This window comes from Amblyomma mixtum, chromosome 2 (assembly GCF_055824585.1).
Source record: "Amblyomma mixtum isolate Tamu chromosome 2, ASM5582458v1, whole genome shotgun sequence".
Taxonomy (NCBI): domain Eukaryota; kingdom Metazoa; phylum Arthropoda; class Arachnida; order Ixodida; family Ixodidae; genus Amblyomma; species Amblyomma mixtum.
Window position 1 is genome coordinate 60,921,961 of NC_143013.1, and position 60,948 is coordinate 60,982,908.

The window sequence follows — 60,948 nt, forward strand, 5'->3', positions numbered from 1 at the left end:
TGTCTTGCCTTCGCGTTACATGCCCTGTCCAAGGTCATTTCTTCCTCTTGATTTCAACTTGGATGTCATTAACCCGCCTTTGTTCCCTCACCCAGTCAGCCCGCATCAGGTCTCATCTAGCTGTATCGGTAAGATACAGCTGTTGTGTACTTTTCTCTTTAGGGATATTGGTAAACTGCCATTCATGATCTGAGAGAACCTGCCTTCCGTCCACTACTTGCGAACAAGTAGCTGCACAAGGGGCGGTTGCTACGAGAATGGAGTGTGCCGAAAAAGGAGAACTCGTTCTTCGCTTTCCATCTGTGCACACCTGGAGTTGCATGCTGGGCTAACAACCAGGCAGACCTCTCCTGCATTCAAAGTCTATCTTCAAGACCCCCTCCTCCTCCTCTGTACACAGGATTAGAAACATATATTTATATAGAAAGCGGCACGTGTTTAATAAGATTAGTGAGCGAATAAACCCAAAAGGATTCAGCTTGATACGCAAAACCTCAGCCAGCAGTTACTGCCCAAATTCTCTAGCTGGCTTGTTTTCTGCGCTAGCATCTAACATTGCTATCGCTGTGTATTGCTTACCGGCATCGTTAAACGCAGTAAATTGCGATTTTAGTTTTGGAATTAGCTCGTCCTACAAAAGTAGAGATTGTCGTTGATTTTACGTCACTGATTTTAAATTCTCTCCACAACGCAAGTGCACCACTTACCGGTACACCAAAAGTTGTCAATCATCAGGCAGCGATGTCGTCGTTGTATCTTGTTCATTCTTTTACACCCTCTAGAAACGAAAGAATGATTTGATTCAAAGTAAGGTCGCACTGTCGATGAACACGCTTGAGCCAATCGTGAAACTAAAAAACCAGCCTGATTCCACCTTACGGTCGCTATATTCGCTTGATTGTGGCCCCCCCACCAGGTCAAGGAAATAACCAATATTCATTTTTTTCCCCCAAGCAGCATAGGTAATCGGACCAATATAGGAAATGGCTGGTTTCACTGTGGTCCTTTGCAGAACCGGCCTTTGCCAGTTCATTTCCAATACTGGGCCGATTAGCTGTGCTGCTGTGGACCATCCATTACCGCACTGGCCTCACACCTCTGCTGGCTACGGCCCAGCTCCCTGCTGTTGCTCATGTGACCTTTTCCCTTCAGCTTCCCTACCTCTCATACTCATCCGCATATGCTTCGCTTTGCGACCCCCCCCCCCCCCCCCTTATAGCACACCTCCGCAGGACCCAGCTGAAGGCCATGCAATCACGGTAAGACTGCACAAATTCTTGGATAGCATAGCGGCATATTCCACGTAACGCCGCAGAGAAATGGCTGCAATAAGCTACTAAAAAACAAAATATCTCTCTCGCACTGCGCATGCGCAGAGTCGTCAGCAATTTTTGTCTCCCAGGTTGTAACTTTTTTTATTAAGTGATGCGACTGAAAGAAGTAGCGTTGAAGTGAAAGTTCACAATGTCATCCTTCCAGGGAACCCAACATATGCACGTAGTCAGCAAACGCGGCAATGCTCTTCGGTCCACCAAATGCAAAGCCTGTGCCGGTCAGGTGTTCCTTTATCTTCTAAACAATCAAAAGTTTGGTGTAACAGGGCCCAGGTTGTAAGGCGATCGGGAAGCAGCAAGTGCAGGTCCTCTATAGCGCAGCGGAGCCCTGACAACTTGCGCAGGTCAAATGGTGATGGCATTGGGTAGTTCCTTCTTACTGCAGACACGCTTTAAACACGTACGCGCTTCCACACCATTTCTGTAACATTCAGTTGTGGGGCGCTCAATTATCAGCTACGTCGCGTCTCAGTAATTGAACCAACACAACACCAGAGTCGTTGAATCCCGGGAGCATCACCGAACCAGCATATGAATCTTGAAATTCTAAAGACGGTACTCGCTTTTACTCCATGGACTGTCATCTAGTTTCTGGGCAGTGATGATGAGCCCGTAACTAATATCTGGCAAAAATACGTCGGAGAAAATCCTCTGCCTCCGCCTTTTAACGAGGCTAATTTCACCGGAATGTCAGCTTGTTTTAGCGCTATTTCAGATCAAGCCGAAACACCTGCAACCAACTAGTTCAAATCAACTTGTTCGCTGATGGCGTGATTTAAGGTGTCGAGAAATATGCCACCAATTGACAGGATCATGCACCTTCAGCGCACCGATTTCCACAAATCATTCAAGAAGACCACCTAGCTCTGGACTGGATGCGGAGACATGACGTCTACTATAGGGTGCTCATTTTCCCTGCTTGGCCGCCGCGGTGGCTCAGTGGCTATGGTGCTCGGCTACTGACCCGAAAGACGTGGGTTCGATCCCGGCCGCGGCGGCTGGAATTTCTTTGGAGGAGAAATTCTAGAGGCCCGTGTACTGTGCGATGTCAGTGCACGTTAAAGAACCCCAGGTGGTCGAAATTTCCGGAGCCCTCCACTACGGCGTCTCTCATAGCCTTAGTCGCTTTGGGACGTTAAACCCCATAAACCAACCAAACCAAACCATTTTCCCTGCTTGATTTGGAGGCCTTGTGAGCCTGACTCCGCAAGAATCTTCTGACCATGCTAACACCAGGCCTGACTCCGCACGAATCTTCTGACCATGCTAACACCAACGGGCGCTTCCCCGTAAACGGCACCGATTCGGCAATGGGTTGTGACAGGCGGGACACCTATTGCGGACAGAAATTCGATCGAGGGCACTAGTTCAACCATTTTTATGAATTCCACCGTTTTTCAGGCTATTGTTTCGGCGTCACTTGGAGACACCTCCCTAAGGAAACGATGCCTAAAAGAAGCCATTCCACTCTGTCATTTCAAGGCAACATCTTTTAAATTCATCAGATATTAAAAATGTTACAAACCAGGATGCAAATCGTATAAACTGTGCTTCAGAAACCCTTTTAATTGGTTTCAATGGTTACTTTCCAGCACTTTCGGCACTCAGAAGCAGCACCGCTTTCAACATTCCGGCCAAAGGCTCTTTTCAGCCCAGAAGCTGTCATCCAGAAGCTCGCGCAGCCGGACACGCAAGGGCTCGATGTCTTCTTCCGGACTCAGACGGAGTCTGAAATCTGTCTGCAGCAGCTCCAGAATCTCGTCTTCACTCCGCAGGACTCGCTTTTCCAAGATGCCATCTACGGGGGACCAGCGGGTGAAGCGTGTCCTCAGCAGGTGCAGCCAGCATCCGTCGTCCTCGGAGCGCCGTCCTGCGAGAAGAAGGCGTCGCAAAATGCTGTCCGGATGGTTGGACGCGTGCCAGTTGATCGCCTCGAAATCCACCCACTCTAGATCGTATGGCTCAATCAGGAAGAACTTCTTCCAGCCACCACTTTTAGTGGGAAGAGAGAGCTCCACCGCTCCAGAGTCGTCCACTTCGCGGACGCGGTAAGGCGTCGTGTCTCCCCCTTTGAGGGGGAGTGCTCGCTCCATGCCAATGGACGCCTGGGCAACGTCCGCAATCCAGGGATCCCCACCGTCGGTCAACTGCACCAGAAGCGTAGCGTGGATGAGCCGCGTCTTCTCGGGCGCATCATCTGGAGTCGCGAGACAGAAGCGGGCCGCCCGTAGCTGCACTCGGTAGCCGAGTGCCTGCAGCAGTCGACCGAAGAGGCAGTTGAGCTCTAAGCAGTATCCTCCGCGTCCTCGCCGCGTCACCTTGTTCAGCACGACCTTGGAGTCAAGGGCGACGCTTCTTCCCAGCAAGATGTCCAGGTTTTCAAAAGTGACCCGCTCCAAATGGGCCCTGATGAGAGCGTTGAGGAACTCCAGACTCGGATTGACGGAACGTAATACACCCAGATGATCCAGGTAATCTTGCACCTCGATATCGGATAATGGCTCCATCGAGAATTTAGAAGTAGAAGCTTCCAGGTGATGCCGTCACTCAGCCTTTGTCCAAAACAAGAGTGCACTGTGAACCTCTACCAGAACACACGTGTTCCCGCTTGTCACGGAGAAGTCTTACTTAGTTCGAGGTGCTTGCGGACCGTTGGTTCCAGAGGCTGCTACAGACGCGCGGCGATGAAAGGATGCACGCTCGGCGAGCGGCCGTAGCATTCGCGGCGTCCCCTGTAGTATGTGGCGAGCAATGTTCGAGTCCTGCCGCTTCTTGCGGCGGTAGTCGTAAGCACTTCAGTCTGCGACCACACGCACACTGTATATCAAAATATATAAGCCCGTTATCGGTGGTTCACGACGATTCTCGAAGCACGTACACATGCCTGAGAGGGTCCCTAGTCACAGCTGCCTGGTTGTCGGATAGGCATGTTACCTGAGTTCATGACCCTTTCGCTAAAAGCAATGTCAAATGTTTGTTAAGATCAATTTCTCATTCCCATTTTTTCCTTTACCTGCCGTGTCAAGTCAACCGAGTGTTGTCCGATATCAGTGCACGTTAAAGAGTTCAAATAAAAATGAAAATTTTCTCTCAGAAAAGGAAATCACCCAGTAACTGTGGCGTGGTGCAGCTGTCACTTCTTCCTCCAGTATAATGTGGGAAATACCTGAATGATTCATTTTCCTTTAAAGCAACCCATCTGTAAACCTTGGGCAGGCCTGTGGCGCGTTGCATGTTGCGTGTTCGCGCCGTGGTGCCACCACAGAAAACGATAGCAGTGCGTCGTTAGTGTTAGTAAAGCGCAACTCGAGCTGGTCCTAACACAGATATAATTTTCCTAAGGCAATAAAGCGTGGTGCATAATTAAATAATCCTTCAAGTTAATTTGAGGTATAGAACAAGTGAGTACGTCGGTGGAAGAAGTGTAAATAGGTGTTTTGTGCACGTTATACATCACCTCCGTCAAACATGTTGAATTTAAATTTAAAAGGCTGTGCGCTAACCCTTCAAAAAACCCGTCAAAAAGCCTTACTAATGCACATGTTGAATAGCCGGCGAGATAGAGGAGGCGAAAATAGCGAACGCAACAGACGCAGCAAACGACCCCGGTGACCCTGTGCCCCTAACAGACTTGTTTTAAAAGCGATAAGTGAAAACCGGCGTCATGTAGAGCCTGTACTGAGCTGCCAAGTTGTGCGACAGTTTCATCTACAAATGATTACACGTGTACCTCAAATGTTCCTGTCGGCCATTGGTACATTTATCCCATCACGTGGAAAACGTTAACTAAAGAAACTGTTAGCGGCCCTCATGCCACTGACCGTTGTGCTTTGAAGTCACTACGGTAGAACGTGCAGGTGTTCTTCCTTGTGCGGTTTTCTAGATCACTTTTTTTCTTTTAGAGCTCTTTTCAAAGAACCTGTTAATACGATAAGAGGGAATAAAAAATGTATGTGCTGCTGTTTCGTGGGATGTGAAGTGCTGTTAGTGAGTGCACGAATGTGCACCCGCTGCCATCATGATACCCACTGATACTCAGGTATAGGCCGCCTTTATACGCGAAATGTTGAGACTGATAAATATTTGAATAGAGTATGCTCTCCATGTAGAAATTTTTGCGCTGATCTCTATAGCCACGGCCACCACTGCGGCCGCTCGCGAGATGAAGCGTTTGCCAACGCGCATGAAGCTCAGCTGCCACAAAATGATAACCAATACGCAGATGAGCGTGGCAGCAGTATGTAGGCGTCAAAATCACTAAGTCACCGCGCCTGCAGTGGCAAGTGCGAGTTCATTCAGTGGGTCATGCCATAGAGTTCGTAAATATTTCCAAGAGCATGTACGAAGGAAAATTCGGGAGAGGCCCTCGCTATCCGATCTGCACGCCAGAAAGTGTGCCGCAAGTCACGCGCTTTCGCAAGGACTACTGGGAGTCTCTGGCCGACGCCGCAGCCAGTAGTAACACTGGGCGCAGCGGCGTCGTCTGCTACTCTGTCTGCTGCGCATGCGCCAGCACGGTGCAGTTAATTTAATGATTAGTCGCGAGAGATTGCTCGGGAAGAGCAACCTGGGTCGCACAAGCTTCATCGGTGCCAGCACCTGCCATCGCAGGGCAGTGGCGCATCGCTTAACCGCTGTATCACTGTACCTGGAGTGGTATCAGGACTCCCACGAATGCATGAAAGAAAAATCGAGAATCACCAATTGCGCATGTATGGGCATTAAACCATTAATACTATCACGTCATATCCTTAAGGTGCACCTTAAGTGTCCTCTCCTTTTTTTCTGAAGCCACAGCTGAATTGCGGTAGACGGCTTCACGATCGTATATTGCACCCTGATATGGTGTAGTTTATGTATCACTCCGACTTCTTTCCCCTCCCCCCTCCACTTCACATTGACGGGGATAATCGTACAAGTCTGTTTCTTTTCTTTTTTAAACATCAAATGGTTTTTGCTCCCGTTGGCGGCGATACGCAGGTGACCCTGGCGCCAGAACGGAGGGAGAACTCGGAGCCGAACCTAAACGAACTTTGGCGAAGCTTACCGTCTCCCCCTAGTGTCTACTTGCTCCATTGCCATCGGAGCAGCGCATGCGTCAGCAACAACGATTTCTTTGTCCCGTGATGGCCGAAGACAGCGCACCGCGCGAAGGAGTCCACCATGGAGGAAGGAAAGAACTTCCTCCATGGAGTCTACGCTCTGTCCTGAAGCCCGAGCGGCGCAAGCGAGAGCCCCACTTGAATTTCTGTCCTAACGCCATGCGCGCGCCGGCGACCAATAAATCGAGAAGTCTGAAGCATGGGTCCCGTGGCGCCATCCATCAGCAGGGCGAGTAAACAGCTAAAATTTATTGGCCCTATCAACGCCCGCCTGTTAGAGCGCTGTCCAGCTGTCCGCGACGAAGAGAGGGGTTCATTGACACGAGGAGCAGTTAGGCTCGTTATGCTTTTAGGCCTGTGTCGAGTAGAGGGCGCGTGCTCTTTTACTGCGTTCTGCATTTCAGTGAGGTTGCACTGAGAGCTACTTAAGCCGAGCAATGGCGCCAGGTGACAGGAGATCTAGGAATCGTTTGTAGAAAGGAATTGCTTTGCGAGCTATACTCCAATGCTGAGGACCGCTGGACTGTATCGGCAACGCCAGGTTTATGCGGCTGCTCACGAAGGTTATAAGGTCACCGGAGAAGGCTAGCGCTTCTGCGGGACAAGCAGAAAAAAAAAACCATTCCATGCTTTCGTCTACTCTCGATTACGGGAAAGGCAGTTCGTCTTTTTTGGATCAAGAGTTCTGCGCGTCGGATGAGGGGCGTTTACTCCCGTTTTGTTGCTGCCAGGGAAGCAACAGTCACCGCATGCGTAAATACTTGCATCCTGTGCGTGTTCAGGGAAGGCTGCACGAGGTGCACGATATGCTGTACCGGAGATCACAGCGATCTTGCTTGATTATGGCGTTCAAGGTTAATCTTTGTCTGAAAGCTGAATTGCATGCAATTCTAGCTGCGTAGACGAGTTTGTATCTTTGCTCAGGGAAGAAGGCCACCCTCTTGCGGTGTCGCGCCAATTGCGCAATTCGAGCTCTAATCAATTATTTGAGTCGAGAAGCTGACGCCAGAAGACGTCCACCGAGCGCGAAGTTCTCGCCCCAGGGACATGCTGTCAGTAACCACGCTCCGTACTGTGACATTTAGCGTAAACTGGGAAGAGAGGTACACAGTGACGACGGTAGAAATGTGAGCGCCGGTCACTGTGCTGCTGTGCGCGCTGTTGCTGATAGCGCTGCTTTCAACCACTGCATCCTGGGGCTTTTAATTTCCTCCACCTCAGGAGGCTTCAGGCAGCAGCACTGCGAATTCTTAGGGGGAGGGAGCGGCACTTCCTTCAGCCGATGAAAGCAGTGAAGACGTTGAGGTCTCGAAGAGAGGCACGTCCAACATTCTTGGAGAAAAAATTTCGGTATTGGAAACATGTTAGGCACACTTATTGCAATAATGAAGGTAATGATCAATTCTTTTGTTGTGTGCTAAATATTTCTTTTAAAGTTTTCCCATCCCTCGCATCGAGCATCTAAGACTGCTATATAAAACCAGTGGGGAACCCGTTTGACTTTCGCAAAAACGTTAACAGCAAAAAAAAAAAGCCTATCGACAAGAGATTTGCGGATATATTGGTGCTCATAGTGAAAACATACAATATGTGACAAAACTGCGTTCACACTCATCCCGTTCAAGAATGCTTTTGTACAGAATTGCTGGGTCCGAGCCGCAGCATGAGAAAAACGATACAAGGTGTAAAATGTAGGAGCGATAAATAAGTCACAGCCAGTACGAACACATTACACAGGTGTGGCTTCTTTAACTCGTATTACAGCCTGCCTGTAAGCATCTTGTTCCCTATCTAATTCACCACTCTGGCCACGAGATTTTTTTCTCCGGCCCGCAACGACGTAGTCGCCAAGAGGGCAGCAGTTCGCGCAGCCGGACACGGAGGGGCTCAATGTCGTCTTCCAGACTGAGACGGAGTTTGAAAAGAAGCGTTTGCGGGACGGCAGGCTGGAAACGCTGATTGGTCGATGGGATGCGCTTCTCCGTGACGTTTTTTGACTTCGCCCTCGTTCTCAACCGGACGTGGCGTCAGCGCGCCTTTCTCGACCTCTCCCTAGAGCGCCTGGGGAATCGCTAGGTGCACCCGCCGCGCCGCGCGTGCGTGGTGAGCGGGCATGCCGCATTCGTTTCGTGATCCTCGGCGCGCTCGTTTCGAGGCGTGTGCAGCTATGGCGTTCGTGCGTGGTGCGCTCGGCGGCGACAGCCAGCTGAAATTTCTGTGCAGTTTTTGCTTGCGGCTTTCGCCGTTTCCCCAGGAGCACGTGGCTAGTGTCGTGCTCGTATTTAAAGTTTTTGCCGCGGCACTACAAGGATCCGCATCAGGCGCGCTTTGAGGACCGCCGTTTGACAGCTACGCTGACGCGCTTGTCGGGGGTGCGCATTCTCAACCCTGAGGTAAGGACTGAACTACATTGTCGCAAGTTTTCTCGTGCATTGAGGACTCACCAAATTGCGGTGCTTGTAACGAAACTTTTTTTTTTTTTGCAGCGTTGTTCCCTGGATATGCTTCTCGGAAGCCGATGTCATTGTTCGCCGCGGACGCTGGGCCTACTGCTCGCCGCCACGCCGCTGTAGGTTGACGTTGAAGAGCTGCTCCAAACGGCCCTTTTCAGGGCCGCTTCATTGCTTCCTGGAAGATTGCGGGCATCAATCTCGCGGCCGTGTTCCCTCTCTTTGTCGAAATCGGCGCCAGACATCAGAACCCGCGCTAGGCCTCGTTGCAGGGTTAAACGAGTGCAGTGTGGCTTTAGAGAAGTTATGACTTGCGCTTAGTCTATCTATATCATTCATTCAGTGCAGTGTGCCTTTGCTTCTTTAGCGACTTCTCACGCCTTGTCGAAATCGGATTTAAAGCTCACGCCACGCCTCGTTGAATGGGTTAACCGAGTGCAGCGCCTAGCTTTGTTTTTGTGTTCTAACCTGTAAGCAGTGCACCTTTCTTCGCTCCTTACTTTTGTTCTTTTCAGTCGTTTCCTGAATCCGTCGAAAGAGCCAGGCTTGCCGGATGGTTGTTCGCCGTGAATGGAACCACGAGGCGATCGCATCTGCATACACAGCACGACTTTGTTCCCTCGTGTTTTTTTTTACCAAGGATTGCTTCGACAGCTCGTGCAAAACGAGGACTGCGCACGCCGTGTCGTCGCTGCTTAGTGAAGAGGCACAAAACGGATGTCGTCCTTACTAAAGGCCCTTCTCGGGGCCACCTCAGTGTTTCCTGGCAGACCACGCGCTTTCCGCCCTGTGCACATGTTCCCCTCATTTGCAATCATTTGTAAGTTGCATATCAATGAATTAATAAATCAGTCAATGCACTTTATTTACCAGAAAAATCTCGCTGGCCACCCTGGGCTAAAAGCTGTGCACACAGCTTGACAAGGCCCAGGGGACCATTAGATGACAGTTTTGAACGTAGGAAAAACAAGTTGGTACTTTAAAAGAACATGGAAAGTACACCAAACAATATAAGAGATAAACATTACAATCGCGCATTACAGTAAAGAAAAAGAAAACACTTTGACAGCAGACATACAGTATCAATTTACACTATAATACATACAAAAATCACGACATTCAGCATTATGGCACGAAATATAAGAACAGCACATAAAGCAAAAAAGAATGCAAGTTACAATAGTACAGATAGATTAGCTGTTTACATTTGCATATGCATAAAATTAGTCCTCGTCTCCTTGGGCCTCCTTCAAATCCTGCAGAAGGCTTGAATTTGCAACTGCTAATATCAAAGAAGATTTAGAAGAACTTCAGTTTGGGATACACGGTGCATAGTACTTGAGAAAACAAACAATAGCGCCTACAATGACACACACAGAAGAATAACTATGCAGCACAAGCGCTATCCTGCGCTCTACAGTATGGAACTGTGACTGAAAAATGAACCTTCACGTCAGTGAAATATGAGCCTTTAGGCTGTCTACAAATTGTTATTACAGAAAGAAAGAAATATTAGTGAATGTTGTGTGAGAGGCTTGCATATTACTCTGTTTATTTATTTATTTACCCCTCAAGGCCAGTGGCATTACACAGATGTTAGGGTGGGCTTGTCTAAAAGGAAAGTAAAATAATAGAGCCCGGCCCGCACCGCTTAGAGCACAACGGGCTAGTGGCATTACACAGGGGGAATGGTAAATATACTAAAACTGAGAGAAAAATACAGTTGATTACATGAACATTAAACAGCGCCTGAATATACAATGTTAGCTAGTGCTACGCGGAACTGCTCGTAATTTTCAGTGCCGGCAACTTCTGCGGTAAGGTGGTTCCAGTCGCATGAGGTTCGCGGCAGGAATGACTGCGAGCAGCATTTTCTGTTGCATGACATACTTCCAACTTTGTGATAATGATCAATGCGGCGGGATACAGAAATTGTACGGGGGATGAGGTGATCACGAAGAGCGGGATGATGGTACAGCTTGTGGAACAGGGTGATACGAAACACTTTTCTACGCGATGTCAGTTATGGGAGGCAGATATTAGACTTCATAGCTGTGCGGTTGTAGTTAACAAGGATTAAACGCACAGAGTTATTTTGCACCAGCTCAAGATCATTAATGAAGTCATGAGCAGGGTGCCATACACGTGTTGCATGCTCGAGTTTTTATCGTATTAGTGTTTGATAAAGCAGTAGTTTCAAATTGGAAGGAACGTTAAAGAAGTTGCGACGTAAGTAGCAAAGCATGCGATTAGCATTTTCAATTATGTTCTCGGTATGAAGAGACCAGTTAAGATAATAAGTAATGTGGACGCCGATGCACTTATATGATGAGGCTGATTCCAACGAAATGTTATCGATGTAGTAGTGAGGTGGGACGGAAGTTTTTCTAGATACACGCATGACTTTGCATTTGTTCATATATAGCTGCATTCACCATTCTTCGCACTGAAGTCAGTGGCGGTCTCGTCAAGTAGTCCCCTGCTTTGTACGTTCACCTTGTTAGCGGCTGTCTTATTTCACACAATTCCACGTTCTACACGTTGATAGGTATCGTGTTCCTGCCTTGGTGGTAGTGGTTTATTTTTTAAAAAAAAAAGGAAGCAAAAGAGTGTTGCCGGCTGCGGCAATTGCTATCTAATATCTTAAGCACCCGAGCTGCAGCCGGCGGAAACGACAGGGAAAGGGAGAGGATAGTAAGGAGAAGTATAGAGGGGAGCGACAGCAAGAAAGGACAGGGGAGAGCTTTGTACACTATTTACAAAATACAAAAGTAATCAAGTTCCCGTCACCGTTGTCTTGCCATGCCGCCGGCGCGGCGGCGACGGCGGTGCCATTTACCTGCGGTTGCGGTGGCCAACAACCTCGTCGGCGGGAGGGGGGGGGGGGGGGGAGCCACCCATTCATGTCTTTATCCCACCAGGGACACAGCGACGCAAGCGAGGGGACCATCCCTTTCTGGCTTGACAAGGAGCGCCGACCAGCCGCCTTGGGGACTGAGGGCAGAACAAATTAAGCCACTTCCCAGAACTGATAAATGAAGGCCGCTAACCCCACTGGTGAAATGTCCGGGCAGGTGCTTTGACCTTAGTGGACATGTCGTGGCAATTATCTCAGACGTCGACTCGTTTCGCCTGGTATCGAAATGAATATTGCTCGCGTAAGCGTTAACATTCAAAGATTGAGTAATGGTATAACGTCTATACCTTTCGCCATTTATTTTTCAATAACAAAGCGCAAAAAAATTTTTGTGCAAATAAAATGAAAAATCGTTGTTTCTATTTTTTCTTTTTTTATATACAGCAGTCTGTCCGCTCCCCCTAAAACCACTCTCTGTGACCGCCACTGACTGAAGTAATGTAAGGTTGTTGGTGTTGGTTATTTCTCTAAAAATGACGCAAACATCAGCGAATAGGTGAATATGAGAATCCATAAGAGAGCGGGGATCATTAATGTTAGATCAGGAACAGTAGCTAGGGTCCAAGAACTGAACCTTGTGGAACTCCGGAAGACACCTCTGTAAAACAGGTGTTATAACCGTAAGCAATAACTAATTGTGAGCGATTAAGTAGACATTCAATCCATTTCAATAAGTTACAGTCAATATTAAGATGTTTTAGTTAGTGAGCCAAAAGGTTGTGACATACATCGTCGAAAGCCTTTGAAAAATTCAGAAATATACAGCCAGTTAGTGATGATAGGTCTAGAATACAGTGCAATGCATGTGTAAACTATATTAACTGTGTTTCGCAAGAGTAAGGTTTTCGAAAACAATGTTGCGCTGACATAAAAAGTTGTTCAATGAAAGGAAGTTAACAAGGTTGGTGAATATTATATGTTTGAACATTTTGGGTCAAGTATTGGTAAGGGATATGGGACGATAATTAATAGGGGATGCTTTGCTGCCGGATTTGTAGACTGTAACCACCTTTCCGATCTTCCACTCAGTAGCAGCGTTGACTGGTCAATGCTGGAAAAGTTTGGTTAGTATAATGGGCGAATAAGCTGCAGTGCTTTTTAAGTAACGCAGTCATAACCCGGAGCGGAATGAACACTGAGTCCATCAATAAGCTTATTCACACCAGTAGGAGCAACAGTTATAGGTGGCATGAAAACATAGTTGAAGTGGTGAGTTGTAGGCATATGTATACATCAGATATGGGTGTAAAGTTGTCAGTGATTACGCGGTTAAGAATCGTGACGCGAACGTCGGAAGGGATGAGGTCGCCTAACGGGTCAGATAACGCAAAACTATCGTCGGTGGAAGGATTAATGACCCGCCAGAATTTTTGACATTGGTGGTTACATGTGAGTGGAAGTGCTTTTAGCGCTTTTGAGCGCCTGAACATACATGTTGGAAGCCGCTGAATACGAAGTCCGATCGCTCACTAGTTGGCGAGAACTTTGCGATGCGGTAGAGGCTTTCTTTTTGTTAGATAAACGTTTAATGTGATTATTACACTAGGGAGCTATTGAGTGGGTGGTAGCAGTGCGTTCAGGAGTGTATTGTTCTGTGAGTTGGGTGATTATAGCTGTGAACATGCTCCAGTTGGTTTGAATGCTGCGGACACCAAAGCTATGGGAAAGCATCGATAAAAAAAAATAGTTCATTATTTATCGCCTGAAAATTTGCTCCATTGTAGTCTCGTATTATTATTTTTTTCTTTTTGTTAGTGTTCGGAGTGGCTAGATTAATGTCATAGTGCATTAGCAAGTGGTCGCTGATGCCTGGGAGGTATGTAATAGGTGAGACTATGTCAGATCGATTTGTCAGGATTAAATCTAGCGTATTAGCCGCGTTGGCTGTTATAGTCCCTTGTGAGCACAAATGCACTAACGAGAATACTGAGCGCACATCTAAAAATTCGCGACTTCGAGACGAGAACGGGGACATTAAAGGGGAGTTGGTATCCCATGTTATCTTCGAAAAAATTAGATCGGCAAATAAAACAATACTGAAATAGATCATGGTGCTTTGTTTTTAAGTGTTTCCATAAAAAAGTATGGCAACAGATAAGGAAAGGCTTAGGTGATCGTGATCGAGGAGGTTAGACTGAATTATAGTGCAACAGCTTGAAACAGGTCTTCACATCATTCATATATACTTTTGCATCTGAGCCTTGTATTTATTGCTGTATTTTGTGTTACAACTTGTATTTAACATTTTTCAATTTTGCTAAACCTGTTCTTTTTTGCATATATTATGTATTCGCCCCTCCTGCTTGGGCCTACTGTAGGCCTGCAGTATGTTCTAAATAAAATAAAAATAAAAAGAACATTGCAGGAGCCCGGACAAAGCAAAATTACACAAATTACGTTTGAATAGAGATTATGGCAGGAAAGTGGATGAAATATAGCTAAAAGAAGAATTGTGAACCGAAGCAAAGTATGTAATGAGCCAGAAATATGCATATCAAAGAAGACACTGCACTGAGAAAATGGACAGCATGAAATAAATGAGCAGCACAAGTGCAGCGTACAGGCCTTTATCAAAGAATTTATTTTTTGTTTATTTACCACGTCCTGGTAGTGTTAGCTCCATAAAGCATTATCAAAATTATCACAATTTTCAGTTTTATTTGCTTAGGAGAACGTTAGAGCATTAAGAACTTGGCTCATAAATGCACCTCAAATATTGCCATAAATCATCGTACTCTTCGTCCTGGGCCACAAGAGCTGGGGCTTCATGAGATAATTATTACGGTGCATTAACGAAAATTTCAACATGCCGTCAGCATGCAAAGATTTTATACTGGCGCTGAAAAAACCGCATTTTTTTAATTTTCGCTGGCAGGAGGGAGTAACTTTCTTGACTGCGCTGCTTTCTTCCTAAGCAAATGAAAGACGTGTATGCCGAGCAAAAACAATTCGAAAATATGTAGCGTAAGATATAACACTAATGCACTGTGAAGCTTGATGCCTTATTGGTCCAGTAGAGTGGAGAGCTGGGCGAGTTAATTGGTTCACGATTGTAGAAAGCAAACCAGCGCAAAAGACGGGGACACAGAACTCGGAACACAGAATACAGGAACACAGAACACAGCGTCGTCCTGTGTTCCTGTTGTGCGTCTCCGTCCTTTGCCCTTGTTTTTTTTTTCCTTAATTGGCCATGCACTTGTGGCAATTTAAGTGCACTTCCTGTGAATTTTGCACAAAAGTAGTGTATTTTTGCATTCACCTTTTTTACACGCTGAGTTGTTTTATCTTTTGGTCACTTCAGAAGGGAGGAGTTAGTATAGAAGTAATTTACTTGGAGAATACAAGGAAATATATCTTGCGATGAATTTTCTCATATTTTAATTCTGCCTGATGGGAATGCATTACGCGCCATACGGTGTTACTCACAACCAAACGCCCAAGGCTCTAAGTTGGGCAAGGCATGTATCATATATGTGGAAGTGCGAATATGGCTGTGGTGCGCTGGGCGTCTTGCATGCACAGCAGGAAGTGATTTGTGTCTAGACCATCCAGGAGGGCATGTACAAGGACGGGAAGATAGTACAAACGCTAAAAAAAAAAAAAAGCTAGCTGGGGCTAGAAACGCATTTTTCGTTCTAGCAAGTACCAACGTTGGGGCAAAGCAACCAGTTTTGGGCGCCTTGTAAGAAGAAAGGATGGTTCTGGGAAGCGGAGGCAGGGCTGCGTACGGCGCACGCGAGGTCGCGGGGTCACGGAGTAGCGCTGCAGCAGCACATCGGGAAAAGGTTAAATTCTTCCACTCGCCACTCGCAGCGCACCGCAGAGCCGGCAGCCTTCTCTCTTGTCCGCCTACCCGGCAGGTTCCGGCCGGGGAGACGGACAATAGTCGCGGGCGAGAGCGAAGGAGGGGGGGGCACCACATGAAAAGCATTAGAAGAATGTCACTGGCGCCTCCACTACGGCTCAGCTTGTACTATTCTGGCGCAGTGCTGCGTTTCGCCGTAATCGCTTGTCAGCAAAGTGAACACAGCACCGTGCCTTCCCGTGAATAGTACAAGCAGGGACGTCGCGGCCACATCGGCATTCGCAGTATAGCGCCGCCCTGTCGCTTATTTGCTCGCTTATCCTCTAACAAGTCAAAAAGTCTTCCTGTTGTGGCACGCCATCCATGGCTTACGACACCACGTCTGTCATTCCCCTTCATACTTCAAGCGTTTCTCTTGCTATGGAAGTATTAGCCGTTGCGGCCACCAATTCAAGCAGCGAGAAAAATTTCAGCGCCGCAGGATTCGTAATGAAAGAGCGCCGCTCTTGTTTCGATCAAGCCATCATCAATGAACAACTTGCATATTTAGAGTGATAAATCTATACCTTTATGCGTTGTGTCTTGTGTATAATCCCAAACTGTGATCTGGAATGCGAGGTCAAAATTTGAATGTCATTGAAATAAACTCATTTTCCTGAAATTCTCTTTTTGTGTCGTCGCCGCTTTGCAGGTCGGGCCGAGCACGAGCGTGCTCAGGGTCCTTCAGTGTCGGGCCGGGCTTCCTGTCGGTAGGTTAAGTCCCGGGCCGGGCGCGGGTTCGAAATTGCGACCCGTGCACAGCTCTATTCAGAAACCTAATCACATTTCCTTTTGTGAAAAAAGAGCTATGTGCAGAGTTTAAATGGTGCAAGTATGAAGCTACAATGAAGTCAATTACCAAACACATCGAAACATCAGTTGTGATGCCTGAAAAAAGATGTACTGCAACATATAAATACTCAAGTCTCGATAAGCAGGAATACTGAAGGGGAATAAAAACAGTTTTCTTTTGTTCGGGCTCACGCACCTGCTACAAACATATTCTTTATACATAGCAATAAAACTTGAAATAACTGTTTAAGAAGCCTTTTGGTCAAAGTATAGCTAAGTATGACTGAAAGGAGTCCGCAAGAAATGAACGGAAGCAGGCATGCAGTGTGACAGCGCAGCGCGACAGGTGCGCTTTTTAATCTCGCGCGCGCACTGAAGAACATGGGTTTGTGGTTTATTGGGGTTTTAACGTCGCAAAACGAGTCAGGCTATGAGGGACGCCGTACTGAAAGGGGTTCGGAAATTTCGACCACCTGGGGTTCTTTAACGTGCACTGACATCGCACAGTACACGGGCCTCTAGAATTTAGCCTCCATCGAAATTCGACCACCCCGACCGGGATCGAACCCGCGTCTTTCGGATCAGCGGCCGAGCGCCATAGCCACTGAGCCACCGCGGCGGGTCGAAAGACATGACGGGGACACGCCGAGGAGGCAACGCTGCAGTGCACGCTGCCTCCTCGCCTCTCGGCTCCTCGCGAGCAGCCCCGTCCGCTGACGAGCGGTGGCGGGGGAAAATCTAGGGAAAACATGCCTGTCCCCAACCGGACATGACGTCATTAAATATCACGTGACATATGACGTCACGCGTATGACGTCATATTTTTTTGACCAATCAGCGTTTCCAGCCTGCCGTCCCGCAAACGCTTGTGTTTGAAAACCGTTTGCAGCAGCTCCACAATCTCGTCTTCACTCTGAATGAATCGCATTTCCAAGATACCATTGCTGGGGGACCAGCGGATGAACCGATCCCTCATCAGCTGCAGCCAACACCCGTCGTCCTCGGAGCGACGTCCCGCTAGAAGTACACGTTTCATAGCGCTCTCCGGGTGTGTGGACAGATACCAGGCTAGTAGAATGACATCCGACCATCTGATACCATACGGTTCGATAGTGAAGTACACTTTCCAGCCGCCGCTTCCTTTTGGTACAGAGACTTCCAGTGCTCCGGAGTCGTCGACTTCACGGACTCGAAATGGCGTCGTGTCTCCGCCTTTCAGGGGAAGGGCCCGCTCCATGCCGACTACTGCGTTGCCGACGTCCACGAGACAGTGATCTTCCTTGGGCAACTCCACCAGAAGTGCCACATGCGTGAGCGGTTCCTTGGAGGGAGAATCGTCCGGTGTCGAGAGACGGAAGCGGACCGGACGGAGCTGCACGCAATAGCCGAGGGCCTGCAGCAGTCGACCGAAGAGGCAGTTGAGCTCAAAGCAGGATCCTCCACGCCCTTGATGCGTTACCTTGTTCAGAACGGCCTCGGCGTCAAGGGAGATATCCCGTCCTAGCAGGAAATCTAGGTTTTCGAAAGTCACACGCTCCAGATGAACCCTGATCAAAGCATTGAGGTTGTCTCGATTAGGTTCGTAGGGACGGCTCAGTTTCAGATGGTCCAGGTACTGCTGTACCAATTTATCGGATAGAGGCTCCATTGAGAGTTTCGAGGCTTCCAGTCGATGCGTTCAGTGGCTCTTATAAATGTCGAGTCGCACTTGGGCTTGTGTAAGTTGGAATGTGATCGCGCCTACAGTACAGCTGTATTTGCGGTCACGGTACATAAACGTCACATCGCTCATGCCGCAGAATGTTGTGGCCTAATCCTCTTCTTTAAAGCTTTTTCTTCAGCCAAACTATGTGAACCAGAGTGATCGCAGCGTAAGTGCTGAAGTGGGCGCTCGTGAATAACTTTGTTTTCTTCAGGTGTTTTCAGTGCCTTGTTTGGGAACAATTTCTCAATAAGCAACATGAATCCAATTCAGTGCCATTATCCTCCCGGCTTACCTTTTAAGGCTGGCGTATATTAGTCGTTTACCGCGATCTATGGGCGCCAGTCAAACTGTTCGCGTCTTCAGACCTAGGATGTCTGCAGCTCGGGTAAGGTAAGCTGCAGCGAGGACGAAATGGTCAACACTGAACAGTTTTCAATACGCACGTCTTCCCGCGTCACTCATAATCCGTCTTTCTGCATCAGCCTCTTCCGCAGTAGGTGATTGCTCGGTTGCTAAATGCAGACAAGGGGTCACTCAGGCACACTCCACGATTGACGTGCGATGACTCCGCCACCAAAAAGCTTTCCATAAGTTTCAATGCTGCCCTCTCGTGCCATGCTTTCCAGCTCACCTCTGTATATGCGTGTCCGTACATACAACAGCAAAGAGCTGTTGTATTTACAGCTGCAACGGCTCGACTGCTGGTGTGAGGATATAAAATTATAGGGCGCATATATGGCACTACAAGGACATAATATATTCGTACTGCAGACAGTACGTCACAGGCACAGCTGTGCAGTGAAGCACAGGTCTTTAGACCTGAAAGAGTGGCGTCACACTCGATCCTGTCGCGTTACTTTCGTGTAGCGTTATTTCTTTCTCCCGTTAACGTCTACCGCCAGCTGTAATGCTTCCGCTTCAGCGCTAACCTATAGTGAGGCAGCGCACGAGGGTGGCTTATTGCTGCGGAACGGGGGGGGGGGGGGGGGGGGGGGGGGGGGATTTACTCAGCGCGCGCGAACAGGGCATACTGGGGTTTCCGGTGGTGAATATGGGGAGCAGTCTTCTTTATGTTTCAGGGTTCCGACTGCCATGCAGCTAGGCGGCGTATGGCATTGCTCTGTTCTATTTTTAAAGGGTGTCTTCCGATGATTACGTGCGCTTCTTTTCATGCGAAATGACGGGGTTCAAGCAGCAAACAACCTCCACCAAATTGTGTTTCATATTTAGCTAAAACTACTTCACACGCTAATCTTATCGTACAGAAAACTTTCGGATCTAACGCTATGATCAAAAGCAAGACGTTTTTGTTAGACAAGCGTTTCAATGATGGCCGAACGTCTGTCGACGGCGATGAGCGTTGCGGACGACCGCCAGCAAGGATAACATCAAGAACAACAGCAGAATTTCGTGATCCTATTCTTGCACACTACAGAGGCGCTATCCACGATGTCTGTTGTATTGTAGGACAGTCATACGGGACAGTTTAGAGATATTCTTCTGGACAAACGTACTGAAAGTGCAAGAGAATCAACTGGCTGCTACACCAAGACAACGCGCCCTCTTACACATCACTCCTTGCTCAACAATTCCTGACTTCCAAGAACATCACAGTGCTTTCGCGTCCGCCCTGTTCTAGTGGCCTTGTCCCCTGTGACATTTTCTTGTTCCTCGAAATGAAATTCAGGCTGAAAGCCCGATGAGATCCAATCGGAAACGCAGAAGATATTCAGCGCACTCACATTAGGCGACTTTCTGGGGTGTGTGGAATCATGGGAGAAATGCCAGGATCGGTGAATACACGATCAAGCTGACTAATGCGAAGAAAACAGGGCCAACTAGGAGTTCAGGTTACCTGTTTTTTTTTTCTACGATCGATTTCCCTTGCCTTTTGGTGAGCATCGCATCATCTATATACACGCCATGGCTGTAACTAAGCATGACTGTTCATCCTAGTTTATGTAAAATATCAACGAGATATGCTTCGATGTTTCCTGTCGGCTTCTCTTTTTTTTTTTCAAGAGCATCTCAGCACTTTTGATGAACATGAGAATAGGCAGTATTCCTGCAGTGGCAAAATGTTTCTATTTAAAGCAGTCGATGGCCACGCAGTTATTTGGCGAGTTGCAAGAACAATAGGGGCAGTGTGCGTCAGCACAGATTGCAGTTTTCTTTGGTTTGAAGAAAATTTGAAACGTGGGGCACCTGCATGAAGGAATGAAGCGCGAATTTGGAAGTTCATGAGATATTGAAGACCGGATGTCGTGTGAATATGTAAAGGCATTCTTAGGAAAGCGAAGAAAATGAATGTGCTCGAGATTACTCACACTATGTAGGCACCTCTTATCAATAAGTACCCAAAACCCTGTCTATGACAAAGTTGTGGGCGTGATGATCGCGCACCTAATGAATGGCTACTAGGATACTGTGACACTTGGCATTAACTGGGAAGCGATGCGCGCAATGACGACAGTAGAAATGTGAGCGCCGGTCACTGTGCTGCAGTGCGTGCTGTTGCTGATAGCGCTGCTTTGAACCACTGCATAGTGGGGCTGTTGGGTTTGGGATGCCCCCCCCCCCCCCCCTCTCCTGCCTGGGTGGATTAAGGCAGCTCGCGTTCCCCTCCTGCCTAAGTGGATTAAGGCAGCAGCGACCTTCCAGGACCGAGAGACCACGGCGGCAGCGGCGAAGGTCAAAGACCGCCGAAGGCCGAAGATGCGGCGACGATGGCGGCGTCCCGTGGCCGAGTAGACCCTCGGGTCAACGGACAGAGTGGTGGTGTGCTGAGTGAAAGACAGCAGTATTTAATTACTGAGGCTCTACCCTCTCCCATCAACCGAGCTGCGAGAGAGCGGGACGGCCAGCACCGCCCAGCCGTGGGTGGTACCTCGGAGTCCACGTCTGCCCATGCGATTGGACGTCATCCTTCGAAGTTTATTCCCCAGTCAGGGATCTGGGGAATACGAAGGCTATTTAACGAGGTGTTGTTTTGGGACATCAGCGCACTCCTGTTGACTCCTGAAGAAGTTCTCTCTTACACTGAGAGACCCTCTCAGTTACCCTTTTTGTAAATAATGTAAATATTCCTGCATAAAGTTCTCCTTTTCCTGGTTTTCTCTTCGTAACCCCGTCTCCCGCCTTCCTCGTCCCTTCTCCGGCCCGACCACGCTTACCCGATCCTAATAGGGCTCTTAATTTCCTCCACCTGAGGGGGCTTCAGACAGGAGCTCCGCGAATTTTTAAAGGGACGGAGCGGCCCAGCCTTCCTTCAGCCGGTGAAAGCCGCAAAGACGTGGATATCTTGAAGACAGGCATGTCCAACATACTTGGACAAAAATTTTCAATTCTGAAGAAGTGTAAGTCACACTTATTGAAATATTGAATGTAACAGTCAATTCATTCGATATGTTTTATTTATTTTATTTATTTACAAAATACTGCAGCCCGAGGGCCAAGCAGAGTGGGCAATTTAACAACAGCCAAAGATCACACCAAACTACAAAAAAGAAAGAAAGAAAACAGACAAACACTACAAAACACCTGAATGATAAACATAAAGGCAGTCAAAAGTAAAAGGTTGCTGTATGAACAACATTGTCAAAAAGAAAAAAAAAAACAGGAAGAAATATTATAAAACACCAGACGTAGGATTACAAACAGAACTCAGATGATAGGGGACAAGCGTTCTTCAAAATCATGAACATTACGCGCAGAAAAGACGAGAGCTGGCAAGCTGTTCCACTGATTGATAGTGCGAACAAAAAAAGAGTTTTTTAAAAAGGTTTGTACGGGCAAAGAACGTATTTATTTACAAAATACGAAATCTCGCGAAATCTCTCTTAACGTTTCTCCACCGCTCGCATTGAGCACTTAAGACTGCCAGAGAAAACCAATGGGGAACAGTTTTGACGTTAGCAAAAACGTTAACACCAAAAAATTCCAAGCCTGCCGACAAGAGATCTGCGGTTATATTGATCCTCATAGTCAAATCTTACGACATATTAAAAAATTTGCTTTCACAAACTCTCTCCTGTTCAAAAATGTTTTTGTCCAGAATTATTAGGTATAACTTTGGGTGCACACCGGAGCCGTAGCATAAGATTGAGTGAGTGAGTTGGTTGCAGTTTAACACTGAGCGTGATCGACTACAGCGATAGCTTGTTACACAACGTGCCAAAATTCAGAGCAACCTAGGTGGGCCGCCCATGTCACACAACGTGCCCATCACTGAATAGGAAAATTCAGTTAATTTGGACACCCACACTTGCCACCGCCTGGTAAAGAGGCTGCACACGAGCTAGCTCAAGTTTTCTACTCCGTGGTAGCTGTAGAACCACCCGAGCACTGAGTAAAAGAGGAGCATCTGCAAAATTACGGCGAAATTATTCACCATTATAAATTGGGACGTAGCTAGTACACCCGCCACTCCTAAAATTAAATAATAGAGAAGCTGTCGCGTAGAGGCCTTTATGAGACCGGTATGGGCGTACCACGTGTACCCAGACCTGAGGTCGTCAGATAGCTGCCCACACTGTGGGGCGAGAGGGACCCTCGACCACATCATTTGGGAGTGCCCTAATTCTCCCGGGGCGGGAAAAAGCATTGACAGTAGAGAAGCCTGGGAGAACCTGCTAAGGAGCCTGTACCCTGAGCTCCAACGCACCACCATATTTTTGGCGGAAGAGGCCGCTAACAGTGAAGGACAGCCAGCCTCTAACCGCGGAAAGGCAGCTCACATCTTCCAGACCTGCATGCCCGGGGTAGGGATGAACGTCTTTCATGATGGAAATAAAAGTTGTTCAGTCAGTCAATCAATCAATCAACCAGTCAGTCAATCAATCAATCAACCACCGGACTGTGAGCAAACTCACCACCGTGGCACGGCGCAGATAATTTAATGATCGGATGCGAGAGATTGCTCGGGAAGAGCAGCCTGGGTCTCGCAAAGCCCACCGCTGGGAGCACCTGCCATATCGCAGTGCAGTGGCGCATCGCTTAACCGCTGCAGCACTGTACCTAGAGTGGTATGAGGACTCCCACGAATGAATGAAAGAAAAATCGAGAATGATCGATGGCACATGCATGGGAATTAACCCATTAACGCATCACGTCATACCCTTAAGGCGGAGCTTAAGTGTCCTCTCCAGTTTTTCTGCAGACATAGCTGAATTGCGGTAGGCGACTTCATGACCGTGTATCTCACCCTGATGTGATGTAGTTTAAGTATCGCACAATCTTCTTACCCCTCCCCACCCCGACGGCGATAATCCTAGAATTCTCTTCCTTTTTTCTTAAGCATCAAATCGTTTTACTTCCCCTTGGCGGCGTGCCGCGGGTAACCTTGGCGCGTGCATTTCCGTGCTTCCGCGGGAGAGCATATTTGCGCGGCCAACATTTTCTTCGCAAATGTCATGCTGCCCTGAGTTATCGTGCGGTAAAACGTGGCCTCATATTACGGGAGGCAATTTACATTCGAATTCTAACTGTTGATGTGCCTGCGGCTCGGCGCTCTTCCACTTACTGGTGGGCAGTGCCGCGCGCGATGGCTGCCCTTTTTACTCACGTCGTGAAGGAAATTCGTTGGATACTCATGAAGCATGCGAAGGATATTAGCTTTGTGTGCTTACCTTCAGGGTCTTAGGGACCACGATAGAGAGGCATGCAGCAAAGCTTGCTGAAGAAGTAAAAAGATGAAGAGGTGCATATGCTCCCGGCGCAAGCATCGGTCATAATTAAGGCAACACGTACATCATAGCTTGCTGATTCGCGTGTCCTCTTCAGTCGGAACAAATCACTGGGAACAAGTCACTGGGAGCCTTGAAGGAGATGACGCTTTCTTTGCAGGACTTGTATCCGCTATTGCAGTTCGGAACAAAGCACTTACGTCCCATCGTATGCTACAGCGAGGCAGTAAGGCGTGCCGGGTCCACGGAGATAGACCAGGACTCGAGCGCAAGCACTCTACCACGTCGGTCACATAGCTTCTGGAGACTAGAGCACACGACCCCACCCGCTGTTTCGAGGGTGTTACGTGTTACAGAGTATTCCTCATTTATTTATTTTTTCTTGGTTTCTTGCCTTCCGCCACTTTGTGTCCGAAGCTGCTAAAAGATTTGGCGGAGCTCCTCTGCAGGGAGTGGGGGGAGTTCCCCAGCCGTCACTGTGCACAAGCAGGGCTGTCTTCCTCGCCGTTCTCAAGACAGTCTGAGCTGGGCAGCGACGCATATTGTGTTAGCCCATTTTGACCCGAATAGCCAAATAGAAGAGCCTGACGTCTCAGGCATGGCTAGCTACAATGGACCGCTCCACAACAAGATGAAAGAGGCCGCTCGGTGACACGAAGCCGTATCGATACCTGCAGTGCCCAATTAGCGGTGACAGCGTTGTGATTCCCTTGCAGCTAAAGAGGCAGGGGAGATAAGGAACCAGCTGGGCTCGTCCATCGTGGGATTCAACCCGCCTTACAGGGAAAGTACAGCGTTTGGAAGCCCGCTTCAGGGTCCCTCTGACCGCAGGGGATGAAAAGGGAGCGGTGCAATGTTTAAAATAAATTGTGAGCCCCTCCGTGGGCTGGCTAGTTTAGCCACAGCTAGAAGCACGACGTCTACAACTACTTAGCCGCTGTTCTCCGTGCAAGCCGGCTGGAATGGTAACATTCTTGATACCCCATCAGCGGCCCCAGACCACAAACGGAGCGGTTTCCTGTAACATCCTGCCAATATGTTCCCGCACTGCTTTTTTTTTTCACGCTCCGCCGTCCCGAAACCGCGCTACGCACCGCGCAGCGCGGTGCCTCGCGCTGCCCGAGCGGGCACTAGAGTCACTGGAAAAAATTTCAGAGTACCGCAAAGGTCGGAATTTGACTGGCAACACTGAGCGGCCACTGCCATTTACCTTCCAAGCCGACTGCGTCGAAGGAAGGTCGCCGTGTTGAAAGAGCTTGATATTCGGTGACATATCGGGTTGAGTGTTCACTGAAGCGCAAATACTTCGTGCTCGGAGACAATGGTTACTCAGAAGAGAAAAAAATATTGTTATTTTGTGCGAAGTAATGCAGCCGGCGGTTGTTTTACTCCGCGGTTGCGTTTACTGCAGGAACTGTGCTGTGATTGTCAGCAGCATCTTAGCGCTGCTATCGGGAGCTTGTGCACGCCTCTTTTTCCCCTTCCGCGGAGCAAGCTACGAAGGAAACATTTCGCCGCTCCGAGCAGCAAAGATACAAGCTCGTGCTTTTGGGCAGTGAGCATCGTGGACCGCCATGGGACCGCCGTCTTGTTCCAGCAGGACGAAACTACTTGACATTAGCTTCTTCTTCCCATCCACTCTAGGCTTCTCGAAGTCTTCAGCGCAAAAGTGGTCCTGCAAATGTTTATTGTACAGTTAGAAGAGTGATGCTGGTCACCCGAACGCTGGGCTGCCCAAGGAGGCTCCCAGGGCTTTTTCGAGTGAAGCCCTGTTTCAAATATGTGGAACAAGAAAAACATGGAATATAGCTGTAATAATAAGCTGAAACACCCAAATAAATAGGCGAAGAAAAAGAATACGTTTTAAATGTTTCTAAGTTTACGCAGTGACACTTAAAATAGCTTATTTGGGATGTAAACACGCATGTCGCCGCAAACACGCAGCTTCAAGGATTGCTAACATTTGACCCATTTCTATTTTTCTACCAGTCCCAACCCAACTGAACAGAAAGCGGCCGTTACGTGAACGTAAGACATGCCCGACCATGCTTTTATTGACTGGGCCGCCGCGGTGGCTCAGTGGCTATGATGCTCGGCTACTGGCCCGAAGGACGTGGGTTCGATCCCGGCCGCGGCGGCTGAATTTCTTTGGAGGAGAAATTCGAGGCCCGTGTACTGTGCGATGTCAGTGCACGTTAAAGAACCCCAGGTGGTCGAAATTTCCGGAGCCCTCCACTACGGCGTCTCTCATAGCCTTAGTCGCTTTGGGACGTTAAACCCCATAAACCAACCAGCTTTTATTGACTGCGATCGTCACGGTCCGCGAAAAACAAGTGCCATGGCTCGAATGACTCGAGGCGCGGAAAGATCGTGCGAGTGCTTGGTGCACGTTAGGACGCGGAATTCTCGCGCGACAAATGTGCCTTCGCGTGCCACAAGCACGGAATAGTCGGAAGAGCCGCGTGTGTTGAGTAACAAGCGCGTACACGTGTACCCGCGTCAAGCGGGCAAGCTGCGAACGATCGCTGCACGACATGCGCGACGGTCTTGCTGTGAACACCTATTTTCTTAGTATCCTATCGCTAACACCGCGTGCACTGCGCTTACATACCTTCTAAAACAGCACCAAAAAGCACAAGCAAGGTGCACTTACCTCGCACAAGCGTGTGTATTTTTGAAAACTTGAAGTTCTCCCGGCCGATTCTGTGCAACTACGCAGAACGACGCTCTCGGTCATTTTTCCCGGTCGGAATCGAGAAAAAAAGTCTTTCCGGACTCGGTTCGGTTGCTGCATCCGAAGGCGCAGCAGCCAGGCATGATTTCTTCAGTATCAAACACGAGAGCGACAGTTGCAACACGAGAAACGTCGGGAACCTGCGCTCTTCTCAGCCGGCCCGACCGGCGCTTGGAAGGTATATGGCACCCCAAGACCACGTGGTACGGTTGGGCCAATGACCGCGTCGGCGGCGCGGGGAAAAGAAATGCGGTACTCTGAAATTTTTTCCAGTGACTCTAGCGGGCACCGCGCGTGAGCGCCATCTACCGCGCGCCACGGAAACCGACCTCCCTTCCTCTCCTCCTCTGTGACGTTTTCTGGTCGCCCGCGCCGGCCGCGGGGCCATGTAGTTGCGCCTCCTGTATGTATGTATGTATGTATGTATGTATGTATGTATGTATGTATGTATGTATGTATGTATGTATGTATGTATGTATGCATGCATGCATGCATGCATATATGTATGCAGGTATGTAGGTATGTATGTATGTATGTATGTATGTATGTATGTATGTATGTATGTATGTATGTATGTATGTATGTATGTATGTATGTCGGCTGTCTACGGCTGCTGCTGTATGTATGTCTGCTGCTGTAGAGGGTTAAGAATTAGTTTCGTTTTCTGGATGTTAATTTCTAGACCCACCGTTCCGCTCTTCCTCTCTAACTCATTTATCGTGCTTTCCAGTTCATGTCATGAGTGACATAGCAAGGCGATGTCATCACCTAATCGCAGATTACTTCGGTATTCTCCATTAACTCGCATCTCCAACTTTTCCCATTTCAGGCCTCGCAATACCTCTTGTAAACAGGCGGTGAATAGCATTTTCGAGATAATTTCTCCCTGCCTAACACCGTTCCTTATCGGAACTTTATTGCTGACGGTAGCTGTGCAGTTGTTATAGATATCTTCCAATATTTGCACATAACACTCTTCTACACCCTAATTCCGCAATGCCTGCATGACAGCTGAGGTTTCCACTGAGTCAAATCCTTTCTCGCAATCAATGAAGGCTATTTATAGGATTTGGTTATATTCTGCGGTTTTCTCTGTCTCCTGATTGATGATGCGAATACGCTCTATTGTCGAGTAACCTTTGCGAAATCATGTCTTATCATTTGGTTGATTGAAGTCTAACGTTGTACCGACTCTATTAGCGATTGCCTTAGCAAACACTACTATTTGAGCGGGTTCGATCCCGGCCGCGGCGGCTGAATTTCGATGCAGGTGAAATTCTAGAGGCCCGTGTGCTGTGCGATGTCAGTGCACGTTAAAGAACCCCAGGTGGTCGAAATTTCCGGAGCCCTTCACTACGGCGTCTCTCATAGCCTCAGTCGCTTTGGGACGTTAAACCCCAATAAACCAAACCAAACTACTATTCGACGCCTCCTTTCTTATGAATTAAGATAATGTTAGCATTCCCCCAAGCTTCAGGTACGCTCGCGGTCACAAGGCATTGCGTATAAGGGTGGCTAGTTTTTCTATCGCAATCTCCCCTTTGTCGTTCAACAAATCTCTTGTTACCTGATCCTCACCAGCTGCTTTCCCCATTTGCATTGCCCCTAAGCCTTTCTTTACTTCCTCTTTCGTTACTGACGGGATGTCCCATTGCTGTCTGCTACTGTCTCTCTCATTAAAGTTCTGATTGCATTTTCTACTCTATAGATTGCACTGTGTTTGTAATACTGTGTACAGTATTACTCACACAGGCTAATGGTAAGAATGGGGTTGAAGCGGATGGAAAGAATGTTAGGAAATAACTCTGTCATAGCGGCCTTACGTTCGTTACATACCGTCCATCCATCATGCGAACAAACTACCTGCACAAGCGGTGGTTGCTCCGAGAATGGACTGTGCCGAAAAAGGCGAACTCGTTTTTCGCTTTCCATCAGTGCACACCTGGAGTAGCATGCTGGGCTAACGAGGCATACCTTTCCTGTATTCATTAAAGTCTATCTCCTACTCCTCCTCCTCCTCTGTACAGAGGATTAGAAACTTATGTTTATATAGAAAGCAGCACGTGTTTAATAAAATTAGTGAGCACGAATAAACGCAAAAGGAAGCAGCTTTAGGCGCAAAATCTCAACCAACAGTGACTGTCCAAATTTTCTAGCTGGCTTGTATTCTGTACAACAGCTAACATTACAATCTCTGTGTATTGCTTACCGGCACGGTTAAACGCAATAAATTTCGATTCCAGTTTTGGCATTCAGGCAGCGATGTCGTCCCTGAATTTTATTCATTCTTTACACCCTCGAGAAGCGAAATATTGTTTGATTTTATTCAAACCTAGTTGGTACTGTCGATGAACTCGCTCGAGCCAATAGGGAAACTGAAAAACAGCCGGATTCCAACTACAGGGTTATCTATCCACATAGAAGTACTCCATATTCGCTTGATTGAGGCGCCACCCTGAAGGTCATAGAAATCACTAATATCCATTTTTTCCCCAAGCAGCATAGGTAATCGGCCTAACATTGGAAATGGTTGGTTCCACTCCGGTCCTTTGCAGTACCGACCTTTCCCAGTACATTTCCAATACAGGGCTTATTAGCTGTACTGCTGTGGTTCATCCATTACCGCACTGGCCTTACGCCTCCCGTGCCTACTGCAGAGCTCCCCGCTGTTGCTCATATGATCTTTTCTCTTTAGCTTCCCTACCTCTCATACTCCTCCGCATCTGCTTCACTTTGCCATCCCCACCTCATAGCACTCCTCCGCAGGTCCCAGCTGAAGGCCATGCAATCACGGTAAGACTGCACAAGCTCTTCGATAGCATAGCGGTACATTCCAGGAAACCCCGCGGTGAAATGGCTTCGATAAGCTAGTCAAAAACAGAATAGCTCTCTCACACTGCGCATGCAGGTTGTAACTTTTTTTATTAAGTGATGCGACAGAACGAAGTTACGTTCAAGCGAAAGTTCACAATGTCAACCTTCCCAGGACCACAACATATGCACGTAGTCACCTAACGCGGCAATGCTCTTTGACACCGACTGAAGAGCACCGCCGTAAAAGTTCATGGCGGTATGTAAGAATCAGAACAGCTGTTCACAACGACGAGGGTGCCCAAGATCCGTTGGTGACCTACCCGCCAAGTGCGAAGCGTATGCAAGTTAGGTGTTCCTTTATCTTGGTAAACAATCAGAAGCTTGATGGTGCAAGGCCCAGGTTCTAAGGCGGACGGGAAGCAGCAACCGCAGCTCCCCTATAGCGCAGCGGAGGCCTCACCACTAGCGCAGGTCTAATGGTGATCGTGTTGGGTAGTTGCATATTTCTGCAGACTTGCTTTATGCACGTGCGCACTTTCACGCCATTTCTGTCACATTCAGTCGTGGGGCGCTGAATTTTCAGTTGCGTCACGTCCCAGTAATTCAACCGACAAACCATCAAAGTCGTTGAATACTGAGAGCATCACCAAGCCAGCGTATTAATCTTGAAATTCTAAAGAGGGAACTCGCCTGCACTTCATGGACTCTCATCAAGTCCCTGGGCAGCGATGATGAGCCCGTAACTGATCTCAAAAATACGGCGGACAAAATCGTTTGCCGCCGCCTTTTAACGAGGCTAATTCACAGGAATGTCAGCTTGTTTTAGCGCTATTTCAGATAACCCCGAAACACCTGCAACAAACTAGTTTAAATCAGCTTGTACGCTGATGGCGTGAATAAACTTGTCAATAAATATGCCACCAATTGCCAGGATCATGCACCTTCAGCGCACCGGTCTCCACAAATCGTTCAAGAAAACCAACTAGCTCTGGACCGGGTGCAGAGACATGACGTCTACTAGGGTGCTAGTTTTCCCTGCTTGATTTGGAGGCCTTGTCAGCCTGTACACTCCGCACGAACCTTCTGACCATGCTAACACCAACGGGCGCTTCCATGTAAACGGCACCGATTCGGCAGTGGGTTCTGAGAGGCGGGACATCTTTTGCGGACAGAAATTCGATCGGGCGCACTAGTTCCACCATTTTAATGTAGTCCTCCGTTTTTCAGGATATTGCGTCGGCATCACTTCGAGCCACCTCTCAAAGGAAACGACGCCTAAAAGAAGCCATTCCACTGTGTAATTTTATGGCAACATCTTTGAATTTCATCAAATATTAAAAATGTTACAAACCAGGATGCAAATCCTATAAACTGTGTTTCAGAAACCCTTTTATGGGGTTTCAATGGTTAATTTGCAGCATATTCGACGCTTAGCAGCAGCACCGCATTCAACATTCGGGCCAAAGGCACTTTTCAGCCCAGAAGCTGTCATCCAGAAGCTCGCGCAGCCGGACACGCAAGGGCTCGATGTCTTCTTCCGGACTCAGACGGAGTCTGAAAACTGTCTGCAGCAGCTCCAGAATCTCGTCTTCACTCCGCAGGACTCGCTTTTCCAAGATGCCATCGGTGGGGGACCAGCGGGTGAAGCGTGTCCTCAGCAGGTGAAGCCAGCATCCGTCATCCACGGAGCGCCGCCCTACGAGAAGGAGGCGTCGCAAAAGGCTGTCCGGATGGGTGGACGCGTGCCAGTTGATCGCCTCGAAATCCACCCACTCGAGATCGTATGGCTCAATAAGGAGGAACGCCTTCCAGCCACCACCTTTAGTGGGAAGAGAGAGCTCCACCGCTCCAGAGTCGTCCACTTCGCGGACGCGGTATGGCGTCGTGTCGCCCCCTTTGAGGGGGAGCGCTCGCTCCATGCCGACGAACGCCTGGGCAACGTCCGCAATCCAGGGATCACCACCGTCGGCCAACTGCACCAGAAGCGTAGCGTGGATGAGCCGCGTCTTTTCGGGCGCATCATCTGGAGTCGCGAGGCAGAAGCGGGCCGCCCGTAGCTGCACTCGGTAGCCGAGTGCCTGCAGCAGTCGACCGAAGAGGCAGTTGAGCTCTAAGCAGTAGCCTCCGCGTCCTCGCCGCGTCACCTTGTTCAGCACGACTTTGGAGTCAAGGGCGACGTTTCTTCCGAGCAACAAGTCCAGGTTTTCAAAAGTGACCCGCTCCAAATGGGCTCTGATGAGTGCATTGAGAAGGTCCAGACTCGGATCGACGGAATGGATTACTCCCAGATGTTCCAGATAATCTTGCACCTCCCTATCGGATAATGGCTCCATCGAGGATTTAGAAGTAGAAGCTTCCAGGTGATGGCGCCACTAAGCCTTTCCTCAAAACAGGAGTCGCACTGTGAACTGCTAACAGAACACACTTGTTCCCGCTTGTCACGTAGAAGTCAAATTTAGTTCGAGACGCTTGCGGACCGTGGACCCCTGAGGATCGCTGTAGTATGTCGCGAGCAATGTTCGCGTCCTGTCGCTTCTTGCAACGGTAGTCGTAACCACTTCAATCTGCGACCACATGCACACTGTATATAAAATTTATAAGCCCGTTATTGGTGGTTGACGACGGTTGTCGAAGCACGTACACATGCCTGCCAGGGTCACTAGTCACAGCTGCGTGGCTGTCGGATAGGCATGTTACCTGAGTTGATGACCCTTTCGCTAATAGCAATGTCAAATGTTTGTTAAAATCTATTTCTCATTCCCATTTTTCCTTTACCTGCCGTGTCAGGTGGCCCGAGTGTTATCCGTATCAGTGCACGTTGAAGAGTTGAAATAAAAATGAACATTGGCTCTCAGGAAAGGAAATGACCCAGTAACAGGGGCGTGGTGCAGCTGTCACTTCTCCCAGTAGAATGTGGAAAATGCCTGAATGTTTCATTTTCCTTTAAAGCAACAGATCTGTAAACGTAGGGCAGGCGTGAGGCGCGTTGCAAGTTGCGCGTTCGCGCCGCCACAGTCAAACGATAGCAGTGCGCCGGTAGTAGCAGTAAAACGCAGCTCGAGCTGGGCCTAATACGGATATAATTTTCATAACACAAAAAAGCGTGGTGCATAATTAAAAATTGCTTTCAGGTTAATATAAGATGAAGGACAAGTGAGTACGTCGAATGAAAAAGTGTAAAAATGTGTTTTGTGCACGTTACACATCACTTCCGTCCAACCTGCTGAATCACCTGCGAGAGAGAAGAGGCGAAAACAGCGAACGCAACAGACGCAGAAACGACCCCGGTGACCCTGTGCCCCTAACAGACTTGTTTTGAAAGCGATAAGTGACAACCGTCGTCCCGTAGCGCCTATACTGCGCTTCCAAGTTGTGCAACAGTACCGTCACTGATGATTACACGTGTACTTCAAATGTTCCTGTCTGTCATGGGTACATTTATCCCATCACATCGAAAACGTTAATTAAACCGCTAGCGCCCCTTGCGCCACTGACCGTCGTGTTTTGAAGCCACTACGGTAGAACGTGCAGGAGTTTTTCCTCGTGTAGTTTTCTAGATGATTTTTTTCTCTTAGAGCTTTTTTCAAAGAGCTTGTTAATATGATAAGAGGGAATAAAAAATGGATGTGCTGCTGTTTCGCGGGGTCTGACGTCCGCGTAGTGAGTGCACGAATGGGCAACCACTGCCATCATGATACCCACTGATACTCAGATATAGGCCGCCTTTATACGTGAAATGATGGGAGTGATGAATATCTGAATATATTATGCTCTAGATGCAGCAGTTTTTGCGCTGCTCTCTCGCCACGGCCACCACTGCGGCCGCACGCGAGATGAAGCGTTTGCCAACGCGCATGAAGCTCAGCTGCCACAAAATGATAACCAATATACGCAGATGAGCGTGAGAGCATTATGTATACGCGTCAAAAGCGCTAATAATAACTGCGCCTGCAGCGGCAAGTGCGAGTGCAATCGGTGGTACGTGCCATAGAGTTGCTAAATATTTCCTAGAGCATGGACGAAGCAAAGCTAAGGAGAGGCTCTCGCTATCCGATCTGCACGCCAGAAAGTGTGCCGCAAGTCATGCGCTTTGGCAAGGACTGCGGGGAGTGTCTGGCCGACAGCGCGGCCAATAGTAACACTGGGCGCACCGGCATCTGCTACACTGTATGCTGCGCATGCGCCTGCACAGCGCAATTAATTTAATGATTGGTCGCGACAGATTGCTCGGGAAGAGCAACCTGGGTCCCACAAGCTTCATCGGTGCCAGCACCTACCATCGCAGGGCAGTGGCGCATCGCTTAACCGCCCCATCATTGTACCTATAGGGGTATTAGGACTCGCACAAATGTATGAAAGAAAAATCGAGCATGACCAATTCCGCTATACGGCATTAACACATTAGTGCTTTAAGTGTCCTGTCCTGTTTTTCTGCAGCCATAGTTGAATTGCGGTTGACGACTTCGTGATCGTGTATCGCACCCCGATGGGATGTTGTTTAAGTAAGTATCGCTACCCGACGGCCATAATCGCAGAAGCCTTTTTTTTTTTTTTTTAAAAAAAGCATCAAATGCATTTAGTCCCCGTTGGCGGTGTGGCGCTGGTCACCTTGGCGCCAGAATGGAGGGAGAACGCGGAGCCGAACCTAAACGAACTTTGTCGAAGCTTTCCGTCTGCCCCCTGGTGTCTACGTGCCCAGTTGCCACCGGAGCAGCGCATGCGTCAGCAACAATGTTTTCTCAGTACTGTGACGGCCGAAACCAGCGCGCTGCACGAAGGAATCTACGCTCTGTCCTGAAGCCCGTGCGGCGTACGCGAGAGCGCCACGTGAATTTCCGTCGCAAAGCGATGCGCGCTCCGGCAACCAACAAATCGAGTAGTCTGAGGCACGGGTCCCGTGGCGCCATCCATCAGCAGGGCGAGTAAACAGCTCTAATATATTGGCCTTGCGCGCTGGTAAGAGGGGTTCATTGAAACGAGGAGCAGTTAGGCTCGTTATGATTTTAGGCCTGTGTCGAGAGGAGGGCGCGTGTTCTTTTGCTGCGTTCTGCATTTCAGTGAGGTTGCACTGAGAGCTACTTAAGTCGAGCAATGGCGTCAGATGACAAGAGAGCTGAGGATCGTTTTGTGGAAGGGAATTGTTTTCCGAGTTATACGCCAATACAGAGGACCGCTGGGCTGTGTCGTCAACGCCAGGATCATGCGGCTGCTCACGAAGGGGATAAGGCCGCCCGAGAAGGCTAGCGCCTAGCTAAGGCCGCAGAAAACCAGGCGATCGCTTCTGCAGTTTATTGAATCCTGCGGCTTCTCATGGATCCAATGAACGCAATGTAACGAGAAAATGCTAAAGCAAGATATGAATAGGGCTCGGAAATTCGCCTTCTTGACAATTAGCATGCGTGTTTTTACCGAATGAATTTGCATAATGTTCTCACAAAGATGGCAGCACGATTTAATATGGCTTTTTAAATAAAAGGTATTAGCAACATGATCGTGCTCACTGGCTATTCTGCCGCCGCAGTGGTTCAGTGGTATGGCACTCAGGTGCTGACCCGAAATTCGCGGGTTCGATCCCAGCCGTGGCGGTCGCGTTTCGATGGAGGCGAAATTCTAGAGGCCCGTGAACTGTGCGATGTCAGTGCACGTTAAAGAACCCCAGTTAGTCAAATTTCCGGTGCCCTTCGCTACGACGTCAGCCTGAGTGGCTTTGTGACGTAAAACCCCAATAACCCAAACCAAACTTGAATTTCTAATTTTAGAGCGCAGCTCTTAAGGCGCATCTCCATGGGCCCATCCACGGCGCCTAGAGAGGTAGTAGGTGTCGTAGCTCGCGTCAAGCTGCGTCCCCCTTCCCCTACCCTACCGGTTAGGGGCGCAGCTTGATGCGAGCTACGACGCCTACTCCCTTTCTAGGCGCCGTCACCCGCTTCCAGAAATTTCTTACTGGGTTTTTCAACAGCGCTATACGGATCGTACTCACGCGTCCACAGCTTGAATAATGTGCGACCGCATTCGGCGTGCATCGACCGTCTCCCCCCTTCTTCCCCCCAATCTGTCTGAACGGACTCCTCATTATAATTATCGTTTTGAAGGGCAGCTGTGCCGGCCGTTGCCCGTGGCGTTTTGCTGCACCTTTAATTAGCATGTGCGGAGTCGTCCTTCTTCCGTTTTCGATCGTTTGTACTCAGTGATGTATCGCGTTTCGTGTTAAATGGTGCAGCGTAAGAGCAAATTGTGTGTAATATGGTGTGTTACATGAGCAGCTAGGCGCGTCATTGATGCTGGACAGGAGTGGAGACGGTGAATAATGAACTCAACTACAAACCATTGAATTTCAAGTAGCTGCAACAGACCTGAGAGGCGACAAATTTTATGTCATTTCAGACGAATTACGTTCGCAAAAGTTGGCATCCTCGCTCACGCCCTTGTCATGTGACTAAAGCTATAATGTAATTTGTAAATGTTTCCAATGAGGATTCCTCTAGGGACTCGTAGACGGCGGATCGCTGTGCAAGCTATACCAAAGCCTAAACCCAAGCCCGCCTCCGTTTGGCACTGCGTGTTCAGTCTGCGGTCACCTATGGTTGTAATACTGCAGCAGATGCACTCAAAAATAACATTACCGAGAAGCCTAATCGTCACCCAATTTTTTCGCCAAATTACAAATTCAAAAATTTGCATAATAACTTCGCTCGGGTGGTCTGCAGCATCACTGGCTCTAAAACGAGGGCGTCATATGTGGCGAATATACACAAGTACGCTGAAAGTCACTCTGTGTATGTCTGCGCAGCATGGCCTTTTCCGGTTCGTAATGTTTTGGGGCGCAGTATTTCGTGCATGACTGATCGTTGGACTTGATCGCCACGGAAATGCTTGCTGTGTTAATTACGCGCATTAATGCACTGTCACAAAATCGCCATCTTGCAACCTATTGCTTAAAAAATGTATTTCCGCTTCACTTTTGCAAAATATGCAGAGGGTCATTCTTTTTTTTCTGCAGGATGTGCGTGTGTTTTGCCCAACTGGGGGCAGAAATCAAGCGGCAAAGTTATTTTGTGCACTTCTTGTCATTCTAACGTCCGAAAGATGTCATAACAATGTTGCACAAATGGTGTACTAACGTTTGTGTGTTGCGTTACCTGGTGGGTCAAAGCAGTGACATTGGCAACATTGTGACAATATTGCGGACTGGCATTTGAAACCATTCTGACAACGTTTTGGCAGAATTTTTCGCTGCTTAAGGCAGGCGGCTGCGCGTTATGACACGGATGCTGTGCGTTCACCGCAAGGCAAGCCCTGCAGCATTTGGTCTGCGGTACAAAACAAGGCAGCGACAAAAGTTGCGTCCAAGGTCTCTTTTATCTTGTAGAGCACAGTACACTGCACAAATAAACTGCTTGTCTTACCGCGCGCCTCAAAGTGCATTGTGATGTGATAAGAAGCTGCGCGTGTGCATGATCACCGTGTGATAGAATGAACTTCTGTCATCTTCACACGTAGCGAACAGAGCTCTCCTAAGATATCAGAGGCATATCACATTGCCCTGACAGGAGGGACGAATCGTTAGAAAGCCATGTTCACCCCGTTTTCGGGAAGAAATTTTCTTTTTAAATAGTATAATTCCTTATCATGGTTTTTATTGTTTGTGATAGCTTCTTGAATCCTTTTTCTTATTTTGCATGGCATGTATTTGTTCCGAGTATTTCTCTAAGCGCCTGTCCTCTGCAGTATTTCGTTCGTATCTCGCTTTTCGCGCTACTGCACCCACTGCGAACCCGTATCAACAAGACCAACTTTCTGTCCTGCGCGCATGGTACTGCGTCATCATTGCGGTAATCATTTCGCGAGCCAGCTAGCACTCATCCCTTGTGGTGGGCGGCCATTGACATTTACTTTCGATCAGTGCTACTGAGTACATTTCTCTGTAAAAAATTTCAATTTAGTTACCTTATTTGTAAAATTCAAGCGCCACAAAGCAGACAAGTTATGCAATCTAGTATAGTTTCTGTAGGAAATGCACATTTCAAAACTACTTGGCAGTAATACCCTCAGTAGACTTATCTCGTGTGCCGGAATTGTTTGTCAAATTTGAGCAAAGTTATCTGAAATCAAGTTTCATTGAATTGTCAGGGAAATTTACCGATTTACTATAAATGACAACAAAATGTTATCATAACTAGCACATTTGTGGGGAGAAAAAATTTGTATGGCTTACCTGCATAATTAACGTGGAAAATTAAAGGGTTAAAAATTAATTTTTATCCCGAAAATAAATCAAACAACGTTTTTCTTTTTTTTTTCAGTAGAAGCGCTAGCTGGCTGTGATTTCAACCTGAATTTCAGTAATTTTCTATCAGTAAAGATACAGTAGCAGTACAGGGGTCCATGTGCGGTGGCACATGAAGCTCTGGACTGAGGAAACTGAGGGCTCACTCAAGAAGACAAGCGAAGGATAGATTTATCAATAACAGGTTTTCCTCCTCCTCCTCCTGCACTGCTGCCGCAATGGCCGTGATGGCGAGGGCATCATGCTATTCGTTTTGAATCTGTGATTAATAATTGCCGATGGCATACGATGGGAATCAAACACGTTATTTTCAAACTTGTTGGGGACATCCTGATAGCGCTGATGACCGCAGAGAATGGAAGGAAATGGGCGTTTGCGAAGTTTCCTCGCATTGGACCACGCGCCAATGAAGTACTTATCGTTGTTCTCAGATAACTTGTAAAAACCAGGAAGAAGTTCAAACGACAAAGATGTGCACCCTTTCGCGCACAATCAGTGTGTTCAGGTACATATGTTCAAAAACTGTGATTTGACATTACTAGATATAATTATTTTATCATCATCATCAGCCTGGTTATACGTCCTTTACAGAGAATAGACCGCTCCCACTGATTTCCAATTACTTCAGACCTTCGCCAGCTGCCGCCACCCTATCCTTTGCAGACTTATTCATCTTATCTCTCCACTTGACTTCCTGCCATGCTCTACTATACTTCTGTGTAATTACTCAGAACATCATAAGAATTTATTTACGATTAAAATTGCCATCGCCCGAGAGCGGCACTTGAATATACCGCTTTCGACCGCATTGTAGGCAGCTAGCGACACCTGCGGGCTGATAACTCGGATTCTCGTTACATTCCTACCGAGTGGCAGGTCTGCATTGCGTGCGTTAAGTCGACCTGGATTGGATAGAAATTTTCTATCCAATCCGATCCGTTCGCGGTCCGCTTCGTTGCCGGTAGGTTCTGCATTTTATGCTGCTGCTTAGCGCAGTATAAGTTATTGCAGCCGTGGAACCTTGAGCTGCTTGAGCTCCGGGCTCATTGAACTCGTTTGCCTTGGCCGTACTGACGCGGCGGCATCTTCTCCGTGCTTATCCCCTAATTGTGCGTGCTACTCAAGGACGCAGTTCGCCAACGGGTCGTCTCCACGGGTTAAAAAACATGGCAACAGGTAAGTCTTCCGCTTATGTAATTCCCTCAGTAAATATAGGAAATAACGAGAAAAAAAAAATTATCTACTAGCCACCTCCCACCTCGGGGTTGACCATGTGCTGCTGTGCTTTTCTTTTTGTATTTTTTAGTGCTAGTTTAACGAGGACAGTTTATCGTGTCGGCAGTACGCACAAGCGGTAACGGCTACAGCTGTGGTCGTTGCAGTTATCACGTCCTTGTGACATTTGGTACCCAGCGTGTTAGGGAAAGCTAGGTCCATTTTAAGCGCTTCCATTGAAGCGAGCGCGAGTTCAGTTCCCCAGAACATTGACCGGTAGTTTGTCGACAAAGCTTTTGTTGTGACGACCGCGCTTCCAGCGCGCTACTAAGGGAGCAAACGCATTCCTTCTTGAATAGCCGGATAAGAATATGGTTGCTCACGTTAAGCGTAATTTTCCAATACTCGCTTGAAAACTTGCAGCCCGCCATGCTTCGCGTGGCGTGTTTAATTGTTGGCTGTTAGCATTCACAAGACAGTCATTTTTAGAAGCCGGAAGCGGTTCGACTAGAAGCGTCGCGTTAAACACCTGCTGCATCATAGCCTCCGCTACATCAATGTTTTCAAGCGTCCAGTTGTAGCCAAAGCGGTTTTACACACACCTTCAGCAAATGTCACATGATGCTCAGAAACACGTACTAGCTTGGTACTAATTTTTCGGTTTTGACCTTCCCTTGTTTAGCCATGCAGACCCGAGTTTGGGCGCACACTTGTGTCGGCAGCGCTTAGATTGATTCCCGCGTTATGAGTGATAACACTAAAGAAAAATTCGTTTGTCTGAAGCGCAGCTGCTTCACTTTTCGTAGTTTTATGCCTACTTCGTTGTATGATTCTCGCGTTGTGAGTGATAACACTAAATGAAAATTCGTTTCTCTGAAGCGCAGCTGCTTCACTTTTCGTAGTTTTATGCCTACTTCGTTGTAAGCGATGATGCTGCTGTTTGAAGGAAGTTCTGACAGTACACTGTTGGCTTTGCAATTGCTGTTCAGTGGAAAGGTAGTGCCACTCGTGTCAGTCGCGCCTGACAAATGGTATTCTGAGTTTTACTAGTGCGTGCAAACTAACCTAACTTGCCTCATCAATTTTGCGAGTCTGCTTCGGCGACGAACGTGCTCAAATATGACTCCCTGCCGCGACGGTCACTCAGCACAAGGGAGGATGGGTGGGAGGCGTCAACTCTTCAGTAAAAAATTTTCCAGCCCTTTTTTTTAATGAAGAAAGTTCAATAAATGCATTGCGCGAATTGCGCGAATAGGACTAGAACGAACACTTGTGATGTTTCCACATAAACCAACAAGATAAACACCAGCACGAGATTGCTGCCTGCATCTTGTCTCGAGTGGAGTGACCCTGTTGGGATAACGTTTGTGAAGGCGCATTTGCGAAACAAAGCTACAAAAGCAAAACTTAATACAAATTTTTTGCAGTAGTAGAAATTGCTTGCGGGTACACAAAAATAGACATGCAACAAAGGCATGTTTAGCTTTTCTAACGCCCTCAGCTTGTCTAACGCCATTTATGCTGGCCCAGGCACACGTTGCTGGCAGTCTTATAAAGGCACTTATTTCATTATCAGTTCATGTTATACCTGCATGCTGTCACCATTAGCCTTTGATCATTGCTCTGTCAATTTAGATTAGCTTGTCCATAAGTGCTCTTTTAAATCTTATATTTTGGAATAAGTTTCACAGAGGCCTTAGTTAACGCTTTCAGACGCCGTTCTTTGTTTTGATCGAAAAGTGATTTTTCGGCCTAAATCTTATATTCAGGCCTCAAGAAATCGAATTTGTTAATGTCCAGTGCGAAAGACCAGTGGGTAAGTTTTTTTCAGGGATGTGCAATATTTCGTACGGAATGTCAGATTGGTTGGAAATAGTGACATGGAAATTCCTGGATTTGTCATGTAAGCACCTGAGAGATCGTGGAATCGCTTTGTTTCAAAAATGCGCATTACACTCAAAATTGAGCAAAAAAACAATCCGTTATCGCTATATCGCAAAAAATACCAACTTATTTGCGACAAGAATAATGCTAAAGCTAAATCTGGATGAAACAATGAAATCACTGCCAGGTGCAGCATACTCAGAAAAAGCTGTGTACAAAGCTGCTTACGAAGCTGTGTGTTGTTTGTGTACGAAATTGTATACAAAGCACCTTAAAGGTTTAACTCAAAGCTGCATTCTATGGTGTTGTAAGATTCAAATTTGATCATTCTCACCATTCTGATTTCACCAAATTTGCACTAACGAGTGTAGTTTGGGGAACTTCGGATACCTGATTTTGAGACGAAGCCACAGAGCTGCAAACATGCAGTCTAGTAATTGCAAATTGTGCAGTTTTCGGCTTTGCAGTGAGAAAGTGTGGGCCTCATGAATTTCCACTTCTATCATTCTCTACAATCAGTGTTAACCTTTACTTCCAAGATTTCAGTAAATTGTGACAACGTAGCAGTTGCTTAATGAAGACCATACCTGCTGTCCAGTCTGTCTATTCAGGGAGGCAGCACGGTGCTCTGGTACTGAAGTTTCATTAGGTTGCACGAGGAGGTGAACATAAGATTGCAGGCTCAATCCTGGTCACAGGAACTGCATTTCTATGGTAGCAAAATGCAAAAAACTCTCTTGCTGCAATTTTTTCCACGTTAAAGAGAATTTTTTTTTTATGTTCAGGCATATTGCTGAAATGTTTATAGTAGGTTCTCCTCACTCAATCCTCTGAACCTTTGTGCCCAGTTTCGCAGTCGCGTGGCATTTTCTTTGGACACAAATCAGTTTGAAAAATTCCGGTTTTGTGGCCTCCGTTGGGACTTCTTCAGGCAGCCATGAATGTGTAACATCACGAGCTACCTGCCCATTGATATTCGCTCTGCATTTGCTCTGCAGAAGAGATTCAATCTTGTTTGTGGCCATTTCAGACAAATAACAATTGAAGTTATCACTGATTTTCCAGTTTAGCTATTTAACATGCACATGAGGGGGTTTCGTGACAGTATTCATGGCTTCACTTGTTGGTCTATCATGTAGTAACGTGTTGGTCGAAACCCAGTTCCTGTGCTGACCTCCTAGTGTTTGCTGTTTTGCAAATGTTTTACTAATTATTTTGAGAAACTATTCAATGCAATTAAGGGAGGGAAGTTCAAGAAGTATAATGCAATAGTCAACTCAAATTGTTATTAAACCTTCCTCAAGAGCTGCCTTTTAAGGAAGCCCTGCGACACCAATGTGTGCTTTTGTGCATTTCTTCTGATCTCGCCTTCCCGTTTCGTGCACTGTTTTGTCAGATTTCCTTGTGTTCTGTTACCGCACATAGATGCCACCATTGGCCAGTCTCCTTACACAAGAGGAGAGCACATTCACAAGCACATCACTAAAAAAACTTCAGTAATGCACTCACGCACAATTGACTTAGCAGATGGTTTGTACAGGCTGCACTAGGTCATGCATTATCACGGATTCTGCCCCTGGAGCAAGCTGGCGTACCCAAAAAGCCAAGGAAAAGTCGGGAAAACCCCACCTACATGTGGAAGCGTCTGGAGAACATGTTTTGTGCCTCCTTGAGGAAACTGTTGTTGTCAAAATTAACCTGGGAATTGCCTTAGCAATGCACTATGCAGTTGCTTCCTCAGCTTTTGCTCGTAAAAATTGATCAGTTAACTATTATAGCCACAGTGGGGCCCAGGGCAAATCTTTCCTTCTGTAGTCTTGAGCAGTAATTTCCTTATTTCAGGTCATTGAATGCACCGTGCTTAGAACTGTTTTAGGGCTCCCGATTTCTGCTCGGCGTGTGTTCCTCTGTGTCTGTGTCCCTCACATTGTTGCCAGCCCGATGACGGTGATGCATGCCGGCAACAAGCTTTTCTTTCCCTGTGTCGTCTTTCCCCTCCCTGCTCCTGCTAGGTCATCGGATCCTTGTGGTTGTTCTTGTGTTTGGCATATTTTTTTACGGAATTTTCATCGGCTTGCCAGAAGAAAAGACGACGACCGTCGTCCCAAGGAATGACCTCGACCAGCCATCATCCGCCGACATCAAGAGCTCGTGGCGTTCGTTCAACTACAAGAAGCTGAATGTGCCGAGCAGTGTCAGCAGCACAGCAAACCAGGTCAAGCCAACGGAGGCGACTGTCATTGTCGATGTAAGTGGCCTCTGGGGCATGGCACAGACAATTGGTTTATGGGCGTTTAACTTCTTAGAGACTCGGGCTATGAGGGATGCCGTAGTGAATGAAGGGCTTCGGAAATTTCGACCACCTGGGATTCTTTAACGTGCACTAACATCGCACAGCACACGGGCCTCTAGAATTCCGCCTCCATCAAAATTCGACCGCTGCGGCCAGGACCAAACCCGCATAGACGGGTGAAATTTTAGCATAGTGGCTGCACTCTACGGAGGGTCTGTACAGTGCAGCCACTGTGTACAGTGTCCCATTACACTACCCATTACTTACTTGCCGATTCTGTATGTGTTCCTTAATCACTAATTGAATATGTCGTGAAGGAGAAAGTGCTGTTGAAAGCTCTAACAACTGAACTCAGCTCCTCACTGTGTGCAGTGGCTGCAGTCTACGGTGGGTTTGTACAGTGCACCCACTGCGTGCAGTTCAGTGCTCGAGTTCAGTTGGTAGAGCCTATAACAAGCGCTTTTTCCTTCTCAATAACACATATTCAGTCATTGAGTGCGGAACGCAGTGCAGAATCTTCAAATAAGCTGTGGGTAATGTCAAGACACTAAGAATAAATTGAAGTGGGCCTGTATCAATCGTGTACAGAGTTCTGTTGATAAAGATGTTTGCTTTCACTGAAAGAGGAGGTTTTATAGGCTAGACAAAGTAAAAACAAATCACGTGCAGGTGTCGCCACCACCAGGCTAGGCTGCACTGGCAATCACTTCCAAACGGTGATCAGTCCTCTTTTTGGCCTCAGTGTTATGAGTTTGGGTTGAATGCTGAGAATTTTTAAATCAGATTTTTCTCGGCAGTAAATGGATCTTTTGCTGTCAGACGAACTTAGTCAGAAAAAGACAAATCAGTTATTGGTGTGAAAAAAAAATTCGAGTTGTCCTCCGTGTTTCTTTGAAAACGGCTTTTTTTTCTGGAACTGGTTTTTCTACCTGATCTGGGAAGCCTAATGTAAGCAGCCGTAGTGTGATACCAGTGCATGCACTGACAGTGAGTATCGAAAAAGTTGCTTGTGGCGTTACCATGATTGGCATATGAGCTTGGCCTACAGTGAAACTGCGTTTGCTGTCTCTGGCTACCAAAATTTCTGCCAATTCGAAGCCTATGCAAGCTGGTTACGCCCAACAGTCCCGAAAAATGCGTGCCGTAGCCAAGACTACGAGAGAGTGTCACTTTGACGTCACTTTTGTGTGGCTGCATCTTTCCTTTGCGTGTGTTCCACTGCAGGACCTCACTGTGTTCTATCGAGAGGTGAACCCTGATGGGGCCTGCACCGACCTGAGTGTCCTCATGCTGCATGGCGCGGCCTTCAAGTCGGAGACCTGGTTCAACCTCGGGACACTCGGCATGCTGGGCCTCATGGGATACAGAGTGGTGGCCATCGACATGCCTGGTTAGTGAGAGCAGTGCGGCGCGTTTGTCGCCAGTCCTCCCCATTGCCCTTTATTTCCATGTGCTGTACAAAGTTTGCCTAGGATGCGCTATGGTCTCAGCCCGACCGAGCTCATTCTGCTGTGCATGTTTAAGCTAATCCTGAGTGTGACAGGCTTGGTGAGTGTTTCATGCCTGAACACAACCACTGCATCTTAGAGCAAAGGTTTACATGCTCTGGCTGTCAAGCTGTTGGACAGATGAAGTCCACATGTACGACGCACAAAAAAAGAAACAATGAGACAGGTTTTTCTTTATGTGTCATCCATTTAGAATTCATCTTCACAATAGCAAAGCACCACCAACCTGCCCTACAACGTAACTCATTAACTTTCATGCAAGCGCATGCTCGTAGATTTCAAAGCCGTGTAGACACAAAGTAACGTGAATTCGGTAGCTGCTGTTTTTTTTTTTCTACACATCACATAAACACTGCATGAAAGAGGTACGGCAAAAATCTTCCACCTATTGAAAAATTGAGAGTGCGACACCGTGTGGTGACCACTGTACCCACTTGTTGCTATATTTCAGGAAATGCTTGCCTTTTGTCAAACTCTCCAATCTTTCTACTTGTTGGCAAGTCTGTTTAGTGTTTGTTTTCATGTTGATTGTCTTGCACGATGCCCCCATATTACCTTGTGGCTGAAAGAGGAAGCTGGCACGGCAAAGCGTCCTGCACTGATCATTGTGCACTGTACCAAAATTGTCCATGGTAGTTCAAAAACAGTCCTAGAAGTGTGGACCGGCACAGAAAGAACGGGCACACCGGTATCATGTAGAATGCACATGCGCACTGCGATAATCTGATGTTACACGCTATGCTGTCAGGTGCCTAAGGTGGACAAGTAAGTGGTCTACTTGGTGTCGCATCCGTGCCGCGGCGGTGGCCTGGTTGTCTGAGCATCCTCCTGGTATGCAGGAGATGCAGGGTTCAATCCTTAGTGCCAATGGTGATAAAATGAGTACAAGTGTTCCCTGGCCTTATGCTTGGCTTCTTTTGGGTGAAGTGTGTGGGAAATGGGTCTGACCTCGCCTTATGTAAAGAAAAGTACCTCGTGCCATGGCGCTCTTTGGCCAAAGCTGCCCTAGCACCATTAAAAACGAAATCATCATCATAAGTTGCAGTACACAAAGGAGGGGCAATGTGCTTGTTGCCTTCTCGTGTTCTGCGTCCTGCCTCGATCCATGCTGTTCACACTCTGTCTTTGAGACATTGGGCGATGGGTGCACTGTTGTTGATTGGTATGTGCTCGCACGGGTGTTAAAATGAACATGCATTTACTGAAACATACGACATTTAATGTGCCTCATTGCCTTCGTACTCTTCATTGATGTCTGCTTTACAATTTCTCATCCTCGCCCTCACTGATGTCATTAAACAGAGCTTCGTACAGTGGTGCAGTAATAGTACTGCTGAATGTGCCTTTGTCTTTTAGTTCACTGAATTCTCTTTCCATGGCTGCATGACAGCATGATCACTGAGCCAGGGCAATGTGGCACCTTTTCTTCGGAGCCGCCGCAGTGGCTCAATGGTTATGGCGCTCGGCTGCTGACCCGAAAGATGCGGGTTCGATCCCGGCCGCGGCGGTCGAATTTTGATGGAGGCGAAACTCTAGAGGCCAGTGTACTGTGCGATGTCAGTGCACGTTAAAGAACCCCAGGTGGTCGAAATTTCCGGAGCCCTTCACTATGGCGTCCCTCGCAGCCTGAGTCGCTTTTGGACAGTAAACCCCCATGAACGAAGCCAAACCTTTTCTTCGGTGTCTGGTAATGAAGGCGTGTTAAATGCTTCCTCGGCAGGTTTCGGCAATTCCCCAGATGGCAAGATCCCTGACAAGGCAGCGTTTGTCCAGCACCTTGTGGCCGCCCTTCACCTTCAGCGGCCAGTGATTGTGAGCCCCAGCCTGAGTGGCCAGCTCAGCCTGCCCTTTCTCATCAAGCACTGGCAGCAGATGGCTGGCTATGTTCCGGTTGCCCCCGTCGGCTGGAATGTGCTGGAGCAGGTGCAATGCGACACCGGTGATGCTCCGGTGGACAAGTCTGCTGTGCACCCACCACTCCAGGTGCACCTGCCCAAGCAGATCCCAAACCTCAGCTGCATAAAGGTGAGGCTGAGAGAAAGGACGGCAAGTGTTCACTTTTACTGTCTCGCTGAGCTGAGTTTACCCTCCCCAGCTGCTGAGCAACTCTGCTGCTGAGCAACTCTGCTGCTGAGCAACTCTGCTGCTGAGCAACTCTGCTGCTGAGCAACTCTGCTGCTGAGCAACTCTGCTGCTGAGCAACTCTGCTGCTGAGCAACTCTGCTGCTGAGCAACTCTGCTGCTGAGCAACTCTGCTGCTGAGCAACTCTGCTGCTGAGCAACTCTGCTGCTGAGCAACTCTGCTGCTGAGCAACTCTGCTGCTGAGCAACTCTGCTGCTGAGCAACTCTGCTGCTGAGCAACTCTGCTGCTGAGCAACTCTGCTGCTGAGCAACTCTGCTGCTGAGCAACCCTGCTGCTGAGCAACTCTGCTGCTGAGTTAAGCAGTGAATCTGGGTAACGTTTTGCTGAGGTTCACTGCTTAACTTTAATTGCATGCTGTAGTACTTTCATCCTGTGGCTGTGGATGTGATCTGGACTGTTTGTGCAGTAGCATTCACTTGGGCCTACCTGTAACGAACACTCGATAATTGTAGAAAAGCATGACTGTCAAAAGAACACCAATCTGAAGAATGTGTTGCTACACCGCGGTGTGCAAACTGTGAAGGAGTCCATGCTGCCTATTCCAGATCTTGTCCTTCTTGGAAAAAAGAAAAAGAAATCATTACTCTCAAGACTACTGAAAACATTTCTTTCAAGGAAGCAAGAAGGCGATATGCTCAAACAAACACATTCTCCTTCAGTGCAAAACCAAACTTTGCCGATGTGGTGCGTGGGCGCGGCACACCACACCAGGCTTCGGCACCTGTCCAGGCCACACGCAGTGAGCGTGTGGCGGGGCCACCCGCGCCCCCGTGTGGAGTAGCGCAAACCCCGAAGGAGGCAACGCAGACCCCCGGGTTGGCGGGCCTCAAGACCTCTTCCCACAGGTCGAGGTCTAACTTGAAAATCAACGTGCCTCCCGCACGGTCGTCCAGCGCCTCTGCAGAGGCGATGGACACAACAACCCAAGGCAGCCCCGTGCCGTCCACGTCGGACGGACGGCGAAGCTCCTTGGATCGACTGAAAAATTTCAGGTCCCGAGTCACGGGGCCAAATCCAAGTTAATTTTAGTTTTTCTTCACGCACACACAACCTAAAGATGGCTTTCATAATACACTGGAACTGCCGAGGACTCGTAAATAACTATACAGATATCAAAGACATTTTAAACACAAATTCTCCTGTTGCTTTATGCCTGCAGGAAACCAATTTAGGTCCTCGGCACACAAAGGTGCTAAAAAAATACACTGTCTTCCGCCAGGACCGAGAAGGGGCGAGCAGACTCTCGGGAGGCGTAGCCATCGTTGTGCAGCCTGGAGTAGCAGCTCGCGAGCTCAAAGTGAAAACTAAATTCGAAGCCGTAGCAGCCACTGTGGTTGCTCACAAAACCATCACACTTTGTTCCATATATCTTCAACCGCACCTCGAAGTAACGCAGCATGAATTAGAGAACCTTTTAGAACAGTTGCCAGAACCATACGTGGTGGTGGGAGATTTTAACGCACACTCTTGTTTTTGGGGCAGTGATAAAACCGATAGTAGGGGTCATGTCGTTGAGGATTTTATACTATCAAATAACATTTGTCTCCTAAACACCGGTAAGCCCACTTATTGCTGTCCTAGCTCAGGAAAAATGAGTGTTTTAGATTTGTCTTTTAGTTCTCCATCTGTTTTTAGCGATTTTAAATGGGGTGTTTTAGACAACCCCTATGGAAGCGATCATCTGCCTGTTGAAATCAGCCTGTCATCCCCACCATCAGTCATCCCGACAAAGCCACGGCTCTGGAAGCTTCATTTAGCAGACTGGCAACTTTTTAGAACACAAGCCACTTTAGAAAAAATTGTTTTAGAGAATCTTAATATCAATGAAATAAATGAACAATTCACAACTTGTATTCTCGCTGCCGCACACTCGGCTATACCTCAGTCTTCAGGAATAGTACGGCAAAACCATAAAGTGTGGTGGACTGAAGATTGCAAAGAAGCAGAAAAACTGCAAAACAAAGCTTGGGGTATATTTCGCAGATACCCTACGCAGGAGAACCTTATTAACTTTAAGAAAGCAAGAGCTAGGGCTCGGACCGTACGTCGAAATGCCGAAAAAGCATCATGGCAGAGCTTCGTTTCATCAATAAACAGCCACATCACATAAAAAAAATGTGGGAGCAGGTACATAAACTAGATGGTCGTTACTCCCCATTCACGGTTCCTCTTCTGACGGCTCCTGGTGTGCAGACAAATATAAAAGAACAAGCAGATATATTAGGTGAACATTTTTCCACTATATCGAGTTCCTCTCACTACACAGAATCATTTTTAAAATATAAAAACACGGCCGAAAGACAGAGACTGCCGACAACAGGCAATGCTCACGAAGCATATAATATCCCAATTACACTACAAGAAATTAAGAGCGTACTTTCTGCCGGTAAAAAGACTGCACCAGGACCAGATGGCATTCATTACGAAATGCTCGCCCATCTGTCTGAGCCTGCTGTGGTATCACTTCTCACATTTTTTAACAAAATATGGGTATCAGGAGAAATACCAGAGGCTTGGAAAAAAGCCATTGTGGTACCATTCTTAAAGCCCGGAAAGCTGCCTACATCCCCTGGCAATTACAGACCCATAGCTCTGACAAGCGTACTTGCAAAATCCTTTGAAAGTGTTCTGAACATAAGGTTGATGTTTGTATTAGAATCACGTGAACATCTTGACATTCATCAGTGTGGGTACAAAAAAGTATGCTCTACAACAGACCATCTTGTTCGCCTTGAGAACACAGTTCGAGAAGCATTTATACACAGACAACACTGCCTTGCGGTCTTTTTTGATTTAGAGAAAGCTTATGACACCACATGGAGGTTCGGCATTCTGCGGGACCTTGGAGACCTCGGCATACGTGGTAGGATGCTGAAATGCTTGAGTGACTTTTTGTCCAACCGTTCATTTGAAGTACGTCTCGGTGCCACTCTTTCTAACAAGTTCACTCAAGAGAATGGCGTACCTCAGGGATGCATATTAAGCACTACGCTCTTCATAGTAAAAATGAACTCCCTAGCAAAAATAATTCCAAAGTCCATCATGTATTCAATCTATGTCTACGATCTCCAGATTGCTTGCACATCCTCTAGTGTTACATCGTGTGAAAGGCAAATACAGCTGACAGTAAACAGACTAACAACATGGGCAGATAAAAATGGATTCAAGTTTTCCTCGCTAAAGTCAGTAGCTGTACTCTTCTCGCTTAGAAGAGGGCTGCACACCGATCCCACTCTTTTCCTGAATGAGGTCACATTACCAGTGAACGATGAACACAAGTTTTTGGGAGTAACTTTTGACAAAAAACTCACATTCCTGCCACACATAAACACCCTCAAAAAGAAAGCTTCTCAATCCCTGAATATAATAAAAGTACTGTCACGAAAACATTGGGGTTCCGACAGAACATGTCTTTTAAAAATTCACCGTTCTGTAGTGCGCTCTACCCTTAATTATAGATGTATCGTGTATGGCTCAGCGAGACCATCATACCTTAAATGACTAGATCCAGTACACAACCTAGGTTTGCGTCTTTCCACCGGTGCATACAGGACGTCACCCATAAACAGTCTTTATGCAGAAACCAACGAACCATCACTTGCAGATCGAAGAACCATGCTCACATGCTCATACATTTTAAAAATCCGTTCGCTGCCCAAACACCTATGTTACCCCACAGTCACAAAATGCCCATCAAGAACACTGTATAACAACAAGTCGCTAGCTATAAGGCCACTCCTCCTGCGTTTTGAAGAGATGTGCCGAAACCTCGGCGTTCTAAACACACTACCTGCCATTGCACCAAGACGAAATCCACTGCCTCCATGGTACAATTTTCCTGCAATCTGTGACCTCACTCTTACACACTTCCATAAAAAAACAAACTCCACAACAACATATAATACAAGAATTCCTTGCACTGAAAAAAAAATACAATAGTTTTACGGATTTCTACACGGATGGATCAAAAACAGATGTTTACGTAGGAAGTGCAGTGGTACGAGGGAATTCGGAGAAAACAATAAGACTTCCACAGTGCACATCCATCTTCACTGCAGAAAGTTACGCAGTCTGTATGGCCATAGAAAAAATAGTTAACGAGAACCTCCCAAACAGTATTATTTATACAGACTCCTTAAGTGTAATTACAGCTCTCCACTCTGGAAACGCTATCACTCCTATACTTGGTGACATCATACACGACATAGTAACAGCCACAGCTCGAGGACAAAACATAAAACTCTGCTAGGTACCTAGTCATGTTGGAATAACAGGCAACGAGAGAGCAGATCTGTGTGCTGCTAAGGCTCGTGGAAGGGAAATTCAAAAAGTAAGTATACCCTATAATGACTACATGAAATCAATAGAAAGGAAACTAAGGAAAAAGTGGCAGTCGGCTTGGAACAGTGAAGTAAAAAATAAACTGCACTTGGTAAAACCAGTTTTAGGTGAATTTAAGTCGTGTGTGCACCAGGAACGTTTTAAAAAAGTTATCTTATGCCGTCTCCGAATAGGCCACACGCACCTTACACACAACTTTCTCCTTACAAAAAAAGACAAACCTGTTTGCGAAGAATGCGGAGACGAACTATCTGTTAACCATATTTTAATCTCTTGTGTTAAACTTGAAAAACTGAGAAAAAAGTATTTTAGTCAATTTTATAGAGAATGCATTCCTTTCCATCCAGCACTGCTCTTACACGATAATGCCATTGTTAACATTCCTTCTATATTTAGCTTTTTAAAAGAAGCAGGCGTACTGGAAAAACTACAATTATTGAACCACTGGCTCACTCTATTACATGATACACCTCAGCCACTTTCTCAGTCCTGAGAAGGCTGAGGCTTTTATTTGATTGGTTGGGATCCTCGACATCCTTGGCCAGCCAAGGATGGACGCTGAGGCTGCCTGACCTTTTTTTAAAGCTTTTACCATTAGCCATTCTTAAATCTCGTTTTGTCTGTTATTACTAGGTAGTTAAACTTTTTAGGCTTTTTACACCACTGATCACGTTCCACATTTTTATTATATCCCGCAGAAAACATTTTCCATACCTTGTGCTTGGCGCATGATGGCCTTAGCTGCCTATGTGCCATAAAACCCAACACAACCCAACCCAACGCATGACTGCTGTAATTTTTGTTCAGACAGTGGCACCTTGCTTGGATAGGACAAACAGGCGCTGCTGAATAGAAGTAGGAGCCACCTCTACTTGCATGGGATAGCAACATTCCGTTTCACACCTGTTTTCCTCCTTCATCGTCTTCAAATTTCACCGTTCATGGCATGCTCGGTTAGGCATGCTCTGACCGCAGTTCCCAAGTTGGCTGCTTTGGCCATGTTGCATGCTGGGCTGCTTAAAACTTTCAGTTCCGCACACCAGAAACAGCTTTTGCTTTGTGGGATTACTGTGACTGAAGAGCTTAGTGGTCAAGCACTACAGCAGCGCCATTGTATTGGACCGGAAGACCCATTGGATAAGTAGCTCCTTTTTTTTGCTTCATCTGGAAGGCGGTTGTCCCCCCCCCCCCCCCCCCCCCCCCACACACACTTTTTTTTTTTCCCTGGCTGCATCTTGTCTGGTTCAGTCCAGTATGACAAGGAGCCAGGGTCGTCCTCTAAGCCAGGCGCTTGTCTTTTTATCCGCGGGGGAACCCAACATGTCCCGAATTCCACCCTTTCCTTCTTGACATGCGCCTTTCACCTTTCACCTCATCTAAAGTGCGGTGAGGTGAAAGCATTTAGCGCTGTGTTGCTGCTTGTGTCACTGATGTGTGGTTAAGATGTTAAGTACACAATTGTTTGTGAATCTTAAATGCTGCAGACACTGGAGGGCGTTTGGGAGGCATCTGTCTGATTCGACGCCTTTCTGCAAACACTCTCCAGCGTCCTAGACAAGGAGAACTACATATGCGTTGGTAGGAAGTAGCGTAGCCATTAGCGCGCTCAGCTGCGGAACGGAAGGATGGTGGTTCGAATCCTATCGTGCACAAAGATTTTTCTTTGGTCTGACCAGAAGAAGCGTGACAGCTCTGCTGACAACCTTTTGCAGACAACGATGAGGCATTGAAGGCTTTCGCCTTAAAATATTCTTATTGTCCAAAATCTGGTGTCATCCAAAACAAGCCAACTGTCTCACTACATCAGCGTTGTGCACCGCAGGCCACTGCTGACTGCTCCCAATATGTACAACGCGGCTGGCGATCGCGTTGTGGCATATGGGCAGCTCTTTGTGTTCGTGGGTGCAATCACGGCTCGCACGTTCGTATTACGTGTAGTGGTGCGGGAGAGCGTTTGGAACATTATAAATTCTGCACGTTGTGCACAATCTGCTCAAGCTGGGGAATATGCGAATTCGTATCAACCATGTTTGTATGATTGAGATTCTGCTGTGTAGGCTGCCATATTGTCTTCTGGATCACCTTTCACGCTCGCTGTTGCCAAGCATTCCCTGGGCATCTCCTTATTGTTCACTGAACCACTCTGTGCACTTTGCTGCAAGCATAGTGGATAGGTAGTGCGAGGTGCAAAAGCAGTCCAGCGAGCAATATGACTGCGCCCATGCTGGAAAGGTCTATACTATGCACAAAATGGCCAGTGGAGTTCGGTTGGGGTTTTTTATAGCTCCTTAATATCAGGTACATGGGCTTCTGTAGAAACTTTTATGGTGATTAGCCATTCCCTCGTTATATTCATTGATTCTTCATTAATTCCTTATAAACTGCTTTGTTACAGCTAGGTGTGACTGTACTCAGATGAGACTACTCCAGTGTAGGAATTGTTTCTGAAGTACTGTTTCAGCTTTTCATGGGGAGTGATCTCCAGCCAAGCACTGGTTTGGTGTTCTGTTAGGTGCCATTCAACTTTCTTCCGGTCTGGTGTGTCTCCGTCATGGGGAAAGAGATGTGCTGACATCCCAGTGATGTTCGAACGAGATGCCAGTGTGTCCACTGGGGGCATCCTTGCTGCTAGGTGGTTTGTTGACCCGTTTATGTAGTGTTGCTCAGTATGTCCTGGCACTGATTTTGCTTTTTGCACTCAACTAACTGTTTAAATGCATTTTTAATGTGTGTGAGGCTAACTTAAGAAACAAAGCAAGCAATTATTGATGCTCAGAACCCTTTGCTAAAGGTTCCAGGCAGCAGTTGCTAAATTTGGTCTTGGCAATCCACAAAATTTGGAGAATCCTTTTCAGTCCTGCAGTTGGTTGATCCGGGATGCAGCAGAGCTTTTTCAGTGTACTGTGATGGAAATGTAGTGCAGTGGCCTAATATTGCCATCAGACCTTTTTTGAGGAAAAATCTGCTTGGAAACCCACTCTCATGGTGGCAATTGGTGAATCGAAATTGGCGAATATGGAAGCACACCGGTTATAAGGGCAGCTGTGTAATGATTGGCCGAATACTGTTGACGCATTACTGAAAAATTCATTTTTGGTTCAATTTATTGTGATATCTGTGAAGGGGATTGTTGGTGGAATACTAGCGGTTATATTTGACTCTACTTTGTACTGTAAGAAAACAAGAAAAATTGGTAGGTGTGCGAAAGCAGGTGTTCATTCTTCAGTTGGAGAGGACACTTAAAGGGACAGTGAGGAGAGCACTTAATATTTTTTTTATAGTAAAATCCGATAGTTCGGCATGTCATGGCTTTGTTGCCACTTGGCCGGCAGCGAAAGATGCCTTTATTTCTAAGAAATTTGGATTCGAAGTTGAAAAAGTTTTTCCCGCCGCTCTGATTCAAACTTGGGATTCTCCTATGACTACACAGGACTAAGAGACATGAAACATGACGTGCACATGACGTAACGCAGACTCCGTGATTTCTGGCGGCCAGCAGTGCGGCCTAGCAGCAGCCGAAAAGAAAGCTACCGCCGGCCGCACGTTGAAGGCATCTATCTGCTATTGCGGCCGTCGCTACAGTCGCTTCGATTACGTTTGCACTGGCGTTTTGCCAGCGTTACGATGGATCTCGTTCTCGAAGTCGTCAACGAAGTTCTCGCAAATAGACACCTTTAGCATACCGTGTACCTTGTTACCGCTAGCGGAATACCGGGAGCCCGCCTACCGCCGGAAAACAGGTGCTGATTTGTCCCGATGCTTCAGGAGTGCGCGTAGCTGCCGGGCACGTGGCGCCATCTGGCGACGTCAAGGAGATTTGCGCATGCATTGGCTGCGCCTCAGTGATTCATGGTTTCTCTGCTCCTGGTGTTGCTAGAACCATTCGTTCTAGCAACACTGTTTTGTCCTATGACCTCATCACGCTTGTACTTGCGAGTTTGGCCTGTGGCGGCGATACCTGTATTTTGGCTCTTGCTCTTTTCTACGTTACAAGAGCTTTGTTGTCAGTATGAGTGGCGTTTTTGTAATCAGGAGCTGGTATTCTGTTGATACAAGCCAAATTCAATTTCTCCTCAGTGTCCCTTTAAGCTTTGCCTTAATGTCATGACGCGATAGCTGTAGTGGGTTAATGTCCATAAATGCAGAATTGCTCATTCTCTACTTAACATTCATAGATGCGGCGAGTCCTCATACCATTGTACCAGCGCAGTGGTGCAGTGGTGCACCACTGCACTGGCCGGTGGCTGTTTCTATCACAGCCACCGGTAGAGAATGTGTCACCGATGTCGGCCAATTCGTTTTTGAAAGCAGGGGGTCCACGGACCATGCGACGAGTGGTTAGACCTGGCGTAGTATTGCTTTCGCAATGAACGTTTTAAGGTGTCCAGCCTTTGTCTTAGGCTCTGCTTTCTGGTGCGTGTGTGTTGGCAGGTGCCGACGCTGGTGGTGTTTGGCGAGCATGACCGGGGCACCAGTTCGGCCATGCTGCACCTGCTGCCCAACAGCGTGGCCGTCGAGGTCCCCCACGGCCGACACCCGGCCTACCTGGACAACCCTAACCTGTGGCACCAGGCGCTCTACAACTTCCTCCTTCGACTGCGACACGAGTTGAAGGCCACCACCACCGCCACTGGGGGCTCGTGAGCGCCCAGTCACGCTCTTCACACAAACGCACACATCTGGGGAAGGGGGGAACAGATGGCTTGAACTGTCGAAGCTTGCGAAACGCGGGAAGGGATTCGTTCGTAAATGATGTTGCATCGCAGGGGTTTTAGGGTGACTGGGTGGTGAAGGAAGTTTGGAAATGACCGTGAAGTAGCCGAAGCAAGCAACAGCTGTTGTGGGAAGCATGTCATGGTGGATGTGTGTGGGGCGGGGAGGGGGCTAGTGAAAGAAGGCAGTTTTGGCGCACATTGAAAGTATTTTTTTCTTACACCATGTAAACCACGCCGCAAGCAAGAAGGTTACAGTGCTGGTGTGCCGTTTCCAGCATCGTAGCCTGTTTAAACTGTTGGTATGCGTAGAAGGGTCCTGCCCATCTTGGTTTAGAAATGTGAAATATTAGTGGCACTGTTCACTGAGGTCGTTGGTAGGAAATAGCTCCTAGGAATCCTACAGTCTCGGAATTCAAATTCGGTTTCTTTTCTGCCTGGAGTGCTGGTGTTACTGGTGTTGTGATCTTTATTCGTGGCCTTCTGAAGTCGCGAGCTTGTTTGGTTTGGTCCAGGACAATCAGTGTGGATGCGAAGTGTGGCCTTTGCACATGTTTAGTGTGCGTGTGTTGAAACGGTGCAATTTTATGTTGAGAGCGTAAGGTATTGCTGGCTGTTGATAGAGTACACAACTGTGTGAGCCTCGGGAATTGTGGAGTGAGGCTCTTCACGCTCGATTTATTCGCATCGTCCACGAGCATTGTGGAACGATGCCCCACATTTTTCAGCCTCCTTTACTGCGAGGTGAAAGCCCGAGTGCTTTTGATCGTTTTTTTTTTGTGTGTGTGTGTGTAGAGAAATGCTGCGCTTTTGCAATGCCCGAGTTGAAACTACCTCTCATTGAGACTGCTGATGTCGCAGTAAGCCATAAATATACTATTTCCAGAGTAATGTTATTCAGAAAACTGTTAGTTTGTTTTTTAATGTTTAAGTGCACAAGTAAATGTGATTGTCAGGTTCTTGACAGAGCTGTATGAAGTGGAACTAAGCACTTCTCTCACGTGTACATTGCATACTGTAGACAATGTTGATGCATAGTACTACCATTTGGTTACTTCTGGCAATTGTTCATTTTTGGACTGCTGAACTTGTCTTGCTGGTGTTGCAACATATAAAAGAAACAAAACGTGTGGCAATGTTTGACTTGTGCAATGCTGCTCCACATTCTAGGTACGTGTTACGTATTCTTTTCAAGTATTTTTGCTGCAAGCGCACCATTCAGAGCATAACATATCTTGAAGCTTTTTGCCATAGCTGTTTCTACAGTAGGTTTTCCGTTCACTAGTGCTTTTTTTCTTTTCTATGCATTGCAGATTATGTTCATTCCTGATGCTCTCATTTTGGATTTTTTATCTAACTACAGAATTTCCACAGAACTGTCTTAGTCAGGCAGGCACAGAGATGTTTATCTGATTTGCTTCGAGACCCTAACCACTGTGCGACACACAAAAAAATTGAAAGGTTTCCCAGCAGCGTGTAATAAAAAATGCAACTTTTCTCCATTCGCGCACAGAATTTCGGCATCTGCGAAATTGCCATTTTATTGCAAAGACATTGGCAGGAAAGGACATTGTTTGCCTTATTGCAGTGCTACCCTGCAGTTCTAGCTGACAATTAATGCTTCACAGAAGAATTTTATGCAGCCAACTGGAAACATTTCTGAACGAAAAGGACTACCTGAAGTCATGTTCAGGAGGTTCGGACTGACTGCAACAGCAGATAATTGTATGCCGGTTAGTTGTGTGGCAAGACGACACTGGTATGGCTTTCTTGGTTTGTGACCTCCACTGTCAGCGCCTGAGTTATCGTACTACTAAAGCAGCTTGGGATATGATGAACGGTTGGTGATATGGTGATCGGTTGAGGTTACCAATGTAGCAGCTCTGTGATTAGCACTTAGCATGAATAGTGCACAATTCGTGATCGCACAGCTCCTCTAACAGCTGCTTCGTGCACTGTGGGTTTTATGTCCACACTGAACTGTGTAAAAATTCAGCATTTTCTTCGGCATTTACCTCAGATGCTCAGGAATTTTAGAGTAGTATGCCTCAAAATCGGAACATTACAGTTTGTAATTATTTTTCTTTAAAATGCACGGGTGTTTTAGCTTAGCTTTGTTAAGCACAGGCAATGATAAAAGCCATGACATTCCAGAATATTGTTACTGCTGGCCCTTACACTGCAGAAAAACCAGCAAATTAGGGTAATTAGGACAATACCAGATTCCGAATCACCTGCTGGTTTAGTGGGGGATCACTGAAATTCTTCAATTGCTCTATTAGTGGGGTTGCGATGAGAGATTTTGCAACGGGCCTCCAGCACTTATGGTAGCTTACATTCTGGCTTTACTTTTTTAAACATGGCGGGCAATATGATTTGTGCAATGTTGCAGGGATTTGATATTCCTTTGCAACCTGAAACAAACTTTTGACACTTGTATACGTTCTCTTCCATATGCAACGTGCCAGCCACTCTAGGGTTACCCTAGACCTTTCGTATTAATCGATAGACTGCAAGCTGTTTCTTCTGTATTGGCAAGATGTTCTGTATTGGCAAGACATGTTCACGTAAACATGCCGGTGGAAGCCTGTTCCTTCGTAAGGGATGTGGTCCACTTTCCCCCACTGTGCAGAGCTTTACTGCTGTACGCCTTATCATTTTTTTGTTATACCGTGCCATGAGCTTAGTTCCTTTTGGGGAAATAACGAAGCAGTTATCGAAAATGGATCTTGCAGATCGGAGATCTACTACAAACAAGCTAGTCCTATTGCAAGAGTTGCTGGTTGGCCTGTTCGACCATGTGAATTGTTAGGGGCTATTTATGGCAGGGGGATTTGTAGCTATGAAAACCAGGACAGGTCAGTAAACACTGGACTGGCCCTGACTTCCAACTGGTTTATTCCATGTTTCAGCCACCTTTTTTGTACATTTCACCAGTCATATCAGTGCATGAAAAACCTGCACGAAAGGCAAGGCCTATCCTCGGAGACGAGATAAAACCTACAGCTTTCATAGATCTATGTTATATAAATTTGACTGATGTATGGCTAATTGGCTTGTATGGCTGATGGAATGTGTATAAAAGTTGGCTGAAGTATAAAATAATTTAATTGGAAGTCCGCACTAGTCCTAGGTGTTTGTTTCTTCACCTGTCCGATCTTTTTGTGCAGCAAAGCTTCTTCTTCGCTGAGCTTTCCAATGAAAAGTTTTTCTTAAGAATGGCAAATTGTTCTGCTATGCGCATTCGAATACGAGTGCATTCTCTCCAGACACATTTTTTTTTTAACAGGTGATCAGTGAAAGTTTTGTAACAGTTGTGATATCTTTTAAATCTTGCAGAGTACTCGAATATATGGTAGCTTTCTGTAGCCACATTGTTGCTTTTTTTTTTCGCTTGTCGTCAAGGTGCGTGCCACTGTTAATTGCAATCGTGGTGCAATCAAGAGATATTTTTTGATGCGCGCTGTTCAAGCCCACCTTTACGCATTTACATCCCGAAATTGCACAAAGTATGTTTTCTTGGAAGAAGAGTTATTTTCATATATCTCTGCTTTCGTCAGCCTAAATGTACATGAAACTAATTTCAGAGTTGTTTTTGTTGCTGTTTCAAAGTGGTGAGTTTTGATGCCTCTTTATTTTTGTATGATTTTGATGTTGAAAATAAATTTTGTGCAAAAAATTTCTGGTGCTCTCAACTTGGTCGGCATGAGAAAATTGCTTTCGCATGCCTCAGAACCGCGCACCTACTTGGTTAAGTTGCTGCAGTTATAATCTTCTGAGCCATGGTTGATGTGCCAGAAGGGACATGGCAGGTATTAGAGGAAACTGGAAGTTATGCTAGGCTAATAGATTGTCCTTTAGGAGCACCACTAGAGTATTTCCTGCCGTAAAGAGCAGACACTGTTCTTCACAAAACCACAAATGCAGTTCCCGTTTTCTCACCCAGATGGCGCTACTGGCACCATCTGTTGGCGCTTTGTACACGATTGTGTACAATGCGCCTGAAAGGGTTAAGTTGCTGCGCTCAGGCGCATGATTGCTTCACGTGAAGCAAGCAATACTTTGCGTTCTAGTGTCATGGCTGCACTTGCTGAGCTGCTGGATTTTTAAGTGGTCATTGAACAGGAATGCTGCACTTTAAAACGATGAACCAATTGTGGCTGGGAAGAACTCTCAAGGGGCACCATTACAGGTCTTCGGATTTTACGTAATTTTCTGGCTTGTCCAAGTTAGGGTCTCTATAAAAAATGACTAATTTATTACCGTGCGGACACTTGTCTCTTAGTCCAACTCTGGTGGTCCTTTACGTAGCACACCCAATACATCGGTTCTTCTTTTCGACTGACTGCATTTGATGGCACTGTGTTCCCGACTGCCTGAAACTCGACATGGTGTGCAGCAACTTCCTGTTTGAAGAGATATCAGAGCTCCACAGGAGTTAGTTCAGATGGGATCAGCTTCGGATGAGTACAGTGAGAGTACAGCAAAAAATTGAAGTCCACAGAAACAATGGTAATTCTTGGCCATATTTCCTCTTTGCTAGCACAACTTATTCAATCAATATTCATTGGAGTACACCCTTATGCTGTTAAGAAGGTAAATGCAAGTATACGGCTATACTGCTATAAACATGGTAAAACGAAAAGCTACGGAAACATCACATCTCAATCATAAAAGGCCTATTAGAGCTTGCATAACGTAATTAGTTAGCGGAAGTCTAATTATTCAAATTGATAACTTTTGACGGGGATGATCTTCAAACCAACATAGGCTTGAAACCAGCTTAGTGAAGAGGCTTCATGCCAGCACTGAGAGCTTGCTTGGAGAATAAACGACTGGCACAAACCTCCAAAACTGTGTACACTAGAAGGAGACTGCGTGTTGCACTCGTGGGCACAATCATGGCAACGGCCTCTCGGCAAACGGCATTTATCAGTCTGGACCCACTTTACAGCTAACAAGGGTGCAAAGAATGCGTGAGTGAAGTGTGTGATAAGTGGCATTGTTGCCAAGGCCCTCCTTTTTCTTTGTCTACACCGGCAGCCGTAAGCGTTTGCATTGTTCTTTTGTTGCAGCTGATAGCTCCAAACGTGGCTGCAGGATTTTGCTGGAACATACACAAAATGTAGAACATCAGAAGACTGCCACAAGCAGTTGCTGGTGTCCAGGCTTAACTGCACCCTATTCT

At 47.1% G+C, this 60,948-nt stretch overlaps 1 protein-coding gene and 1 long non-coding RNA gene across 3 annotated transcripts; both read left to right on the forward strand.

The window, feature by feature from the left end:
* Window positions 1–8,447: 8,447 nt before the first annotated feature.
* Window positions 8,448–9,536, forward strand: LOC149359503 (uncharacterized). Its single transcript, XR_016288274.1, has 3 exons — window positions 8,448–8,829; window positions 8,923–9,005; window positions 9,402–9,536. It is a non-coding gene; the product is annotated as an uncharacterized LOC149359503 (long non-coding RNA).
* Window positions 9,537–38,584: 29,048 nt separating this feature from the next.
* On the forward strand, window positions 38,585–59,441 carry LOC149359504 (putative protein-lysine deacylase ABHD14B). 2 transcript variants are annotated; one of them, XM_089571715.1, is made up of 5 exons: window positions 38,585–38,839; window positions 42,775–43,010; window positions 44,280–44,445; window positions 46,284–46,588; window positions 55,480–59,441. In XM_089571715.1, the coding sequence occupies exons 1-5, from the start codon at window positions 38,830–38,832 to the stop codon at window positions 55,690–55,692; spliced, it is 930 nt and encodes a 309-aa protein (XP_089427841.1). In that variant the 5' UTR covers window positions 38,585–38,829; the 3' UTR covers window positions 55,693–59,441. The 2 variants fall into 2 exon arrangements, with proteins under 2 accessions (XP_089427841.1, XP_089427842.1); XM_089571716.1 differs by having other exon boundaries at window positions 42,844–43,010.
* Window positions 59,442–60,948: the final 1,507 nt, after the last annotated feature.

Coding starts and splice junctions, on each gene's coding strand:
- LOC149359504 (XM_089571715.1), top strand. Junction 44,446..46,283: donor GGTGGCCATCGACATGCCTG/GTTAGTGAGAGC, acceptor CTTCCTCGGCAG/GTTTCGGCAATTCCCCAGAT. Junction 46,589..55,479: donor CAAACCTCAGCTGCATAAAG/GTGAGGCTGAGA, acceptor GTGTGTTGGCAG/GTGCCGACGCTGGTGGTGTT.